Raw genomic sequence first — 72089 nt, 5'->3', positions numbered from 1 at the left:
AAAACATCCAGGAAATCACATTGTAGGATTTTTAAAGAATTTATTTGTAAATTATGGTGGAAAATAAGTATTTGGACACTACACATACACACAAACACTACACAATCACATACAAACCCTACACATACACAAACCCTACACATACACAAAGACTACACAATCACATGCAAACACTACACATACACACAAACACTACACAATCACACACATACATTACACAAACACTGCACAAACTCACACATACACACAAACACTACACAATCACATACAAACACTACACACTTACACAATCACATATAAATCCTACACATACACACAAACACTACACAATGACAAACCCTACACACAAACACTACACAATGACAAACCCTACACACAAATACTACACAATGACACAAACCCTACACATACACACTTGTTAGGTTGTCATTGTGATGGTGGACGCTGGCGCATTTGGCTGCCGCTACCGTATTTTATTGGGTTTTTTTTCCATCTTTTTACACACCCTGTGGCTCTATTTCTTTTTATGTTACTTTTGATACTTTCATTTGTTCTTTTATACTTTTGTTCTTTCTACTGTGCATCGCATGACGTCTGCGGCTGGTGGCGAACGGTGGATGAGTTTTTCCTGGGATCGGCACAATGTTGAACTATTCTGCTGACCAGCTGATGAAGTTCAACAACTGCACTACTCCATCGTGTATTTCAGTCATCAAACAGCTTGGACTCCTTCGCCGGCCTCGTTATATTCACAGGGGCTCCCGGAGAAAGCTTGTTTATTTTCAAAACGGTAACGCTATTCCATCCTTCTGGTCAGCCGTGCGCACTGCCGCACGAGTTTTGCACCTGATCTTGGCCGCGACTATTCATTGGATTTCAAACCTGTTCATCTCAGGTGTGTTTAGCCTGACAAATCGGCACTCAGCTGGCCTGTCCGGGTAAGCCCACTTCGCCGTAGAAGAGAGGAAGCGGTACTCGCAAACCTATGAGAACTCGTCCCGGAACCGAGCTCGGCCGCTGTATACACCCCGATGAAAATGGCACTGGCCAATGTGAGATCGAACGAACAAAACTTTTATCCTGAAAGATTTCTTCTTAAATCATCAGTTGGATTTTATATTTTTAACTGAAACATGGCTCAGTGTTGACGAATTTAGCCCTCTACTGGAACTGTGCCCTCCGGACTGTTCCTTTTTAAGCTGTCCTAGAGCCACTGGATGGGGAGGGGGTGTGGCTGTGGTTTTTAATAACCGTTTTAAATGTGAAGCTCTTTCAGTCAAACATTTTACTAGTTTTGAAGTGCAGCTTATAAAACTGGATTGTAGTAATCCTCTGATTTGTGCTCTTATATATACACCACCTAAAGTGGTTGGTAATTTTATCAATGAATTTTCTAACTTCTTGGCTTGGATTATACCTACTGCAGACAGACTTTTAATTCTGGGGGATTTTAATATTCATGTCTGTTGCCCAAACAAACCTATGATCAGTGAATTTATGCACCTAATAGAATCTTTTAACCTTGTACAGTCAATCAGTGGCCCCACTCATAGTCTCGGTCATACTCTTGATTTTGTTTTATCTTATGGTTTTCTTATTAGTAATACTGTAATTGAGGATGTTGGGTTTTCTGATCAGAAATCAGTATTTTTTAATATCACATTGCCAATGCAAGCCACCGGCACCAGAGCTACAAGGTGTCGTTATTGACCTATAAACTCTGCTACAGCAAGCATTTTTTCAGAATCTTTTCTTAAGATGTCCCCACTAGGGTGCAATGTGCTTCCTTTATCTAATTTAACTGCTGATGAATTGGTCACCATGTTTAACTCCACCTGTTCATCCATCCTTGACTCTGTGGCTCCCTTCACAACTAGGTGAGCTAAGGGTAAATCCAATCAGCCATGGGTAAATGATAATATCCGCATCCTTAGAAAAGAGTGTCGGAAAGCAGAGCGGAAATGGAAGAAAGACAGGCTTCAGGTATCTCTTGAGTGCCTGTTTGCTTTTCATTAAGCTACTAAGCTGGCTAGAAAAAGCTATTTTTCAAATATTAGATCTAGACACAGTAACAAACACAGAGTTTTATTTACTACTATCAACTCTGTTCTGAATCCACCTATTTGTTACCCTGTCGAGTCCTCTAAAATTTGTGAGGATTTTCTGCAGTTTTTCAAGGGGGAAAATCAAGACAATCATATTAAATATAATGTAAAATATTAAATATAATCGTTGCCAGTAACGACAAGCTGCATGCACACTGTTGTGATATGCCTTTAAGACGTTAAAGGGTTAACACAGAATACGGAGTTATGCTTGATGCCGTATGCGTGGGTTCAGTTTAAGGATGCAATAAAACAAAGCTCTACTGAACAGTTTATCTCCTGTATTTCTTTCCAATAATACTTCACACACAAACGTGCATGCAGGCGACACAGCTCCCGATCACGTTTTAAATCCGTGATCTGATATACAATCTATCGCACTGTATAGGGAACATAACCAATTGTCTAATTCACTATCTAGTGCACTGTGTAGCGAACATAAATCCGTGATTTGATACACATTCTAGCGCACTATGTAGGGAACTTTAATGCTTCTAAGAGCTCTGTTATCAACCGTATATCCTCTGGTGTGTGCAAGAGGTTTTTTTATTTCTTTTTTTCCCTTCGGAGGTTTCTTACCTTTTTCTTGTTGTTGTTCTTACCTCCCTGAAATGAGTTTTTGCAACTTGGAATGTCTGCTTTGTAGTGTTAAACTTTATATCTGTTGTGGAACTACTTTTTGGCGGAAGGTATTGTCAATATTAAAGCATATTTATTATTAAATTTAGGGCTTCTTTGATTTATTTTCTTTCTTTATTTTGTGAAAACTGTTGTATAATTAAGCAATAGAACACTTGAGGTCGTGTGTTATCACGAATAACATCACGGCTGTGATGATCTACTGTACTCTCGGCTCGTGCCTGCGACCGAATCACAGCCGTGATGTTATTCGTGATAACACACGACCTCAAGTGTTCTATTGCTTAATTATACAACAGTTTTCACAAAATAAAGAAAGAAAATAAATCAAAGAAGCCCTAAATTTAATAATAAATATGCTTTAACAACGGCGCCGAACGCGGCTCAGCCAATCAGATTTTAGGACCGGAACTATCCGTTTTATAATAATAATAATAACTTTTACTATAAACCTGTAAACCAACCTGTAAACAAAGCTACAAGAACTCGCTGTTTCTATCAAACATTACAAACTGTAAACCAAGCTGAAAATGTGACGCGTTTATATCAAAATGTGAGATTTAATAATGAATAAACTCTGAATCCGTTACAATCCACTGATTCATCGGTTCAAATGAATCGGTTCATCAGTACTGAATCATGTGTGATGCTAACAGTTAGCGGAGCAGCTAATAGTTTGTGTTTAAATAAAGCTCCTCAATAAAGTTTAGTTAAAGCTCCTCAAATCCTCACAGTGATGTTTTATTATGAACTCTAGTTTTATTATTAATTAGAATGTGGTTATAATGAAATATAAGGGTTATAATTAAATACATATTTTACTTACAGATGAGGCTCTACAGTACAAACACAGCAGCTTCTTGTTCTTCTTATGATGTTTAATGGCGGTTGGCAGAACAACTTAAGACGCACCAGCGTCACCAACTGGACTGGAGTTGAACAGCAGCTTAGCAGTAAAACATCTCCATTAGCCGTGTATCTCTCAGCTACAGTGTTGGGGGGAACGCGGTACAGTCACGTGATTACTTTTTATCTGTAACGAAGTCATGTAACGCGTTACAGTTACATATTTGTAATGACATTACAGTTACTGTGATGAGTGATGAGTCGTTCCCGAACGAACCGATTCTATTGAATGACTTTGAAATGAACTACAGGAACCGACCCAGCTAACAATTTTTGGTTCCCAGAACGTTCCGGGAACGTTAGTTTTTGGTTCCCAGAACGTTCTGGGAACGGATCATTTTGGTTGCCCTTTGGTTCCCCAGGAAAGTTTTCTTTACGGAAATAGAACGTTCCCGTTTGGTTGTGCATTATAGTTGTGGGAACGTTCCCCTAACGTTCCCGTAACCTTAAAATTATTGAAACCTTAAGGGAACCTTGTACTAACCTTTAAATTATTGAAAACTTTAGACAACCTTGCAATAACACTCCGGTAACACCGGCAGCCCGTGTCGGCTCTGACTCTTTTTGAATGACTGCCCAGAATCGGGCCAAATACACTGACCCAAATCCGGATACCAGATCTCCGCCGACTCTCCCATAACTGCGCCGGAATAGCCCCCGCAACACTGCGATACTATTTATTTACCGTTTTCTTCTCCTTTCACATCCTCATAGATAAAATAGTAGATTTATGCTACAGATTAACTACAGATTGTGCAGCAGAAAGTATTTTATTAAGATAATTGCAGCAAGTAGTATAATAATAATAATAATCAGAATATTATAAATAAGATATAAATACTATATATAGAAAATAACATATAATTGCATATAAGAATAGTAATTATAAAAGTAAACTATATATATACTAGGGCTGTCAAACGATTAAAATTTTTAATCGCGATTAATCTCAGAATTTCATATAGTTAATCGCGATTAATCGCATTAAAAAAAAATCTGTGTAAATGTTATAGAAAACAAGGATTTTTAAGTGAAATGTTACAATTAAAATGGTGAACACATTTTATGCTAAATGTACTGATGTTAAAAACTGCTGGGACAAGAGAAAACTGTAAGGGAGTTTTATTCACTCACATACTAGGCAGTAAATGTCAGATTGTAGGTTAGAATTTCTCCATCAGCAAACATTGTAGATCAGCGGTGCTTTAGGTGGGATAAGGCGTAGTTATTGTATCAGACTTGTCTGTGGTTGTATCGTGACGATGGTTTGATGGACGTTTCTACACGAAGTGAGTGTGTTTTGACCCTTTGGGGCTTCCATAGTTCATGAACTAACGTGCTCGACTCAGCTTTCCGGTATTCGGTACAGAAAAAGAAGTTAATTAAGTGTAATAAAGTGTTCTGCTCCCGACAACTTGTGAATATAGCGTGTATTTATTTATTTATTATGCAAGTGCATCACTACGACGCTCGGTTACATTATGTTAACAAACCGCAAATGAAAAACGGTGGCAAGTCCGACATTAAAACGTTTGTTCTACCAGTCAAGTGTCAACATGAACTAGAATTTGCGTTAATGGCACTAATTTTTTTAATCGCGTTAAATTGAGGTCGCGTTAATGCGTTATTATCGCGTTAACTTCGACAGCCCTAATATATACGTATATATATATATATATATATATATATATATATATATATATATATATATATATATATATATATATATATATATAAACAATATAAAGAAGTACTGTTTGTTTGTTTATTAGGATTTTAACCATGTTTTACACTTTGGTTACATTCATGACAGGAACGGTAGTTACTCATTACACAAGAGTCATCAGTTCACAAGTTTATATCAAACACAGTCATGAACAATTTAGTGTCTCCAATTCACCTCACTTGCATATCTTTGGACTGTGGGAGGAAACCGGAGCACCCGGATGAAACCTACGCGGACATGGGGAGAACATGCAAATAACACAAAGGACCCAGACCGCCCCACCTGGGGATCAAACCCAGAACTCTCTTGCTGGATCTTGTGACCTTGGCTGATGATCTACACCGGCTGTTAGATGCTGCAGAGTAGTGTTCATAGTTTTTACTCATGTATGAGAGGTGAATAAGCAGATGTGGCTCAGTGATGGTAGTGGACACTTGAATATCTACAAAAAATACAAGGGACAATCTTTGGGTTATAAAATTATATACGATCAGCCATAACATTAAAACCACCTCTTTGTATGTATACTCTTTTTCTATCAGCTCCACTAACCATATAGTTTACTAACCATTTACTGACTTTCCCTATGGGATTAATAAAGTTATCTATCTATAGGTGCACTTTGTAGCTCTACAGTTCCACTGTCGTCCAGCAGTTCCTCTGCATACTTTGTTAGCCCCCTTTTACCTTATTCAATGGTCAGGACCTCCACATGACCACCACAGAGCAGGTATTATTTAGGTGGTGGATCATTCTCAGCACTGCAGTGACACTGACGTGGTGGTGGTGTGTTAGTGTGTGTTGTGCTGGTATGAGTGGATCAGACACAGCATCGCTGCTGGAGTTTTTAAATACCGTGTCCACTCACTGTCCACTCTTAAATTATACACACCTACTTCGTTGGTCCACCTTGTGGATGTAGTCAGAGATGGTAGGTCGTCTGTTGCTTATTACTGTATTACTATTTTTGTTGTTGTTGTTCTTGTTGCTTATTGTAGCTTTTAAGTTAACGTTATCCACAGTATTCAATGAACTTTAATTATTTAGCAGCTGTTGTCTAATGCTAGAAACTGTTAGCCTTTTAGCTAACGTTACCTGAAGTGTTTCAGTTCAGACTACCAGTTAACCTGAAACTCACTAGATAACATGACCTAACAGTTTCCATTTCCAAATTGCTCTCTATCTTAATCCAAAACTCATTAATAGACTTTCTGCTTACTTTTTACTAAGTAAAAAGTTGTTAAGATTAAATGTTTATTTACCTCACACGAACGAATGAGTCCTCATTTTCCACAGCTCGCGTCGCACTGTTGCTATGGTGACGCTGTTCAACATGGGCCAGATGATTGTGCTAGCTGGGTTAACTTAAAAACCTTCCGGGAACGTTACTGGAACGATACTTTATACACATAAGAAATAAAACCTTATACAAGCTTTAACTAACGTTCTCTGTTAGTTCTCATAAAACCATGAGAGAACGTTTGGTTTCATAATTTTATAGTTGGTACTTGTAAGTAAAGGTTGATCTACATGGACCGTCTCAAGCAAAAGGCTGCTTTTTTGTTCCTACTAAAAAACTTTAAAGATCATAAGAAAACCTTCCGGGAACATTTCTGGAACGTTACTTTAAACACATAAGAAAGAAAACCTTAAGGCAACTTTTAGACAACGTTCTCTGTTAGTTTTCATAAAACCATGAGAGAACGTTAGGTTTCATAGTTCCCGGAACGTTCCGGGAACAGCGCTGATTTTTTTAACGAAAATAGAACGTTACCATAACGTTATGGGATGGTTCCCTAAAAATAACCATAGGGGAACCAAAATCTAACGTTACGGGAACGTTCTGTGTTAGCTGGGAATGTTTCTCAATCTTGGACCTCACACCGGGCCCCGAATAAAAGCAGTAAGGTCCCATCGAGATTTGAACTCGAATCGCTGACATCGTATTTTTGACATTTTATTATTATTTAAGTGAAGCTTTTTACAAGTTTAGTTTTGCATTTTGCTTCACTGTATGTATGGTGCATCATTAAACTGTTATACATTATTTATTCTATTTTGTATTAGATGAGATGGTTTGTGTCTGTATTTGTAAATGACAGCTAACGATAGTGATCCGACTCTTTTAAGTATTTTGTATAACAAAATGTCGACTCATTGCTGAGTACTGTTAACTTAGCGAATCAACACTTTCGAGTCTATTCCAGTCGTTCGACTTAAAGAACCGGATTAATGAATCGACTCATTTGATTCATTTGAACGCGCAGACTCACTCGCTCTCCCGCTGTGAGCTTCTCAAACTGAACTGCACATGAGGAAGAAATCTATGTAGAGATCTCAAATAACTTGAACCTGAAGGTATGAACTTACATTGTAGAAAAGAAAAACAAGCCAGTAGCAGCAGTGTGCACATTAAACATGTTTCTGACTGGAATATGAGGGGCAGTAAGATCTCACAACGTTTGAAGTCCAGGTCAATAGGACCTGCTAGTTATAGAACGATCACTTGTTTGTTCAAAATGGCGCCTACCATGATCTCTTGGTAGGGTCCCTCCAGACTCCTGCCGAGGGGGGGGGGGAGGCGGAGCCGGGGCTTTTTAGCACATTTCATTGGCTCCACCAGCAGTGAAGGAGGAGGGCTTAGTTGAGTTTAAAACAACCGCGCGCTCAGACGCAGGCTCTCTTTCTTTTGCTGTTGTTTTTCTAGATTGCAGGAGAAAGGAGCGCCGATCGGCTTAGCTCTGACTTATATTCACAGATCGTTTCTTACACTTAATAAAGTGTTTTTGAAGAGTACTTTCTGGATTCTCCGACTGCTTCTTCAGAGCCTCTCGACAAAAAGATTCGTCGTAACAGATGGTAGCAGAGGACGGCTCGAAGAGGCCTGAAATAGCAGCAAAATTGATTCAGCTGATTGAGCTAAGACCGGAGATTCTGAGGATCTTTTGTACTCAATACAAGACGCGTCTACACAAGGTAAACAGATGTTCTCTGTATATATTAGCTGCATTTATTATTTAGCGTATTGAGTGTAAAATTGAATCTCGGAATCCGTAAGCGTCTGATTAAATTACTAAAGTATCGTTAGATAGTTTAAAACTGTGAATATATGCTGGAGCAAAAAAAAAAAAGTATGTTTCCTGATTGCTGAGTTCAAACCAGACCGGTCAGAATAACTGTTGAGGGCGCCATGTGTTCGGCAGCGGCTGGGCCCGGGACACAATTGAAGGGAAAGGACGCTTGTCTGTTTTGGTAACGAAGCGAACCTAATTCGAGTGTAATAAATTCTAACGAATTCGTCTGTTTTGGTAACGGAATTCGGGTAATTTGATTGTTAATCTCAAAGGAGTCTGGCTGTTTTGGGAACGGGACTCGGCTAGTTCGTCTGTTTCGGTAACGGAATTAGCCTAATTCGATCGTTCTAAATTCTAACTAGCCTGTCTGTTTTGGGAACGGGGCTGGAATAATTTGATTATTCTAAATTCTAAATTCGGTTCGTAAATAGTACATCAGGAGTTTGTTTGTCAGTGTTTCTGTGTGTATTTGTCTGCGAACCACGGGTGAAACCGTGGGTGAGCAGTTTACTTTGTCCGTAACCTTTTGTTTGTCCGCCATCTTGCCCACGTGTGGCTTTCTGTCTGTCGGCCATTTTGGCTCTGAATGTGCAGCGTGTTATTTCTGTCTGTTGGCCATTTTGGCTCTGAATGCGCAGCGTGTTATCTCTGTCTGTCGGCCATTTTGACTCTGGGAGTGCAGCGTGTGTCCTTTTGTTCGTCTGCACCATTTTGGCTCTGGGAGCGCTGCGCGTGCTTTTCTGTCTGTCCGCCATTTTGGCTCTGGGAGCGCTGCGCTGCTTGCCGTATCAGCCATTTTGTCTTCGCATGCCTGGGGTGTGTAAGTTGTTGCAGATAATTTCATAATTTTATTTAATTTTATAAGCTTAAGATAACTATGAGTTAAGACGAAGTACATGATATGGTACCTTATTAAATGTGTTTTAATGTGGGTAGCGTCTGGAAGAATCCATTGACTTGCAAGCCCTGGTAAATTGTATCCGAACAATAGGTTTTAATTTTAAACTAGGAAGGAGAGCACTTAGAGTAGAATTCATCCATGTGTGAAAAGTATTATCCCTCTCAACTGAGAGGAGTAAGACATTTTCACAAGTAGTTAAGGAAAATCTCCTTAATCAGAGTTATAGTGAATAAGATTAAAATTATGTGAGTAACACAGCGCTTGTTAATCGTGATAGGAGATTTGCTGGGTGTATTGGTGCATGTATTGTTGAGAGATTGTTATATTGTTTCTTTGTTTAATGTGTGGGGTAGTGCTGGACAGTGATTTGATGTCGATGTATATCGCGATGGAAAATGTTTCAATAACGGTGATATGATTTTTGGGCAAATTCGATCGGTGCGCATGCGTCGGTGCATGATGACGTACGCCGCATACACGAAGCCAGTGCTCAGTGTTAAGGCTTTGTTTACACTGGTTACTGTAACAAAGTAGTGTTTTAAGCACATTTCACAGACTGTAATTTTGCTTTTGCTTAAGTATGTTTTGTATTAGTAATAGTTAAATTTTGAATAGCATCTGTTACTGAGCAAAATAAAAACGCTAAAGAAATCGCGGCTGGAAAACTGTTGCAGTGAATTTTGCGACGGGGAGTCGAGTCTTTTGTCTCGGTTCCTTTTAGGGAGCCGTATATTTACATAATGACTCCTGGAAGAGTCGGTTCCTTTGTTTCGGTTAGAAGAGCCGTTTCATAGATTCGAATCATTTTACGACACATCGCTAGTGGTTATACAGTTTGAAAGAGTTTTATGTCATTTGAAATGACACATTACACATCCCTAACTGTTTTAATTGTTGCATCAACATGTTTCTTCTATTGCATTTGAGTTAAGGACAACGTTTCTTCTATTGCATTTGAGTTAAGGACAACTGTTGTGAGATTTGTATCCACTCCTGTTTGCATTACACCGAAGAGACCCCCCCCCTGCTGTTTGCTCTGAGTTTTAAATGGTTTACTTTCTACTTTTTACTTGAGTAGATTTTTAGAGTAGTAACTTTACTTGTAATTAAGTAAAGATTCATTAAAGTAATAGTACTTTTACTTGTATACAAATTTTTGGTACTCTTTCCACCTCTGATTAAGACATATGTATGTATTAGATTATATATTGTCAAAGCTTATGTTTATTTGAGAATGATGTCGTGTTTTTCTCTGTATACAAATGCTGAATACAAGTAAAGGGTAAAAGCTAATATATTACTGTTTCTAAAATATTGTGTAGTTGTAAAGGGTGAGATTTCGTAGACTGTTGCAGGGTTCGGAGGTTTGCAAGTGAGGCCTTTCAATGTCGATGTTTTTGGCAGTTTTTCTGAGATTTGTGTTATTCGTGCCGATGTCGGAATTGTGTCGTGTCGACCGAAACTAGGAATCATATCGTGATATAAATTTTAGCCATATCATCCAACCCTAGTGTGGGGGTTGTAGAGTTAGGAAACACGGGCCTACGTAATCCAAAAAGTTTAAGGCTTCCATTGCAAATGTTGATGATAAACTTTAGAAATAATGTATGTGCTCCCTTTTTGCAGTAAGTAGTGAATTGGAGGAATCCCACCAGGAAGCCCTGGACGACCCTCAAGAGGCAGAGCTAAAGTGACGTCACGAGTGACTAACATTATCTGCGACTCCCCACCTCTGAGTAAGACCATTTCCTCCTCAGGTGAATAACTTGGTGTGTGTTGCCTTTTAGCTTGACACTTTATACAGTCCATCACACTTGTGTTTGACTTTAACTGCCCTGATAACAATATATAACAGTAGTGTAATCTAAAATGGGAGATCTAACAGCAGGACAATTGCAGCAGGTAGTTATTAATAGGATTAAAGACACCACTCCAACAAAAGGTAGAGACAAGGAAGGGGAGAAATATAAAAAATTATTTCATAGTTGGGTAACTAGGGGATTGTATCCAATTTCAAGTGAGCCTGTTCCTCCAGCTGCACAGAGATTACAAATCTTGGAACACCAGCAGGGAGAAGTTGGGGCACAGCAGGAGAAAATAGATCGAGGAGGGCTACTGAAGTCTTTAGCCTACAGAAGACAGCTGATAAAGCTGCAGGACCAACTAGTTAGAACTAAGGTGGCTTTGCAACATATGAAAGTTGTAATAAGCAAGGCAGATAGAGAAATGAACAAAGGACTCGTGACTCCAGACGTTGACGCACCTCAGCCCAAAATACCAGTCCCTGATCCATCAGTTTTGAATTCTGATGCAGTACCCCTATGGTGGTCCTTAGCCCGTCGACGGGCTAGGAATTTATATTATTGTGTTTCTCTGTATACTGTTACACCGTCAAAATATCATTGCTGGTAAACAAGCTACCTTCTGATAGCTTAAAATCTCTAGTTTTTAGCAACGTAAACATTGAGCTTATTTTGTTTATAAGTTCTTTTAAAAACACAAAAGAATTGTAGGTCTGATAAATTCTGCCAGAAGTACAGTGTTTATATTTTGTATTATTATATAAGGCGGAACTTACATGAATACCGACAACTTTTATACCAAACAAACCAGCACAATCTCACCATCACATTTCTGCTGTCTGTTTTACTTCAAATAAATCAGCATCAAAAATATCACGGAAAAGTTTCATATCTGATAAAGCATCTCATCATCATGTCATCATGCATAAATCAAAGCACTCGGTAAACAACAACACTGTGACAAAGTTATAGCCAGCAATAGCACAGGAGCTAAATGAGCGCATACCTGGTGCTGTTATCTTCACTCTGAGACCACATTTATATCCATTAGTCGTTTTATTCAGATAAAATCCACTTTTTTGTAAATGTTTACATACTTTCGCCGCCATCTTGTTTTTGGGCAAAATTTAATTGATTTTAAATAGTCATTAAAAAGCGCGTTTATGAGCCTAACTATTCAAAACAGCGCTTAATACGTTCAGAAAACGTCCCTCCTACTGATTCTGCTCATTGGTTACGGTTAGTGTCACCTTCTGTCTATACAGCCAATGCTGAGACAGTTATTCATAGAACCATGAAATAAATGATTTTCATTGGAGAAATGCAAAAATATTAGCATATTTTGCTTGTGATTGGAGGACCAGGTAATATCCCGCCCTTCATTTTAAATTTAGCCTTTCGGATTGGTCAAAACAGCTGTATTTCACCCACTGTCACCCATGGATACACTCGCGCTTGTGTTTACGCACACACATTTCTCATCACTGAGTCAAATCAGTGAGTGATTCTTTAGCAGAAATGCTTGTGAAAGCCCTCTGATTCGATTGAAACGAATCTTTGGTTTGAAACGACTCTTTCTGCCTAGGTGCAGCACGACCTTTGTGATACAATGTATTGCTTTCAGGCAGGAGAGCAGGGAGAGGGGGAGGGGTGCATTATAGCTGCAGGGACAGACCGTGAGAACTTTTTACAGCCCAAAACACATACATATGTTATAAATAATCACTTTATAAAGTATAAATAATGCTTTTTACACATTTAATCTGCAGTATAATCTGTTTATTTTGAGTTGGAAAGCTTTGGAGAGATTTGGAGAGCAGCGGGGTCTCACATTGTTCCAACTTCAATAACTCCAGATCAGAATGGGTTAGAGGCCTAAAATTTAATTTGATGTTAGAAAACACCCTTGAGCACAACTATATGGTGTTGTTTAGGTGATATACAGACCTGCAGTCCTACTTATACTCACTGAAACTTTGGATTTTCAAAAAAAAAGTAAAAAGCGCCTAAATTTTTGGGTTATTTTATAATTATTTGAGCATGGTAAAATATAATTATGGCATTTGGCTGTGTTTTTCTGATACTTTAAAGGGTTTTCTATAACACTGAAGTATAATTTTTGTGTTATCTTATAAACTTTCTAAATGAGAAGCCTTAGAAACTAGGTATGTCTTTCAGGCGAAAAATGCACAAAAATAGGCCGGACTGCCATGGGGTATCCTAATGAATCAATCGATTCAGTTTTTCGATTCGTTTAAACGGATGATTTAAAAGAACCGATTCAGTAAAACGAACTGAGCTAAACTAAGCTAAAGAAAAATGTTAAAATGATTAAAATTCGCTTCTCATAATGAGATTTAACTGAAATAATGTTACTGAATCACTGTAAGCACACAGTCCCAATAGATCAGTTAAGTAAGTTACCCTGAGAACACTGAACACACAGAGGGTTGCTATGGTAACCTCATCCACAGTCATTCTGGTGTGGCACCATTTTGACCAAACTAAAAGTCCAATTTACGGTTAGCCAGTTAGCTAACGATAAATAATACCAATAAAAAGAAAGACTAGTCAGGTTTAACAGAACATTTATTACTGATTAGGAACAGAAAAGCAAACTCAGGATTATATTAATGTAATTCAGTGCCTCCTTTTTTACCTAACTAAGTCAATTGTGAGTCTATTGTAAGTTAAAACAGGTCACAGTCCTGCTCCTTTCCTTGCATGGTCCAAAAAGAGGGAATCAACCATGAAACACAGATATACATGATAGAAATGTGATTGGTTAACGCATATTTTTTATTTATTAATTTATTTTTAATCTTCCATGGTAAATAATCTATGTTTCTAGTCAGAAATGCCATTATTTTATCCAACAAATGTAAGTAAAATTGAATAAATATATATTTTTACACAATGTATTTTCTCACAGTTCCACACATGAATGTGTAGAATAACTATTGGAGTTACTTTACACGTGTCTGTGTAAGAAGGGGCCAGAAATGACACAAAACATGTTACAGACCGCAGGACACAGTAGTTGTGTAGAAAAAATGACACATTACTTGTAGCTTCCGAGAACAGGTGTTCTCAGGGTGGTGTGGCCGTAAACGAGAGACGTTGTAAACAACCTGCTTCTTATAGAGGACCGTCGTTAGGTTGTCAAATTTCAGGCATATGTAAACAAAAATCTCAAGTGGGCGACTAAAGAAATGTATTTATTTATAAATAGTGTTTATGGTTTTACGCTTTATGTTTAACTGATAAACTATCTGATGAAGCAAAAGCTCTAAACCTTTTCTGTATTTTGGCTCCGCTGTTCCTCATGTTTCATGTTTACAGTTTCTTCATTTTACACTAATTACTAAACTTGTGTTTTTACTTTCCCGGTTGTTTCTGTGGTATTACTGTGATTGGCTGATAGTCCTGCACTGAGGATACTGTGGGTCACTGCCAGTGCTGCCAACTCCTCAGTAAGGAAAGTAGCTTTTGGCTGTCCTAAAAGTCGCTATGAGTTGCTAAATGACAGCATCGCCTAATTTGCGAAGGCTTAGCACATGTGGATAGATCTATATATTATTATAAGCTAAAGGTAGCACATCTTGATAGATCCATTGATCTGTATCTCAGCCATATAGTAAACATGTAGTATGTTTACATGTATCTCAGGCATGTAGTAAATAATATTCTAACCCTCTATAAGGAATATCTTCTAAGGTTTTACCTCCGTGATTTATCAGACCCTGTTGGATAAGATCCCAGTGAGAAAACTATAGATCACACAGATCTTATCTATAGCTACAAAAACATGGAATAAGGAACAAATAATTAGAACTGAACTGACAAGGGAAAAGCAACAACACTGTTTTACGTATACAAGTGCAAGAGAATGTAATAAATGCTGAACATATTCACTCAGTAATGAACTTTATTAGACACGTACCTTTACTGTACCAGCTGAACTGCTAAGAAAGCACAAAACTGAAAAATAACCGATTACAATTTGTGTTGTCGTGATGTTAAGGTCGCAGATGATTATATAAAAATAATTGGCTTCCCTAGATGCATTCCCTAGAACGCATGTATAAACGTGGTTAAATAAAACGTTAACACATAGCATTAGATAAACAACTGTTATTCAACTGTATACAATCACGTATAGCTAATCTGAGAACCTTGCATAGATCTGAAATAGAATACAAAATAAGTCACATGATAACGGCATTACATACACTTAAACTTTATACTTTTAAAGGAATTAAAACTAAAACCACACATTACTTACCGCTAGCAGAAATAAATTAGGCAAAGGTAGCACAGAATTATAGGCGTTCCCCTCAACGAGTCAAAAACAGATGTGCACATGCTCGGTAGGACAAATCGATGGTATTGGGTAAAATAAATCAACAGAACAACAGCATCACCCGCTGCTCGGTGAGGACAGTAACTGCAGAACGATATGTGCTTTTACCTCAAAGTCTCCAAAAGTCTGCAATATCACCAGAAAAAGTCGCTAGAGGGTCTGAAAACTCACTAAATGCAGCTAAACTGGCATCACTCAGTATTATACTGTTTATTAGCCTGACTTAAACATTAGCAAGTCATGTGACCTGTGTGTACTGTCCAAGGAATAGCTGTGTGCGTCTCTGTGGTGCAATCGGTTAGTGCGTTCAGCTGTTAACCGAAAGGTTGGTGGTTCGAGCCCACCCAGGGATGAGTGCCTTTTATTGCACAACCTGCCTGTTAATCAACCGTATATGAGACACAACAACAATGTGTAGCTCCACAGAATAGTGGAAATAAGTAACTGAAAACATCCAGTAAACAACAGTCCTACAAGCACAAACATCCACCTGATAAGTCACAAAGTGGAAGAACGTTCTTTTGGTTTCCGTAGATGTTAAATGAAGATACTCGTCCAACGTGGGGCTCGAACCTACGACCTATGCTCTACCGACTGAGCTAGCCAGGCTTAATCAGCATGTCAGAACAGACAGCTCATCGGTCAGACCATCAGAGAGATGTAGGTTTAATTTACTAACATCACGACCAGGGGGGTATTCCAGAAAGCAGGTTTAACAAACTTCAAACTTAAACATGAACTCTGAGTTGACTTATCTCATCGTGTCATAGCCGGAGTTTTCGGTTCCAGAAAAGCGGTTCAGGGTTAGATTACTCAAGTCTGAGTAGATTGAACCCAGCAGAAGCGCGTTCACGGTTACCTATAAACAAGCATTCTAAATGGTGTGGCGATAAATAGATTCATCATGGATGTGAATGAAAGAAAAAGTAGTCCGTCGTATTTTACACCAATAGAACTGTTATTTTTAATGTTTGCATGTGCAGATCATGAAAATGTTTTAAATGTAAAAGTAATACAGCAGCGTCCGTAAAAAAAGGACGTCGCAAATGGCAAAAAAAAGTTAGAGTTTCAATTAATAAAAAAAACGTAACCATAATTAAACATTTAGCAGAAGGATAGGGTAAAATTGTTTAATATGTCAGTTGTAATATTTGCCTCGATTTTAAACATTTTTTTTTCGTTCATTTACTCAATCTAGGTGTAATCCAAGTGGAATCAGATGCACATGGCAGCAGATAAAAATGAAACACAAAAACTGTCTATGTTCAAGGCATGTTCATTACATGTAAATCATTAGTTTGTAGTGCATAAACTGTGGAATATTAAGAACTGCATTGGTACAGTCTGAACACTTTATATTGCCATCTCTCCAGTGATTGGTGGAGTGGTTTTGAGCCTCCTGCAATTGTTAGTGATCTAAATGTTCCTATAGATCCTAATAAATATAAATAATGTTCTTTAATACAAAAAAAAACCCACTGTTGAAGGACGATAAAGAAACCATCTCCTCTGCCTCAGAGTGGGATGATACTGGGAGGCCTATAGAGGTACAGTATATGTTGAACATAGAGCATGGCATTTCATTTGATCTACCATTATAATGTGTGTGTGACTGTCCTCTAACAGAATGTGATGGGCAGTTCCGAATCAAATGAGGGACCATCCACCTCCAAAACTCAGCTTAGAACAGTAAAAATGTCTTACCAAATATCTGAAATATTTAGAACACAAAAAGCTATGTTTGATCATAACATGCTATTTTTGTCTCTTTCTTTCAAGTTGGGTGTAAATAAGATGGACTATACAAGGTCCATCTGGAGAAACAAATTGCAAAGTGTGATCCTCAGGTGGAGCATATAAAACAGACCAGGCTAGAAATTCAGTTGCTTGAATTTAAGATGGGTGTCGGTGTTCTTACTAAAGAATAAGGACAAGGAAATGAACTTGTTGCACTGTTTTATTTTCAGTGATCATGCACGCAGCCTGACCATTTGGCTTCAATATTTGTAATGTGGGTAGCATCACATAAGATCTTGATGGAGAACAATAAGTTGCAGAATGTGTACTAAATGTTACACTGTTTTATTTAAAACATTTGTTTATTTTTTAAGATAACGGTCACTACCTGTACGTGGAGGGATATTCTGTCTGCTGTTCACCTAATCCTTTTCATTTTCTGCTGGTGCTTTAATGGGAATGTGGGCTCCATCCATGCAGCCACTAACCCTTGGGAATCCTTAAGATGGTGCAGAGCTATATTTTATTACTTTTCAGTTTTTATCTTTATTATTAAAGACAAACCTGCTATTCTGTGGCATTCATCTTTGATGTTTATTACAGACAAACAAGAGTTTCAATGCTAGGCATACTTTTGGATGGACCAACATACAAAAATGCATAAAGTCTGCAAAGAAGTGAGGGCTGATCCACAAAGTGTAATATTGCAAATGTGTAAAAAATAATACTTGAATAGACCCATAACAGGGCAGTTGCAACATTCATCGATATGTAGTAAAATCATTCTTTGACATAATTTTGCAAAGACTTTCTTGTGTACAGATAGGGTTTTCATTCATTAATGTGACTGTATATATACATATATAGGCCCTGTTTTAAGTAACAATCATGTTTGGGGTTAATTACTACAATTAATTTGAACCACAAATGATTTTAGCTTACTAAACTGTGTGTGTGTTTAAGGTATTCTATATTAATCCATAACATTCCATTCATAATGTTATAATTAATGCTATAACAAGCCTTTTTATTAATATTGTGATTAATAATGTTGCAACTGCCCCTTGTTGCAACCGTCCCCTCTCTCCCGAATTGACTGACTGATAAAAACGGAAAGGTTCGCAGAGAAATTAATCGGGAAATGACTAATCTGAGTTTAATGACTCGTTTCCGATTAAGATCTCTTCGAATACTTAGCGCGTTTGTATCCACTGGATCCTGGAGTAAAGGACACGCCGGGTTTACATGAGGAAAGTGTGAGTAACTCCGGGTTAGGTTTAAGTTAACCTGCCAGCGAGCAGGTTAGCTTCAGAGCGTTAGTTGCTATAGTAACTGACACAGGTTCTCTTTAATCCCGGTTTCTGGAACGGAAAACCCCGAGTTTTCTTTAATTCTGAGTTAATTTACCCAGTTTAATCACTTAACCTGCTTTCTGGAATACCCCCCTGGTCGTGATGTTAGTGAATTAAACCTACATCTCTATGATGGTCTGACCAATGAGCTGTCTGTTCTGACATGCTGCTTAAGCCCGGCTAGCTCAGTCGGTAGAGCATGAGACTCTTAATCTCAGGGTTGTGGGTTCGAGCCCCACGTTGGGTTAGTATCTTCATTTAACATCTACAGAAACCAAAAGGACGTTCTTCAACTTTGGACAGCCGGTCTCTGGTAACTTATCAGGAGGATATTTGTGCTTGTAGGACTGTTGTTTACTGGATGTTTTCAGTTACTTATTACCACTATTCTGTGGGACTACACATTGTTGTTGTGTCTCATATCCGTCTGATCAACAGACAGGTTGTGCAATAAAAGACACTCGTCTCTGCGTGGGCTCGAACCTTTCAGTAACCAGCCAAACGCGTTAACCGATTGCACCACAGAGAAAAACGCACAGCAGTTTCACTGGACGGTACACACGGGTCACGTGAATTGCTAACATTTACTTCAGGCTAATTAACATTGTAATTATACAAGTTTATATCAAACACAGTCATGGACAATTTAGTGTCTCCAATTCACCTCACTTGCATGTCTTTGGACTGTGGGAGTGCCACAGAGACACACACACTGACCTTTCATTGGATAGTACACACGGGTCACATGACTTGCTCAGTTTAACAAAGTTACCTATTTACATTTTCTGTAATTTTTACAGCATAATTTCCTGTAGTACGAGCGGGATGGTGAGTGTTTTACTGTAGTAAGAATGAAAGTATGAGCTGATCTCTGTCTGATTGTGTAGCTTTGATGAAGAAAAAGCCGCTGGGTCAGTGTGTAACAGGAGGTTTGGAGTGAAGGTGGGTGTGTGTGGATAAAAGCTTCCAGCACCTGGTATTCCCAGGCAGTCTCCCATCCAAGTACTAACCAGGCCCGACCCTGCTGCTTCTTATAGACGTCCAGCTCAAGCTTACATACAAATACATGGACCGTGAGTTTAGTCCCATTTAACAACCGTGGACACATTTGCTGACATCAGATTCAAAACCAAACTCTCATCACACAGAGGACTCGGATGGAATTTACAGTTTAACAAATACATTTATTCATCAATAAAGAAACACTTGTCTCCTGACCCCTCAATTGGTCTTGGTCAGTTGGTCACCTCCATGATAAGAAAACACCTGAACTACCACAATAGTATTTATTTATTTTTAAATGTAATTTTAAAACATGTCAGTGCAGTCTGTATTAGGATTTATATGAACTGAGTTTTATGCACTAGAAGATGGTGGGATAATTAAACGTAAATATGAGAATTTCTTTTAACAAAGAAGTTTAGCTACCACTAATTTGGTCTATAGATAAACACAAAGAACAAAGACTCATGATGATAGAACAATGCAACACTGTTCAGTCCACAGCCCTCCATTCACACAGTAGTGGAGTATCATTTTATTTTCTCCTCTGAATGCGCTGGTGTTTTTCAAGACGACTTCAGTCACAAAAACGTAACTTCTGTGTGACCGTACTGGTGTCTATTAAAAATGCTGCTTCCAGAAAAACTTCATCCGCACTATAAGCAGCACTATGGGTCATCCTCTTATGTGAATGCGCTGGTGTGGTGTTCATTTCAGACAGTGAACAGTGATATTACTTCTCTCCTGTGTGAATGCGCTGGTGTTGTTGGAGAACATAATGTGCAATAAAATACTTCCCACACTCTTAACAGTGATGTAGTTTCTCTATGTGAATACGCTGATGCCGTTTGAGATTATTTTCATGAGCAAAAATCTTTCCACACTCTGAGCAGTGATATGGTTTCTCTCCTGTGTGAATATGCTGGTGGTTTTGAAGGGTACCCTGTTGAGCAAAACTCTTTCCACTCTCTGAGCAGTGATATGGTTTCTCTCCTGTGTGAATACGCTGGTGTTGTTGGAGTTTACTTCGTTGAGTAAAACTTTTTCCACACACTGAGCAGTGATACGGCTTCTCTCCAGTGTGAACACGCTGGTGCTTTTGAAGGGTACCCTGTTGAGCAAAACTCTTTCCACACTCTGAGCAGTGATATGGTTTCTGTCCTGTGTGAATACGCTGGTGTTTTTGAAGGGTACTATGTTCAGCAAAACTCTTTCCACACTCTGAGCAGTGATACAGCTTCTCTCCTGTGTGAACACGCTGGTGTTGTTGAAGTTTACATCGTTGAGTAAAACTTTTTCCACACTCTGAACACTGATACAGATTCTCTCCTGTGTGAATACGCTGGTGTACTTTAAGGTCACTACGTTGAGTAAAACTTTTTCCACACTCAGTGCAGTTATACGGTTTATCTCGTGTGTGAACACGCTGGTGTACTTTAAGGTCACTACTTTGAGTGAAACTCTTTACACACTCTGAACACTGATATGGCTTCTCTCCTGTGTGAATACGCTGGTGTCGTTGAAAATTACTCTGTGTAGTAAAACTCTTCCCACACTCTGAGCAGTGATGTGGTTTCTCTCCTGTATGAACGCGCTGGTGTTGTTTGAGATTACTCTGTGTAGTAAAACTCTTCCCACACTCTGAGCAGTGATTTGGCTTCTCTCCTGTATGAATGCGCTGGTGTTGTTTGAGATTACTCTGCTTAATAAAACTCTTCCCACACTCTGAGCAGTGATATGGCTTCTCTCCTGTATGAATGCGCTGGTGTCGTTGGAGATGACTCTGTGTAGTAAAACTCTTCCCACACTCTGAGCAGTGATGAAAGTTCTTCATGTTTATGCTTTGATAAGACTGTAGAAACTGTTTCCTTGGAAAGCAACAGAAACAAAGAAACAAGTCGATTAATTAGAATTACTTTTACTACATTAATACCACAATATTATTAAACTCATCACCTAGTAATAAAAACATGAAATTCACTTCACGTCTAAGTGAGAATCTGAATTCAAAGAACATCAGAAAAAAATACTTATAAATACTGCAGATACTAATAAGTAAATAACTATAAATAACTTGATATAAATAAAGATATAAGAGATCTGACTTTCTCAACATCAGTCCTGCACCAAGCAAATCTAATCCAGTTCATGACAGGACTAATAATTAGCTCACAAGTGTAAATCTTTGGTGTGCTGGGAGTAAAAAAGGCTTCATAAATCACCACAATTATGAGCATAAAGCTATTTTAAACAGTCTGAATATATTAACCTGATAATATTAAATAACATCATAAAATAAAAAGAACAACAAATGCAACATAAATGTAAAAGAAACAAACAAGAAAACCCTTTACCTTCCTGTTAGAATCCTGGCAGCCACTTTAACAAAGCTGGTGTCTCCAGCAGGTCGTTTCTAATGAAGAACGTGCAGAAGATCCTTCTTACCAAGTGACTCAGCTACAAGTCTAGAGTTTAGTCCTTCAATAGAGCTGAGGACAAAGACCCAAGACCAGTTCAAAACTCTGCATTGGTCAATCATCAGCCAACCATTCACACCTTCTTGTGTGAAGTACTAGCTCATTATCTATGGAACGTGTGCAAATGAAGTAGATGGAGCCACAAAGCATGATGGGTGAAGTCTAACTACACCTATTTATCTCAGCAGAGAAGTTATTTACATTTAATAACATTTAACAATAAGAAAACTATAAGAGGAAACACCCACCTATAGATTTACCTGTATTTATGATTATTATACATTATGATTTTCCTTTATTTTAAAGTACTTTATCTTAAAGTGAACTAAAACATAATCTAAGCTCATTTCCGTTTTAATTTAGATTGTTATTAAATGGAATAATCTTGATTGTTATTGTTATTAAAAGGAATTATTTTGTTTCCACAGAACAATTCCACTTCATAATGATAGTACACAACATGTAGGTTACAAATACATTCTAGAAATGTGACAATATAAAAGGCCTTTATTATAAAGTTTAAGGGTACCAAAAAACAAGGTTTAGATGCGCATAATTTTTTTTAGCATAGACCATGTGATCAGTACCGTAAAACAGGGTTAAAATCATGCACTGTAAAAAATCTTAGTAGAATTTACAGTAATAAACTGTAAAACGGTAGCAGTAAAAGACCATAAATTCTAATATAGTATATCACCATAAGAAATAAATTTAATTACTGTAAAATACAAAATCGTGCAAAATTTTCAATTGTACTTTCATATTATGTAGAAAACACAGAAAACAACTGTGTTATGAAAAATACTGTAATATCAACAGCAAGTAAATACCTTCAAATTAATGCTATTATTCTGTCTAAACTACATCATTTTCTATTTTGTACATAAACTTTTACAGTGTAAAACCTTTAACCTTTTAGCAAATACATACCTTAATTTTTCCAGAAACGAGATGTTGAAAATATAGTATTTTTCTTAAATGATGTTAATTTCAGGGAAAATATAATATATATCTTGTTACAATTACACCATCAATGGGTGCAATATGTTAGGCAGCTAGTGAATAGTCACTTCTCAATGTTGATGTGATGGAAGCAGGAAAAAAAAAAGATATATATATATATACATATATACATATATATAGTGGTCAGTACCTCCTAAAAGTGGTCCAGTCAACCAGTGACCCAGACAGGATCATGGGCACTGGAAACTCACTCATGTTCTTGTGGGGCCAAGGCTATTTTGTTCAGTCTATTCCAACAGATTACCCACATAAGGATTTGTTGCTAATATCTGGTGCCAAATACCACAGAACACCTTTATAATCAGTGCAATCAATGAAAAACTGAAATATAACTACAAAGATGCATTTCTTAAAGGAAATGATTGCTGTGGAACAATGTTGTCAATTTATATGGTTGCCCAGGTGTTGCTAAGGGTGTAATGGTTGTTGGGGTGTTGTGTTTGCTAAGATGAGCTAAATGACAACTCAGTATTAGGCCTATAGTGTAAGAATACACAGACCATTTGGAAGATTGCTGACAGGAGTTAACCTATATTTAAAATGGTATAATAATGGTTTGTATTGTCATATTCTAAAGACACTCGGATTTTATATTCATTCAACTTTCTATTTTTACATGATCAAAGTTACAATTTGAGAGAACAATTAACCTTAAAAATAAATACACAATTGGCTTATAATGTGACTCTGAAATATATACAGTTTAAAAGAAACATATACTTCTTTGTGTGTATCATAAATAAAGACGTTATTAAAAGATAACTGGGTCTATTTTTCTAGCTTTGAATCACTGCTATAAGCCATACGAATAATTATTACGTTTTTTAAGTACTTCATAGTGCCGAGTAACTTGCTGATTTGAAACGGGCAACTATCGTTTAAACACGCCGACCGTTGTGACCTAATTTTGTCTAGCGGTTGGCGCCACTTTACCGCGGAGTGTTTCACTTGTGTGGAAATCTACATTGATGGCACGTTGTCCCGACAACTGAAGACTTCACTTATTCGCGTACAAACTACCTTTTTCTCAAAATTGTACCTGTTGGTAAATACATAAAACTTTCTTCGTTTGTTTCGCTGGCATATGGTTAAATTAAGCTGGTGATAACGTTACTAAAACGTTAACTGTACCTCGAGTTTGCTAACGCTAATTCTGTAGCCTGGTTTACAGTTGTCTTAGCTATAACTAGCTAACGCTTAATTTAACACTTTATTCCCTGCAGTCGTACCCTTATGAGTTATTGTATGAGTTCAGATCAGTTAAATTTATAGGAAAATGTTCAGTTGTGATTTCTGTGGTAAGTCGGTTAAGACGTTGAGGGGTTATGTGCTTCATTGTAAACTTCATAGAAATGAGCCACGTTGTTTGTTTAAGTGTTTCGGGGCCGGTTGCAAGCAGACATTTTGTAGATATGGAGCTTTTAAGGCTCATTTTTACCGGAGGCACAATGCAGGCGTTCCTGTTGCCGTTACTGATGGAATGCCAGCCACCTCGTTTAAATGTGCAGTGTCGTTGTGTGAACGTCAGTGTCTAGATACTAAGGATTTAATAGCTCACTTGAAGGAGCATATTGTGGAAGGACGTGTGGTGACTTGTCCAGTGAAAGGATGCACAAAAGTCTTCAAGGTCAGATCTTCGTTTACTGCCCATATGTCACGAAACCACAGAGATTTTGCAGACAGCAGTGTCAGTGACATATACAGAGAACCTGTATCTCAGTCATCATCGGTTCTAACTGAATCAGATGACATTGTCACTCAAGTGTGTGAAGGTGATCTAGATATGTCAGAAAATTTTACTGATCTTTTTTTCAGAAATGTCTTTTTATTTTACTTGAAATTACAGGGGCAGTTTCTATTACCTGCTTTAATCATACAGAACATAGTTGAGGAAATGCAAAACATACATGAGTTGGGTCAGACATACACTTTGGGTAAACTTGCTTCGTTGCTAAAAAAAAATGACACATCATTATCAGATAGTGACATCACCAAAGTTTGTGATTCTGTCAGGGGATTTGACTTGTTCTCTGAATGTCATACAGGGGCAATGAGAACAGCATTCTCAAGAACACAATCTTTTAAAAAAATGTTCAACTATGTGGAGACTAAAAAAATGTTTCTGGGAAGAGATGAGAACAGGAGAGATAGGTTTGCATATTATGTGCCTGTGAGAGAGACTTTAAAGTGTTTGTTAAAATCTGATCTGTGGCAGAATTGTGTGCCAGGTGAACACATGACAGAGTCTCCCTCAGATGTTCTAAGCGACATTATCGATGGTCAAATATTCAAATCCAGTAAGTTTTTTAGTCAAAATGCATCATGTCTTAAGTTAGTATTATACCAGGATGCATTTGAAGTTGTTAATCCTTTAGGCTCTGCAAAGACAAAACATAAAATATTAGCTGTTTATGTATCTGTTGCTAATTTGCCCCCTCATGTACGGTCAGACACAAACCACATGTCACTTGTTTTACTGTGTAGGGAGAAAGACTTCAAAGAGTTTGGCCATGCTAAGGTCTTTTCTGAATTACTATCAGACTTAAAGCAATTGGAGGAGAATGGGATTGTAGTATCAGATGAAACAGTAGTCAAAGGAACCCTGTATTGCATTGCTGGAGATAATTTGGGCTCACATTGCATTGGTGGCTTCACGGAAAATTTCAGTCGATCAGAACATTTTTGTAGGTATTGCCTAATAACCCGATCTGATTTTCCAGATCTGAGCACCATTGAGAGCTACAGTTCTGCTGTTGATCGCCTCCAAACTGAAGGTACACCATATATTGAAGGAGTAAAGTTTAAGTCAGTATTCAATTCTTTAAAATACTTCAATGTCTGTCAGCCAGGTTTGCCACCTTGTCTAGGACATGACATTTTTGAGGGTGTTCTGGCTTATGATGTTGCGCTCTATCTTAAATATTTTATAAAAAATAAGGGATGGTTCACTTACTCGACTTTAAATCGTCGCATTAAGCAGTTCAAATACTGTGGCTCTGATTCTTCTACAAAGCCATGTGAAGTCAGTTCTCAAGCTGTTAAACTCTCAGGACATGCCATCCAGAATTGGAATTTTCTTAGGTTGCTGCCTCTCATAATTGGTGACAGAATAGAAGATACAACAGATAATGTATGGCAGTTGACTCTGCAGTTGAAAGACATTGTGGACATGATCTGTGCTCAGAAAATCTCTGTGCCTCAGCTTGCATATCTTGATATTCTTATTCAAGAATATTTAGATTCAAGAAAATGTCTATTCCCTACTAGTAACCTGAAGCCAAAACATCATTATGTACGCCATTATCCAGCACTGATTTTGAAATTTGGCCCCTTGATCAGACTGTGGACAATGCGCTTTGAGGGTAAGCACAGTTATTTCAAGAGATGTGCAAGGACTTTAAAGAATTTTAAAAACCTCTGCCTTACTCTGTCTGAAAGACATCAGATGTTGCATGCTTATCTTTCAGCAGGATCAATAGGTCAAGATGTCATGCAAGCTAAAGGTGCTTCTGCATTTTACTCAGTACTATACAGTAAAGCCATTCAAGATGCAGTGAGCCACTTTGGTTTTACTGAGACCAACACAAAGGTCGTGACTGAAATGCTCTATAAGGGAACATTATACAAGAAAGGACAATTTCTTGTCACAGGGAACCCTGATTCTGTGGAGTTTGGTGAGCTACTGCTTATTCTGATCAAAAATGACGATGTTCATTTTCTGGTGTTACTATGTAGAGCAGAATTCATTCCTCAGTACCATATGTACTCAGTTAAGAACGACAATGGAAAAATGTTGTGTCTGAACATCAGTGACTTGATTGATTTCTATCCATTGTCATCTTACATCAAGGATGGGTACCAAATAGTTCCACTAAAACACTAAAGTGTGTTGTCACAGTAATGAATATCCTGGCCTGTTATTTTGAAATTAATTGAGCTTTGTTTACACTTTCAGAAAATTCAGAAATGGCTTCAGAACAAAGCAACATAGGCAGTGCCATTACCAAAGTGTTGCCAGATCTCCCAGCCTCAATTCTAAGTATTTTAGAGGAGACACTACAGTCATTGGGGGTGGAGACCACTGAGGATTTTCACTTCATTCAGGAAGCTGATCTGCTTTCAGTTCTCAGACCAATTCAAGCAAGGAAATTGGTAGCTGCCTGGCAACAAACCAGTAAGTGCATTCTGACAGAATTTATGTTAGAATTTATTTTGAATTATAACCACAGTTTAAACATCAATAAATGCATTTTGTTAATTTCATTATTTTGTACAGAACAGGACATTGAAGTTCACAGCCAGGCAGCATTAAGCTCTCCAGGTTCCTCGACCCAGTCCTCACTCTCTTCCTCTCCCTCGCCTAGACACCCATGTGCTGCTGCAGATTGAGTTGACACCTTCCATATTCCATGGGAGATGTGTCCTGAAGCACTGATTCAGTGTTTGGAAAGGGGAAAACGACCAAGCCCAAAGTTACGGAGAGAAATGATTCGGATTGTTGTGTCCGAGATGATGAAAGTCTGTGCTTCTCCGACTAAACAAGCCTCGACGGAAGTTGCCAAAAAAATGGTTGCCAAGTATCCACAATCACTGCAAGACGTCATAGAAGGCGACATTGTGGGTCCAGGTTATCACTCACTGGTCAAACAGTTACAAGCCCGAATTGATAATGTGAGACGGTTTTCAATACCGAAGACGATTAAGCGCAAACAGGAGGCAGATGACTGTGACACAGATTAAATCCCAACTAAACGAAGGGCTGCTGTTCAAGACACATATGGCTGCATAATGTGGGACATGAAATTCATGCCAGTGAGTGAGACACCAAAAAGCCAACAGGAGAAAAAAGACAGAATGAAAGTGCTTATTGAACAGACTAACTTCAACCCAGACTAGGTACAAACTCTGATGATGTGCACCTACTACTCCCAACGTAAAGAGGTAAACAAGGGAACAGACCTGCAGTCTCTCATGGAGGAGTGGCCTTTTTTGTTTAAGGAGATTGGCATGACAGTTCACTACCAAGAGCTCCCTGGGGTACCATTAAAGGATACCTTCCTCACTAGTGTGGGAAAAAAGGGGAAACGGCTTCTGGACTTCATGAGAACCATTTGTGCAGACAAGAACAAACGAGTTTTGCAGGCTGTCACAAAGCTAAAGATTCTGAGAGGACAGTTGGAGGGCTGCTCAGAAGATGTCAAAGATATGGTGCTATTGCTTCTCTCCTATTTTGATGAAAAAGAAGAGAGCCTCTTTCACTATGTAGATGAAACATGTCTGGCAAGCGAAGTAAACATGGACATTTTGCCAGTGACATCTTGCATTATTGTATGCGGTAAGTTGATACTCATTTTTACTGAAGGGTCCTAAGCTAATGTAATGTGACTGCATGAAGTGCACTATCATGCATTTAACAAGTTTGAATCGTTCTTTTTCAAAATCAATAAAGTGTATGTGGACCAGCAAACCACTATTTTAAGCGGAAAAACACACTGAAGAATGCACAATTGCTCTTCTTATTGTGCATCTTAATTTATCAGGGCAGCTTGATAGTGGTCAGCATGAGCTTACAACAAGAAGGAGGGACGTCCTGGGTCCTTTCTGTGTGGAGTCTGCATGTCTTCCCTGACTTTGTGTAGGCTTACTTTGGGTGCTGTAGTTTACTCCCACATTCCAAAGACATGCGTTAGACTAATTGATTACACTAATATTGTGCAGGTTTGAGTGTGTTCGAGCTAATATTATAAGTTTTCTGGTGTTAATCCACTTCTGAAGAAAGATGGTTCATATGAAGCACTTGTTTTCACTATATGAAAGTTTATATTTGGAGGATCTGCTCACAAATATTAGGGGAGATTTTAAGTATCCCCTATATTTTGTGAACAGTATATAACACTCGTAAATATCACTAAATGAAAAAGAATTTTTTTCTTATAATTTATTATATGACGTTTGGATGGTAATTGGGAGTTGTTAATGATTTTCAACCTGTATCTTTGCAGGCACCTCCTGCTATGCTGCAAGGCAGTTCATGTTGAGTGTAGACCGCAAGGTTGTGCATGACCAAATCCCCACCTTCGTCTCTGCCATCTGTTTAATGTTTGGATGCTATTATTGTCTAAACATCCACTACCCTGTGGAACTGGGATCCACTCTTGAATTTCTTCAGAGGTAAGGGTAAGGTATATATATATACACACACACACACAATCATATATACAGTGTATCACAAAAGTGAGTACACCCCTCACATTTCTGCAAATATTTTATTATATCTTTTCATGGGACAACACTATAGAAATAAAACTTGGATATAACTTAGAGTAGTCAGTGTACAGCTTGTATAGCAGTGTAGATTTACTGTCTTCTGAAAATAACTCAACACACAGCCATTAATGTCTAAATGGCTGGCAACATAAGTGAGTACACCCCACAGTGAACATGTCCAAATTGTGCCCAAAGTGTCAATATTTTGTGTGACCACCATTATTATTCAGCACTGCCTTAACCCTCCTGGGCATGGAATTCACCAGAGCTGCACAGGTTGCTACTGGAATCCTCTTCCACTCCTCCATGATGACATCACGGAGCTGGTGGATGTTAGACACCTTGAACTCCTCCACCTTCCACTTGAGGATGCGCCACAGGTGCTCAATTGGGTTTAGTCCATCACCTTTACCTTCAGCTTCCTCAGCAAGGCAGTTGTCATCTTGGAGGTTGTGTTTGGGGTCGTTATCCTGTTGGAAAACTGCCATGAGGCCCAGTTTTCGAAGGGAGGGGATCATGCTCTGTTTCAGAATGTCACAGTACATGTTGGAATTCATGTTTCCCTCAATGAACTGCAGCTCCCCAGTGCAAGCAACACTCATGCAGCCCAAGACCATGATGCTACCACCACCATGCTTGACTGTAGGCAAGATACAGTTGTCTTGGTACTTCTCACCAGGGCGCCGCCACACATGCTGGACACCATCTGAGCCAAACAAGTTTATCTTGGTCTCGTCAGACCACAGGGCATTCCAGTAATCCATGTTCTTGGACTGCTTGTCTTCAGCAAACTGTTTGCGAGCTTTCTTGTGCGTCAGCTTCCTTCTGGGATGACGACCATGCAGACCAAGTTGATGCAGTGTGCGGCGTATGGTCTGAGCACTGACAGGCTGACCTCCCACGTCTTCAACCTCTGCAGCAATGCTGGCAGCACTCATGTGTCTATTTTTTAAAGCCAACCTCTGGATATGACGCCGAACACGTGGACTCAACTTCTTTGGTCGACCCTGGCGAAGCCTGTTCCGAGTGGAACCTGTCCTGGAAAACCGCTGTATGACCTTGGCCACCATGCTGTAGCTCAGTTTCAGGGTGTTAGCAATCTTCTTATAGCCCAGGCCATCTTTGTGGAGAGCAACAATTCTATTTCTCACATCCTCAGAGAGTTCTTTGCCATGAGGTGCCATGTTGAATATCCAGTGGCCAGTATGAGAGAATTGTACCCAAAACACCAAATTTAACAGCCCTGCTCCCCATTTACACCTGGGACCTTGACACATGATACCAGGGAGGGACAACGACACATTTGGGCACAATTTGGACATGTTCACTGTGGGGTGTACTCACTTATGTTGCCAGCTATTTAGACATTAATGGCTGTGTGTTGAGTTATTTTCAGAAGACAGTAAATCTACACTGCTATACAAGTTGTACACTGACTACTCTAAGTTATATCCAAGTTTCATGTCTATAGTGTTGTCCCATGAAAAGATATAATGAAATATTTGCAGAAATGTGAGGGGTGTACTCACTTTTGTGATACACTGTATATATATATATATATATATATTAGGGCTGTCAAACGATTAAAATTTTTAATCATGATTAATCTCAGAATTTCATATAGTTAATCACGATTAATCGCATTTAAAAAAAATCTGTGTAAATGTTATAGAAAACAAGGATTTTTATGTGAAATGTTACAATTAAAATGGTGAACACATTTTATGCTAAATGTACTGATGTTAAAAACTGCTGGGACAAGAGAAAACTGTAAGGGAGTTTTATTCACTCACATACTAGGCAGTAAATGTCAGATTGTAGTTTAGAATTTCTCCATCAGCAAACATTGTAGATCAGCGGTGCTTTAGGTGGGATAAGGCGTAGTTATTGTAACAGACTTTTCTGTGGTTGTATTGTGACAATGGTTTGATGGCCGTTTCTACACGAAGTGAGTGTGTTTTGACCCTTTGGGGCTTCCATAGTGCATGGACTAACGTGCTTGACTCAGCTTTCCGGTATTTGGTACCTTAACAGAATAAGTTAATAAAAGTGTTCTGCTCCCGACAACTTGTGAATATAGCGTGTATTTATTTCTTTATAAGTGCATCACTACACGCTCGGTTACATTATGTTAACAAACCGCAAATGAAAAACGGTGGCAAATCCGACATTAAAACGTTTGTTTTAACATAATGTTAACATAATGTAACCGAGCGTTGTAGTTCTACCAGTCAAGTCTCAACATTAACTAGAATTTGCGTTAACGGCACTATTATTTTTAATCGCGTTAAATTGAAATCGCGTTAATGCGTTATTATCGCGTTAACTTCGACAGCCCTAATATATATATATTGATCTGTTACAGTAGGGTGTGCAAATTCACTCTACATATTTATTCATTCTACATAAATCTGTCTTATAGCTACAATTGCTGGTTTAACCAAGTTTTAATGACCAAGAACAGTGGAAATAAAAAGGTTCCAGATTGTAAAAAAATATGAAAACTTGAGTATTAAAACATTATGGTAATATGTATTGTTTGTTTTACTTAAACTAGTCCAGAATAAAATGTTAATGTATAGCAGATGAGCAATGAGTAGCATCCTCAGGTGCACCTCCCAGAACCAGACCAAAAATGTTATGTGCACTTGATAGTTCCTGGTTATTACCTTTTATAACCAATCACCCTATAGACACACGGATAAATAATAAAACGTGTTTGTATTATATTTTTAACAAGCAGGAAGTTATGAATAAAAACACTATCCAGCTATATATTGAGATAGATATAGATTTGAAAACTAATATTAACTAAACTAAAATAACTAATATGTATATGTATATATATATATAAATATATATATATATACAGTATATATATATATACAATATATATATATATATATATATATGTATATATATATATATATATATATTAGGGCTGTCGAAGTTAACGCGATAATAACGCATTAACGCGATCTCAATTTAACGCGATTAAAAAAAATAGTGCCGTTAACGCAAATTCTAGTTCATGTTGAGACTTGACTGGTAGAACCAACGTTTTAATGTCGGACTTGCCACCGTTGTTCATTTGCGGTTTGTTAAAATAATATAACTGAGCGTAGTAGGGATGCACTTGCATAATAAAGAAATAAATACACGGTATATTCACAAGTTGTCGGGAGCAAAACACTTTATTAACTTAATCTGTTACGGCACTGAATACCGGAGTCAAGCGCGCTAGTCCATGAACTATGGAAGCCCCAAAGGGTCAAAACACACTCACTTCATGTAGAAACGTCCACTTTTCACATTTCACTTAAAAAACCTTGTTTTCTATAACATTTACACAGATTTTATTTAATGCGATTAATCGCGATTAACTATATGAAATTCTGAGATTAATCGTGATTAAAAATTTTAATCGTTTGACAGCCCTAATATATATATATATATATATATATATATATATATATATATATATATATATATATATATATATATATATATATATTAGAGATGGGACGATCGATCGGCTATGAATCGGTATCGGCCGATTTTTAATCAAAATATGCGATCGGCGATATTTCCTAAAAGTAGCCGATTCGATCGTGTGATGTATAAAGATCACGTTAAGTTAACAGCTCAGTGGATTGATCCAGACTTTGAGCTACGAAGCACCAACCATCACATCACCATTCATTAACCATCGTACAGAAACCACAGTGAAAGCTCTTCATGACCTAAAATAACATCATTAACGTTGTGCATCATACATACGATGTAATTTTGCTGATTGAAATATTTACTTTAAAAAGATAATTCAACCCGGTCACATCTGAGTTGATTCTATCAGCACGTTATATAAACTCCTGGTTCACTTTGGTAAATCGTAAGCGGTTCTTACTTGTGATGTAGATGAGAACAGAAAACGTTACAGAGCCAATCAGAGGCAAAAGTTTATTCATTACCAAATTCGTTAGTTCAGGATCATCTGCTAAACTTTTAGGGTAATCAGAACTTTTAGCTCCACAGACGGAACGAGTCTGACTCGGTGACCGCTCTGTGGTAATAGCGGTTTAATTAAGCTTTTTAATTAAGCTTTTTATTGTAAGAAAGTCACACAAAATGTTCTGTAGTAGCTGGTGTTTATTTAAAACCACAGCATTTATTAATAACAGTAAAAACGGAGAGAAAAACTTACGCGTCACATTCGACTCCTGAATCAGAATCATTTAAAGCGACACTGTGAACAAAGCGTTTTTTTTAAAGAAACACACACACGCTGTTGCTTTCGGTTTATTTTCACTGTGAGGCTCTTTTTAAGTTTTTTTCAGACTAAACTGGATAACATTAAACCTGCGTGTGTGTGTGTGGTCAGTTAGACTAATAAGATATGTCTCCTGTGGGTGAAAAAAATAATTGTTTGGTTACTTTATTATTTACTGCTGATTTTGCGCTAAAAATTACGTCATCGCCACCCAACCCTCCCCCCCCCCCCCCCCCCCCCGCGATCGAAATCGACTATCGTCCGATTGCCCTGAAAGGAGATCGGAGATCGCAATCGGTGCCAAAAACCCCGATCGTCCCATCTCTAATATATATAACTAATATATATAACTTTGCACATATAGATTAGCATCTTTTTAAAAGGCTACTTTGGGCAAAAGTATATTACCCTTTTTTCTTGTAGTGTTGTATTATGGGGAGTTTAGTTTGATTGTGCAACCGCCTCACAGCTAAATGGTTCTGGGTTCTTTTTGTGTATGGCGTTTACTTGTTTTTGCTAAGCCTGCACATTTTTGTCCCACTACTTCAGAGAGAGGTTGCCCTGTGATGAAAATGTGAATTGACTGTGATGTTATTTGGGACTTTTGCCATATTGCACCCATTTTTGTTAGAGTAAACACAATGGTTGATTATGAATTCTTGTGTTTCCAAAGGTGTTTCTTCATCATCAATCCAGAGAAGGGAACAAAAGTAGAAACAAAGAAAAACAAGAAGCAGCTGTCCGTTAACCCAAGAGTCCTCACTCTCATTGCAGATCTCTCTGATTATGAGTGGAGAGAGACATGTTGAAAATGGACTTATCTAGCTGGACTGTTAAGACTGAATTGTTACAGTACTAGCTGTAAGCAGCAATGGCCTTTGCTGTAACTGTTAACCACTGGCATTCTGAACAGTGTTTTTATGTTAAGGCATTTGTTTCTTTAGTTCTCATTCAGAGCTGACTATAAATAGTTCCAATTTTTCAAACATTTCATCTGTGTCAGATATCCCAAGCTGAGCATCCTCTTCTGTTAATTCTGGACTAAATGACTGTTGCTCTTGATGAAGCGGCAAGTGGATAATTCTTTCATGCATTTCACCGTTCATCCAATGGATACATCCTGTTTTTTTCAACAATGCTTTGTGAGTACTGCATGAACAATTTACGGATTAATAAATGTTTGGTGTTAACCTGTGCCTTGATTTCCAGTGTGCCTTTTTTGGTATTTAATTTTTGATTTACCATACAAAACTGTTCACTGTAAAATTTAATCCAATTAACCGTAATGTCATATGTTATTATACCGATATATTTACATGGAATTTCTGGCAACCACAGCTGCCAGTAAATTACTGTAAAGTTGACTTTTGCAGTAATATACCATAACACATAATACAGTTATACTGTGTTTATCACTGAGATAGTCTGTAATTGGACTTATGTGTCTGTTGCTTTTAGAGTATATTACTGTAAACAGGTTTATTTGTAGCTGGTATATTTTAAAGAGATTTACCATTAATAGTTTTACAAAATGACTTTAATTTTAAAGCAAATTGCCGTAAACAGGTTAGCAGTAATTCTGTATTTTACATAGTATTTTTCCATAAACAAACAACAGTTTGCAACTGTAAGACTTACGGTTGCCAAAAAGCATACCGTAATGTTGTATACATTTTCACGATAATTTTTATGGTAAAGTTCTGGCAACCACAGCTGCCAGTTTTTTTCCCGTTAATTTAACAGATTAGTTTTTACAGTGTAGCTGAAGTACTAGAGGGGTGTCGGCAGGGCAGCAAAGGGCTACTACCAGCAAGAACCCACAACCACATCAGCTTCGTTATGGAAGGTGGGGGGAGGAAAAGCATAAAGCCGAAAGAAACACCTAGGCCCTTTTCTCCCGATTAGGAGTGGAACATGAGAGTTGACCTGGACAGGCAGCTCCATTTCCCGGTCGAAATCATTGCTACATCTCTCCGCCCTGACATAGTGGTATGGTCCACCAAGGCAAAAGCCGTGCTCCTTATCGAGCTCACAATACCAGCGGAGGAGGGGATGGAGGCTGCCCATGAACGCAAGAAGGCCAAGTACTCAGAGCTGGCTGCTGAGTGCCGGGAGGCTGGCTGGATGACTACCATCTACCCAGTACACTCCTCATCTACTGTCAGCCAAACCAGACATGGGGACCTAGGGACGGGGACATAGGGACGGGGACATAGGGACACCCCTTCCAACATTTCAAACTGCAGTTAGAAACTAAACTACCAAAATAAAATAGAATGTTCCCCTGCCCCTGCATGGGAGCTCTGCTTATTGCTTATCTGACCCCCTGCAGTGCTCGGTCAGTCTGCTGGGGATCATCCTCACAGGAAAAGGTGATTGTGATTGCGTGATTGTGATTGCGGAATATGATCAAAAGATGGCGCTAAAGGTATTTATACATAAACATGAGCAACGTTTAACAGTGTTACACAATGACTAACTGTACAACAAGTCTGTTTTATGCTGTAATGTATATGTATGTATACACACATATTAGGTGATCCATTGTTCTTCAAATAGGCTAGTGACCCCTGTTCTTAAAAAGACAAAGATACACGTTTCATTTGAGTACATGATCTAATAATGCTATCCTCCAGAGACTCAGAATGTGTTATTATTATTATTATTATTATTATTATTATTGTTGTTGTCAGTTTAAAAATGACACCATTATTTGAGATTGTTGTGGGAATTCAAAATAACCCCTAAAGATCGACACAGACAACCGGGATAATGATAAAAGCAAATAATCAATTCATTACTCAGCTGAGGGCCAATCTCAATGCAAACGCACACATGCCTTTACAGGAGAGAAAGGGCGACTACGGTCTGCCCTGTCGTAGTATTTATACCCCGCTTACTGCCCCTTCAGGCTAACTCTGCTCAGCAACCCAGCTCAAGGCCAATCTTCCTCACTAAACTTGTTTATCATCCTACAAGAATAGTCAGTTTGTTAGAAACATGGCGTACTTCCACAAGAATGCACCTGTATCAAAACTCTGTGTGCACCCCCGCACACACAGTCCCGACACCCATGCATTCCCACGCAAGCAAGAAGCCCATGCCAAGGTCAACATATCTCTGGACCTAAGAAACCTTCCAAAAGTCTCTTCTACCTCTGCTAATTGAACTAAGAAAGCAGAAACTTATGAGTTTAATACAAATAACTAATAAAATATAAAATTTCCATTCACAAGATGTATGGGCCACATGGTGGATCAGTGGGTAACATTTACATTGTCAGCATTTAGCAGACGCTTTTATCCAAAGCGACTAACACAATGAGCGGAACACGATGAGCAATTGAGGATTAAGGGCAACTTGGTGGTGGCGAGGCTTGAACCGGCAACCTTCTGTTTACTAGTCCAGTACCTTAACCACTTAGCTATCACTGGCCAACACTGTCACCTCACAGCAATAAGGTCCTGGGCTCGATTTACAGGTGGGTTCTTTCCTGTGTCTGTGTGGGTCTTGGTGGACAGCCATTTTCAAGTCTCTCCAGAGATGCTCAATTGGGTTTAGGTCAGGGCTCTGGCTGGGCCAGTCAAGAAGGTGAACCTTCGGCCCAGTCTGAGGTCCAGAGCACTCTGGAAGAGGTTTTCCTCCAGGATATCTCTGTACTTGGCCGCATTCATCTTTCCTTCAATTGCAACCAGTCGTCCTGTCCCTGCAGCTGAAAAACACCCCCATAGCATGATGCTGCCACCACCATGTTTCACTGTTGGGATTGTATTTGGCAGGTGATGAGCAGTGCCTGAGCACATGTATTTGGCAGGTGATGAGCACATACCGCTTAGAATTAACACCAAAAAGTTCAATCTTCGTCTCATCAGACCATAGAATCTTCTTTCTCATAGTCTGGGAGCCCTTCATGTGTTTTTTTGCAAACTGTATGCGGGCTTTCATATGTCTTGTACTGAGGAGAGGCTTCCGTCGGCACACTCTGCCATAAAGCCCCGACTGGTGGAGGGCTGCAGTGATAGTTGACTTTGTGGAACTTTCTCCCATCTCCCTACTGCATCTCTGGAGCTCAGCCACAGTGATCTTGGGGTTCTTCTTTACCTTCTCCCACGATTGCTTAGTTTGGCTGGACGGCCAGGTCGAGGAAGAATTGTGGTCGTCCCAAACTTCTTCCATTTAAGGATTATGGAGGCCACTGTGCTCTTAGGAACCTTGAGTGCTGCAGACATTCTTTTGTAACCTGGGCCAGATCTGTGCCTTGCCACAATTCTGTCTCTGAGCTCCTTGGCAGTTCCTTAGACCTCATGATTCTCATGTGCTCTGACATGCACTGTGAGCTGTGTGGTCTTATATAGACAGGTGTGTGCCTTTCCTAATCAAGTCCAATCAGTTTAATTAAACACAGCTGGACTCCAATGAAGGAGTAGAACCATCTCAAGGAGGATCAGAAAGAAATGGACAGCATGTGAGTTAAATATGAGTGTCATAGCAAAGGGTCTGAATACTTATGACCATGTGATATTTCAGTTTTTCTTGTTTAATAAATTGGCAAAAATATCTACATTTCTGTTTTTTTTCTGTCAAGATGGGGTGCAGAGTGTACATTAATGAGCAAAAAAAAAGAACTTTTTTGATCTTACCAATTGGCTGCAATGAAACAAAGAGTGAAAAATTTAAAGGGGTCTGAATACTTTCCGTACCCACTGTATAGTTTATAATAATATATAGACATAGTTTTAATAAGAATAGATCGATAAAACTTAAATATTTAGTACAGGAATACATTTCGATAATTAAGGACAAACCGACAGAACGTCAGCGGGATTCTTGAGGGATAGAATCAAAGAATCGACTCTTTTTAAATCGACTCCCTGTTGTTTGATTCAGTAAAAAGTGTGTGGCGAACTGATAAATGAAACACTAACGCATGAAAATAAATCAAATAGGATAAATATATGTTTAAATATTGACTTTATAAAAGTGTTTAAATACTTACAAAACACTTTCATGAAAAGAAACGACACTGCGCCTCTGTTACTAAAGTTGTGGTACTAGTAGCTAACAGACCAACAATGCATTGTGGGTAATTTAGCAAACTGTTTACTGGAGTAGAACATTAGTCGAATTTAGATATTTCGACGTTTATACAAAAGCCATTCAACCATAAAATTAATGTGGGTTAATTTAACAAAATAATTAAAATGGTTGATTTTAAATTCATTTCGAACTGTGTAACCTGAATTAGCCACCCCGGGTACTGGAAATAAGGAACACCCTGGGCTTTATTATTTTCATTCTTTATAATAATAAATCAAAACCATATTTTAGGCAAAACAACATGAAGAACATTATGGAACATTTTCTCTCAGTGCAACAAAATTTTTACATAATCCATCTTCACACTGACATGCAGCTCCGGTTCTGTACTGTGTTGCTTAGGGGGGCAGTGAGAAAATGCCCACCCCAGCGCCCCCATAGCGCCCCCATAGCGCCCCCATAGCGCCAGCTCTGCTTGTGTTACTTTAGTTTCACCGTAAACGTGATTTAAATCTGGGGCGAAAAAGGCTGAACGTTATCATTAAATATCTGCCAGGTTCATTAATCACAACCTGTTTATAATCACACAACTTCATCAGTATTAAATCCACAACGTTCTGCTTTAAGATGGAGCTCCGTCATTAACATTTCTACTCGCTGTGAGCAGGGTTTGAACCTGCGCGGGGAGACCCCATTGGATGTCAAGTCCAACGCCTTAACCTCTCGGCCATCACAGCTGCCAGAGTTGTTGGTCCATCTGTAGAGAAACCTCCATCCACTCCAGCACTAAAGCGGCAAAGCATCTCCACATCATCGCACTACCACCACCACGTTTCACTGTTAGGATGAAACGACGTTTCTTGTTGGGAAACAATGTTATAATATAATCTGTAGTTCAGAGAACGGAAAGGAAATGATGCGTTCACAGCTGTGATGGCCGAGAGGTTAAGGCATTGTAATTGAAATCCATTGGGGTCTCCCCGCGCAGATTTGAACCCTGCTCATGTGTGGGTGCAGCGCTGATAGAAATGTACAAAAATGCACAGGTTATGATTGATGTAACATATTCCCATACACAACCATCCTACTGAACTTTATCCCTGCTCAGGTTCAAATCCTGTTTAGAGCAACTGCAAATGTTTCCCTTTAGTTTATGCTTCTTACTCCTGATTAATGGAGGCTTCTGGTATAAGCTGACTTAGTTTCAGGTTTTCATTGTTGTAGCTAGTTTTTGATCCCAAGGTGTCAATAAGGGATGAAGCTTAACTGAGATTAACATCAGTCTGTATTAAATAATTAGAATTAAATAATTCACAGGTCCTTTATTAATTTCCTTTGATTAACAGTCACTAATCTATTCTCCAGCACTGTGCTATTCACCAAACCTTTTCCATATATCCCAGAGGCCCCACAGACATCTCCAATCACACCACATGGCAGCATTTCCAGCTGCCCCATCAACCCCAAGTGTCTGAACATGTGTACAGCTGTGATGGCCGAGTGGTTAAGGCGTTGAACTTGAAGTCCAATGGGGTCTCCCCACGCAGATTCGAACCCTGCTCACAGCGACTGTGTGCATCTTCATTGATGTGTTAGTGTGACCAGAATATAGTTGTATGTAATATAACTATAGTTGTATAGGGGGGGGCAATTGTTGCGATGATGGCCAAGGTGACCAATGGGTAAATTAATGCTTAAATAATTAACATCTTAAGTCATCTGTCAGTTTGCCCTCACAAATAACTTTGAACGTGGAGATAATAATAACTAATAACTAATAATAATAATAATAATAATAATATGATAATTTTAAGTAAAGCCTTCACACTAACAATTTAATAGTCTTTATCAGATAGCATTTTATTTTAGGTGCTAGCTGCTCCAACTAGGGTTGCAAACTTTCAGAACTGTGCAACCCTAACCGTAGGCTATAAAAAATATAACGGGTCATACACAGTTTTATTTAGGCTGTTTAACATTTATTATTTTCATTCTTTATAATAATAAATCAAAACCATATTTTAGGCACACGGCGTTACTAAGACTAAAAGTGAACACTACTTACAATAATAACCGAACCCCTTTTAATTCCCGCGGTAGCAGCAGTGTCATACATAATCGCGCTGTCTCAGTCTAATCTGCAGCGTTTATCTCCCATTGATAAAAATATGGAACACCACGTTTAGTTTCCAAATAAGGAACGATTATGTGTGACGCAGGCACGTAAGTGCGAGCCCTTCCGGAAGTCATTCAAAATGCATTAGAGCGCCCTCAATACGAAAAAAAAGAGCTTTAACATGAGAGTCTATGAGAGCGATCTGGGGCGATTTTCAGTTAGAGCCTGATCGCCCCGAAAGGGCCGGTACTGTACGGAACACAACTCCACACTGATTGGACTGCGATATTCAGAGACAAAACAGACTCCAGAACAGTCACAGCTAGTTTAACACTGGTTGAATGTGATAGAAACATTTCTTCCCTTTCGCACTTTGGTGGTGCGTCGCACGATCGCCCTAATGAACGAGCCGCCTTTGCTCACGTGTGTATTTATTTATGTTTTAATAAAAGCACAGAGCAGCGCTGTGAGCAAGGTTCAAACCTGCACGGGGAGACTCCATTGGATATCAAGTCCAACGCTTTAACCACTCGGCCATCATAGCCTGAGGAACACAGGAGCTCTCTAACAAAAACTTAACCAATTCAACAACAACATCAACAACAATATGATTATCATACTAACAGTGAAGTGTGGTGGTGGTAGTGTGATGATGTGGGGATGCTTTGCTGCTTCAGGGAAACTTACAGTATAAGGATGGATGGACCCACAAATGCTCCAAATTTGATTGATTAATGTAGGAAGTACCAGACACCTTCAGGTCTACAACCTCCATACAGCTGTGATGGCCGAGTGGTTAAGGCGTTGTACTTGAAATCCAATGGGGTCTCCCTGCGCAGGTTCAAATCCTGCTCACAGCGATCATGAGTTTTAATGAAAGCTTAACGTATATACTGATAAACACTGATAAAGTTGTATGATTGCAATCAGATCATGATTAATGTAAAACTAGTTATCCTCCTATACGTAACATCACAATATTTACCTCAGGATTTTCTGGTTGAGAGCAGAATCTGTGGTTCTGTTCAATTTAATTAACTGAAACCACAAACCACAGTGTGTTAATTTTATTAACTTTATATATATATATATCAGGATTTTCAGATAGAGAGCAGAATTTATGGTTCTGTAATATCACTCAGGCCCTGAAGCTGCAAAGCATCCACATCATCACACTACCACCACCACGTTTCACTGTTGCGAGTTTATTATTTACCTCAGTTTGAAGTAAAATGAAACGTTTGTGCTTTTTGCTAATTCAGTGTCACTGGGTGGAAGATTGAAATCCCAGAGAAACACAGATTGATATTTTAAGAATGAATAAAGTTTTATAACAGTCTCTGTGCACCTTCATTGTTTGCGTAGTTGTTGTGTAGTGAGCGGATCTATAGGACGACTTACTCTGAAGGACACGTGAGATGTTCGGGCTCTTCGTCCCCTCTCGGGTTCGCTCTGTCCTTTCCTCTCTCTCGGCTTCACAAAATCACTGAGCTGCACTGCGACACTGGAGGAACATCTCAGCGGCTTTCACACAGACTGGAGACCATGGAAACATGCAAACAAGAAAAAGCAGAAAGAGCAAAAGATCGGAAGGTAAGAAAACTGATTTTAAACTAATTTTATCATTTATTACAATCTTATATTATTATTTAACTTTAAAGTGAGCGTGCTGGTCTGATGTTCTTTATATTCTGTTTATATCCTGTCTCATAATGTAAATTATTGTTAAAAAAAACAGAATTTAGGAAACCCCAGTACAGAAAACAGCTAAGAATCATCCCTTATACAGCTGTGATGGCTGAGAGGTTAAGGCGTTGGGCTTGAAATCCAATGGGGTCTCCCCGCGCAGGTTTGAACCCTGCTCACAGCGGCCTGGACTTTTAATTAAGGAGCCACACCTTGAAACAGAGGATTGTGGATTTAACACTGATAAAAATGTATAATTGTGTTCAGATTATAATAATGAATGTAACATATTTATATCAGAAAATAAAGTGAACCTTCCTCTTTGTGTCCCACAAGAATCCTACTGAACTTTCTCCCTGTTTAGGTTCAAATCCTGTTCACAATAAAATCACATTACGCAACGCTTTACCTCAGGATTTTCTGGTAGAGAGCAGAAATTGTGATTCTGTCCTTTTTTCCAACTCTACTGAACCACAGTGAGAGTCATAAACACCACCAGCACCACCAACAACCCCACAAACACCATCAATGCCCCGAACACCATCTACCAGATCTATAAACGGAACCTAAACTAATTAAACTAGTCCGACTTTTCCGCTTCATTGACACCATCATCATCTCCTCCCTCTCTCTTTCTCTCAGGCTGTGGGTCAGAAGTGTGTAGGCGCTGTTTTACACTCTGGTACTGACGGGCAGACACTGGCACAGGTAGGAAGCAGCGCTGATCTCCGCATCATCAAGCCACGCCTTTCATTCTCACCAATACTGAACTGCTGCCTGGTCAGGTGGATCATCAAAAGTACAACAGCACAGAGTACAGGTACACACATGCACACAAATGAGTGTACGTTTATTTTGAGTAAACTACTCAACATGTTCCAGCTAGTCTGTTTAGAAGCTGGGGTCAGAGCTTTGAGAGTTAAAGCCATGCTCAAGGGTCCAACAATTTCTGCTATACACAACTGGGAATTGACAGCCCAGAGCTCTGCCTACTGAGCTACAGACAAAACACTCGCAACAGAAATAAACTAATCCTGCTACAGAAATCTAACTAGTCCTGAATAATCAAGCCTTTAATATTAAATCAGATAATCAGACAAAATATGATAAATATTTTGAAGCACTTCTATTAACCACTGTTTCAAATCAGGATCCAAACCTGATGTACACAATTATGTTTCTATACTCACCAGTCTGTGTTATACATGATGAGCTTTATTTATCTGTATTATTAAATACATTTCATTAAACGTATATTTAATGAACGTACAGCTAACCTACACTACTGTGCATGCACATATAGCGTATTTACTATCTATGGAATTATCTATTTTTATCAGTGCACAGAAGTTGGCTAAAACACAAGAAGTTTTGTTAATACAGATCTGTAATTTTAATGTTTGTATTGTTAATGTAGATGGAAAACTGTAACATGGATGCCTCTAAGGGTGGTAAAATATATACATAGAACGTAACTGGAGGTATTATTGTTACTGAACATTTTAAACTAGTTCACATTTAGTTAAACCAGTTTGTATCTTGTGCCAGTGTCTCCATGAATGAATAGGAATTAGGAAGCTGAGGGAACTTCATGACAGCGGGGCTGAAATGGTAGATGTTTAGAGCAGCTCTACAGATTTCATCTCATTTAACTTTTTTATTTAAAAGTTCTTGTGAACATTATTTACTGATTTGTAGCATTGTTAGCTGTTTATTTCAGGTGCAGTGTGACAGTAGATGATTTAACAAATCACACCCAAACTACATAAACATGTAGACACTCATCCTCCAGAGACTCAGAATGTGTTATTATTATTATTATTATTGATGTTGTTAATAAATGAGTTTAAAAATGACACCATTATTTGAGCTGTATGGGCCACATGGTGGATCAGTGGGTAACACTGTGACCCAAACTCAGAGGTGGAAAGTAAGGAATGACATTTACTCGCGTTACTGTAATTGAGGAGTTTTTTTGTGTACTTTTTTTTAGTAGATTTTACAACCTGTAAAGAAGTGGACATGAAACCGGCCCGTTAGGCTGTTCGATCCTGCGGAGCATTTACGCATTTGTGGCTGCGAACTGAATCACGAGTTAACGAGTCAGAAACGACTCACTCTGTTTCATTATGATGTTGTGCATAAACAACTCCATGAATCGGTTCATTTGGTGAAGAGATTCAGATGTATAAAGCAATCAGAGCTTCAGAATTCACAGTCTGGGCGGAATTTCAATCTCTTTCTTTATTGGTTGTTGTATAAATGACAGTTTAGTGAACGAATCACCAATTTAAGCTTTTTACCGGGAAAGCCGAGAGCAGTGTTGCCAACTTAGCGACTTTGTCGCTATATTTAGCGACTTTTCAGACCCCTTTAGCGACTTTTTTTCAAAAAAGCGACTAGCGACAAATCTAGCGACTTTTTCTGGTGTTACTGGAGACTTGGAGACTCGAACGTGAAAACACATATTGTTCTGCAGTTACTGTCCTCACCGAGCAGCGGGTGCTGCTGTGAGCCCCCCCGCCCCCCCAAAGCACTCACGGGCGGTCAGTATCACAGTCAGAGTTGCCAGATTGGGCTGTTTTCCACCAGAATAGCGGGTTTTGTTGGAAATTGTTTTAAAGACATGCAAGCAAAAATTATTTGTTCTTTATATGTATAATTACTGATCTGTACATTTTAAGATATTAATTTGTACGTCATGATGGTTTAACTGGTTTATTATTTGTGAAATGCTAAACATCATCTGCTTATCCTGTGTTTTGGGCATTTTTTCATGCATTTTGGCTGAAAATTACTGTCGCAATCTGGTAACCCTGCCCAGAGTAGCTCAATGTTGTCTTAAAAAACAAAAACAAACCACAAATCAACAGAAGAATGTTCATTTGTAGTTCTAAACATATTTAGGGTGTTTTTACCCACTTTTTGTCTCTCCCACGATGTTATTCCTCTCTTCTACAGCGTCAATTACATGCAAATTGACCTTATGCAAATTAGGTGATGACGTCATTTAGCGACTTTTAGGACAGCCAATAGCTACTTTCCTTACTGAGGAGTTGGCAACACTGGCCGAGAGAATAAATGATCTACAATAGTTTACATACATTAGTTAGGAGGATAAAACAGTTGGGGATGGATTTATATAATCTGGAAACATACAGGATGGTCTTGTGGATTATATCCCTAATGGAACAACACATGGATATAGATCAAGTAAGCACATAAGTGCTTATGATTTTCTGTTGCTGTGTGACTGATCTGGGTCGCGGTTCTGCTGTTTACGGTTGGCTTTCATTTTGCAACGATAGCAAAGCATTATGAAATATTGTGATTTTTTTATGTTCATTATTGTTTGAGTAATTATTGAAGTAAAACGGACAGCATAAATGTGATTGTGAGATGTAGCTGGTTTGTTCCTATGCTGGTGTAAGACCCGTTATATTTTTGATAGGTGCGACTTTACCAGCCTAACCCTGTTACTGAGGATACACAGAAATGATGCTGTATTGAACTGATAAGAGCAGTTACAGGGTGTTCGGTGTGTAGAGCTTAAATCCACACATGAGCTGCTGATATGCTGCATGGCTGGTGAGCTGTGTGTGTGTCTGCTTCATCATTCATCATTCATCTATCAACTTCTGTTACAAATGATGTTCCTCCTTCTGTTAAACAACTAACTCAGTAACGTTTACTCTCAGTACCCCCCCCCCCCCCAAACACACACACACACACACACACACACACACACGCACACTCTGCACTGTGTGTTTGTTTATGAATCCCGGTATTAGAGTGACGTGTAGAGTGACGTGGTACCTACAGGTGGATGAAACCTTTATGACGTAGTAAGGATTCCACTCCACACCGGGTATAAATAGCGGGGAGAGCGGGATCCTCCATCACTCTTCACTGACAGAGATACAGGACACACACGCGGCGGTTACTCTCTCACACTCACCGTGTTTAGCATGGCGTTCCAGGGATTTATATCGGGGGGCGGACTGCGCTCAGCGGGTGTCGCGGTCGGCGTTACAGCTGCTGCTGCGGCCGGCTGTTATTTACTCTACCAAAAATGGCGTAAAGCGCGCAAGAGCACCAGAGGTGTCGCAGAGGCGGCGGAGGCGGAGGAACACATTCCTGAGGACGGGAGCAAGGTGGAACAGGCACCGGTACAAACCGGGTCTGAGGAGGGGAGCAAGGTGGAACAGGCACCGGTACAAACCGGGTCTGAGGACGGGAGCAAGGTGGAACAGACGCCGGTACAAACCGGGTCTGAGGAGGGGAGCAAGGTGGAACAGACGCCGGTACAAACCGGGTCTGAGGAGGGGAGCAAGGTGGAACAGACGCCGGTGCAAACCGGGTCTGAGGAGGGGAGCAAGGTGGAACAGGCGCCGGTGCAAACCGGGTCTGAGGAGGGGAGCAAGGTGGAACAGACGCCGGTACAAACCGGGTCTGAGGAGGGGAGCAAGGTGGAACAGGCGCCGGTACAAACCGGGTCTGAGGAGGGGAGCAAGGTGGAACAGGCGCCGGTACAAACCGGGTCTGAGGACGGGAGCATAGTAGAACAGATACCGGTACAAACCGTGTCTGAGGACGGGAGCATAGTGGAACAGATACCGGTACAAACCGGGTCTGAGGACGGGAGCATAGTGGAACAGATACCGGTACAAACCGGGTCTGAGGACGGGAGCAAGGTGGAACAGGCACCGGTACAAACCGGGTCTGAGGAGAGAAGCAAGGTGGAACAGACACCGGTACAAACCGGGTCTGAGGACGGGAGCATAGTAGAACAGATACCGGTACAAACCGTGTCTGAGGACGGGAGCATAGTGGAACAGATACCGGTACAAACCGGGTCTGAGGACGGGAGCATAGTGGAACAGATACCGGTACAAACCGGGTCTGAGGACGGGAGCAAGGTGGAACAGGCACCGGTACAAACCGGGTCTGAGGAGGGGAGCATAGTGGAACAGGCACCGGTACAAACCGTGTCTGAGGACGGGAGCCAGGCACTGACACTGATGGAAATCCTGGGTCAGAGTAAGTGTGTGTGGAGAGAAAATGTATATATGATATATAGTGACTATAGGAAGTGATGATAATAATACTAATAATGGTTCTGCTCTTGTTTAGGCTGCCACAGAGTGTACACCTTCGAGTACAGTTTTGAGTTCTTCGGTTCTGAAATCAACGAACCGTCAGAGTACTGGACTCGTACTGAATTTGCTGCTGGTTTCATAATTAGATTTGATATGTTCACTCGACTCTTCAAGTTTGTAGGCCGGGCAGGACCAGCTTTAGTCAGCCTGGCTCAGAAGATCCAGAAAGCACTGACCGGTACCAGTGATACACTGGCTGTTACCGATAACAAAGTCACCGGTCAGTGAAAAGAAAGAAGTTCAATTCAAAAGAAATGTGTGTTCAAGTTCTTGCTCAGGGGCCAAAATGTGGCAACTTTGCAGCACCGGGGCTTGAACCAACAACCTTCTGATTACTTCAGTTAAAGAAGTTTAATTCAAAAGAAATGTGTGTTCAAGTTCTTGCTCAGGGGCCAAAATGTGGCAACTTTGCAGCACCGGGGCTTGAACCAACAACCTTCTGATTACTTCAGTTAAAGAAGTTTAATTCAAAAGAAATGTGTGTTCAAGTCCTTGCTCAGGGGCCAAAATGTGGCAACTTTGCAGCAACGGGGCTTGAACCAACAACCTTCTGATTACTAATCCTTAAATAAAATTGACTAAAGCTTAAGTGCAGCGTTTGTTGTATTTTTATATTTCAGTGTTTTATATGAACTTATTAAACTACAAGCTTGGTATTTCATTAGTGCTGTTGTTGGGAAAAATAGCATCATTTGTTTGCTCAGTGAAGTTATTTTAATATTCAGATCAGATCTATATTAGTGCTGGACCAAACACAAAACACATACGACTTCTTTTACAAATTCTTACACAAGATCTACTCAAAATCCATGCATTCACAAGGGCCAAATCCACAAAATGGAAAAAAATGGAAATGACGTATCTCTAAAACTAACAGAAAAACGTAGGAAACATTTATTGTGCATTTATTCAGACAAATCAACCTATTAAAGTCTGCTACAGTTTGATGCATTAATGTCAAACTAAAAAACTTTTTACCCCCTACAAAAAAGTTTGTATTTATTTATTAACATTGTTTTAAATAAGCATCAATGTCTCGAAAAATGACATTATTTATTTTTATATACAGTGTATCACAAAAGTGAGTACACCCCTCACATTTTTGCAGATATTTAAGTATATCTTTTCATGGGACAACACTGACAAAATGACACTTTGACACAATGAAAAGTAGTCTGTGTGCAGCTTATATAACAGTGTAAATTTATTCTTCCCTCAAAATAACTCAATATACAGCCATTAATGTCTAAACCACCGGCAACAAAAGTGAGTACACCCCTTAGTGAAAGTTCCTGAAGTGTCAATATTTTGTGTGGCCACCATTATTTCCCAGAACTGCCTTAACTCTCCTGGGCATGGAGTTTACCAGAGCTTCACAGGTTGCCACTGGAATGCTTTTCCACTCCTCCATGACGACATCACGGACCCGGCGGATATTCGAGATTTTGCATTCCTCCACCTTCCGCTTGAGGATGCCCCAAAGATGTTCTATTGGGTTTAGGTCTGGAAACATGCTTGGCCAGTCCATCACCTTTACCCTCAGCCTCTTCAATAAAGCAGTGGTCGTCTTAGAGGTGTGTTTGGGGTCATTATCATGCTGGAACACTGCCCTGCGACCCAGTTTCCGGAGGGAGGGGATCATGCTCTGCTCAGTATTTCACAGTACATATTGGAGTTCATGTGTCCCTCAATGAAATGTAACTCCCCAACACCTGCTGCACTCATGCAGCCCCAGACCATGGCATTCCCACCACCATGCTTGACTGTAGGCATGACACACTTATCTTTGTACTCCTCACCTGATTGCCGCCACACATGCTTGAGACCATCTGAACCAAACAAATTAATCTTGGTCTCATCAGACCATAGGACATGGTTCCAGTAATCCATGTCCTTTGTTGACATGTCTTCAGCAAACTGTTTGCGGGCTTTCTTGTGTAGAGACTTCAGAAGAGGCTTCCTTCTGGGGTGACAGCCATGCAGACCAATTTGATGTAGTGTGCGGCGTATGGTCTGAGCACTGACAGGCTGACCCCCCACCTTTTCAATCTCTGCAGCAATGCTGACAGCACTCCTGCGCCTATCTTTCAAAGACAGCAGCTGGATGTGACGCTGAGCACGTGCACTCAGCTTCTTTGGACGACCAACACGAGGTCTGTTCTGAGTGGACCCTGCTCTTTTAAAATGCTGGATGATCTTGGCCACTGTGCTGCAGCTCAGTTTCAGGGTGTTGGCAATCTTCTTGTAGCCTTGGCCATCTTCATGTAGCGCAAAAATTCGTCTTTTAAGATCCTCAGAGAGTTCTTTGCCATGAGGTGCCATGTTGGAACTTTCAGTGACCAGTATGAGAGAGTGTGAGAGCTGTACTACTAAATTGAACACACCTACTCCCTATGCACACCTGAGACCTAGTAACACTAACAAATCACATGACATTTTGGAGGGAAAATGACAAGCAGTGCTCAATTTGGACATTTAGGGGTGTAGTCTCTTAGGGGTGTACTCACTTTTGTTGCCGATGGTTTAGACATTAATGGCTGTATATTGAGTTATTTTGAGGGAAGAATAAATTTACACTGTTATATAAGCTGCACACAGACTACTTTTCATTGTGTCAAAGTGTCATTTTGTCAGTGTTGTCCCATGAAAAGATATACTTAAATATCTGCAGAAATGTGAGGGGTGTACTCACTTTTGTGATACACTGTACAATTAATGGTCCTCACCTACTACAAACCTTATTTTTGTAAATATTCATTTATTTATTACAGATTAATAACTAAACATTTGGAATGAAGAAAAAATTAACTTATTTTTATTACCATTATTACATTATATAGCATATACTAGTTTACACAAGTAAAAATTGTACTGTTTCAATTTTTAAAACTCAAACTTTAAAAATTAAACTCAAACTTTTGAATTAAAACATTCAGCTGTGTTCTTATAATCAAACTTTCCTTTTATAGATATATTTTAAAAACAAGGAACAAAAATCTGAATATTTAGTTTGTCAATACGGGTTTTAAACTATCCACAAACCTTTCTTTTATTTCAATATTTTAAAAATGAATTATATCTAAATTATTCAAATTAAATTATTTGAAGTGGAGCTGCAACCTCAGCATCACTGTTTCTGACCCACTGAAAACCAAACATTCCCAACATAAACATGCAAATCCAACAAAGTGTTTACAATCCCAGATCTACTCAATCCACGCAGGCACAAGGGCCAAATCCACAAAATGAAAAAAAAAATGGAAATGGAAATGACTTGGCTCCCTGTCACTCCTCTCACTATCCTGTTGATATTTATCCTCGCTACTCAACACTGCAGTCACCATCATCTAGTAATGTACACACCTCATCTACTGTCAGCCAAACCAGACTGGATATGGGGACCTAGGGACGGGGACCTAGGGACACCCCTTCCAACATTTCAAACTGCAGTTAGAAACTAAACTACCAAAATAAAATAGAATGTTTCCCTGCCCCTGCATGGGAGCTCTGCTTATTGCTTATCTGACCCCCTGCAGTGCTCGGTCAGTCTGCTGGGGATCATCCTCACAGGAAAAGGTGATTGTGATTGCGTGATTGTGATTGCGGAATATGATCAAAAGATGGCGCTAAAGTTATTTATACATAAACATGAGCAACGTTTAACAGTGTTACACAATGACTAACTGTACAACAAGTCTGTTTTATGCTGTAAAGTATATGTATGTATACACACATATTAGGTGATTCATTGTTCTTCAAATAGGCTAGTGACCCCTGTTCTTAAAAAGACAAAGATACACGTTTCATTTGAGTACATGATCTAATAATGCTGTGTGTTAAGGTTTTATTTAACCTGGTTTATACCTGCCTTCATCCAGCTAAAGAAGCCAATCATTTTTAAATAACCATCACAACAACACAAAAGATATTTCATTCTTATGTGCAAATATGTACAATAACAGTTGTTTAAAGTTAAAGTTGAGTTTAAAGTTACATACTGAGTGAATATGTTGAGCATTTATTACGTTCTGTATGTACTTGGCTAATACACAAGATGTTTTGTTAATACAGATCTGTACTTTCAATCTTTTTATTGTTAATGTAGATGGAAAACTGTAACATGGAGACTGAATGGTGGTAAAACCATGAGGGGCATTTTTCAGGAGTTCCACTATATACTTTACTATCTCTCTCTCGGTCTGTCTATCTATCTATCTATCTATCTATCTATCTATCTATCTATCTATCTATCTATCTATCTATCTATCTATCTATCTATCTATCTATCTATCTATCTATCTATCTATCTATCTATCTATCTATCTATCATCTATCCATCCATCATCTATCTATCTCTCTCTCTCTCTCTCTCTCTCTCTCTCTCTCTCTCTCTCTCTCTCTCTCTCTCTCTCTCTCTCTCTCTCTATCATCTCTCTCTCTCTCTCTCTCTCTATCATCTATCTCTCTCTCTCTATCTATCATCTCTCTCTCTCTATCTATCATCTATCTCTCTCTCTCTCTCTCTCTCTCTCTCTCTCTCTCTCTTTCTCAATTCAATTCAATTTGCTTTATTGACATGACAAATTTACATATTTGTATTGTCAAAGCTTACATTAGTATATATAAATATTTGAAAAAAAGAACAAGTATATACATAGAAAAAAAATGGTAATAAAATATTCATTATGTAATTAGACAATTATTCACACAAAAAAAAGAGAAAATATTACTGTGTGTGTGTGTGATGTGTGTGTGTGTGTGTGTTGTGTGTGTGGTGTGTGTGTGGTGTGTGTGCGGGGGGTGGGTGGGGGGATGATCTGGTGTTTCACTCACTGTCCCGGAGTGTGTGACACTCCTGTACATATCTGGCTGCAGTGGAGGCTGATGGTCCCTCTCCTAATATAATGGCCAGTTTCTCGCTGTCTGTCAGCGTTCTGAAGCCGCTCACCTCTCTTCCAAACTGATCAAAATATTTGTGTCTAATTGTTGTGTATTTTGGGCAGTTTAGAAGGAAGTGCACCTCTGTCTCTACCTCACCTGTCCTGCAGTGACCACACAGTCTCTCCTCTCTGGGGATCCAGGACTTTTTTAACCTGCCTCTCTCGATGGCCAGGCTGTGGTCACTCAGTCTGTATTTGGTGAGAATGTGTCTCTGCTTCGTATCTCGGACAGTGAGGAGATACGTGGCCAGGTTGTATTCATGTTTTAGGGTCAGATAGCAGTTCAGTCTGTTTTGGGATTGAGTTTGGGTTCTCCAATGTTCCAGATAAGTGTTTTTGAGGTGTTTGATAATTTGGGTGATCCTGATTGGTGTTTGGGAAGCAGTGCTGGTCAGAGAGTTAGGGTTGTTAGGGGTCAGAGTGTTGGGCAGTCTCTGGACCAGCTGACACAGGGGACTCTTTTCAGGGTAGAGCTCTTGGGATTGGAGTGCCTGAAACTGCAGGCTTGTTGTGGGACTGGATTTTAGGTGCATCCAGAATTTAAGGGCTCTTTTTTTAATATTAATGACTAATTGGTATCGGCCTAATTCAGCCCTGCATGCATTGGTTGGGGTTTTTCTTTGTACATGTAAAATCATTCTGCAGAATTCTGCATGCAGGACTTCAGCGGGATGCTTGTCCCATCTAGTGTAGTCATGATGACTGAGTGGACTCCATACTTCACTACCGTATAGCGCAATGGGCAGGATTATACTATCAAAGATCTTTAACCAGATTCCAATTGGGACGTCAATCTTAATGAATTTGTTTTTAATTGAATAGAGGGCTCTGCAGGCCTTCTCTTTCAGTGCATCCACTGCCAGACCGAAGCCTCCTGAGGCGCTGATTTTGAGCCCCAGTTAATCATAAGAAAGGGTGTGGTCTAGGGCGGTGTCTCCTAGATTGAAAGTGTACCTGTTCTCCTGAGATCTGGCTTTCTTTTGGAAGATCATGATTTTATATTTATCAGGATTTACTGTCAGGGCCCAGGTCTGACAGTACTTCTCCAGCAGATCCAGATGCTGCTGAAGCCCCTTTTCTGTGGGCGACATCAGCACCAGGTCATCCGCATAGAGAAGAAATTTAACTTCCGTTTTATTTAGTGTCAGGCCGGGATTTGCAGATTGCTCCAATAACACCGCTAAATCATTGATATAGATATTAAATAGAGTAGGAGACAAGCTGCAACCCTGCCTGACACCACGCCCCTGAGTGAAGACCTCAGTCATTTTATTGCCAATTTTTACTCCACATTTATTATTGACATACATTGATTTAATGATGTCATAGACTTTACTCCCTACACCATTTTGGATAATTTTATAATATAATCCTTCTTGCCAGATTGAATCAAATGCTTTTCTAAAATCTATAAAACATGCAAAAACTTTAGCATGATTTTGTTTGTGTAGATGTTGGTGGATTAGGGTGTGTAGGGTGTAAATATGGTCAGTAGTGCGATGATTTGGTAAAAAGCCAATCTGTCCATTACTCAGGACACTGTGCTCGGTAAGGAAGGCCTGTATCCGGGCGTTAATGATACAGCAGAACACCTTCCCCAGGTTACTGCTCACACAGATGCCTCGGTAGTTGTTGGGGTCGAATTTGTCTCCACTCTTATAGATTGGGGAAATAAGCCCCCTGTTCCAGATCTCAGGAAAGCAGCCGGATTGGAGAACGATATTGAACAACCCAAGCAGAGCCTGCTGCAGCTGAGGACTGCTGCACTTCAGCATCTCGGTCCTGATGCTGTCAGGTTCACAGGCTTTTCTGGATTTAAGTTTTTTAATTTGGGTATTCAATTCTTCCTGTGAAATTTGGTAATCAATGGAATATATTCCATTAATTTGTGAAACAGCTTTATTAACCCCTGATTGGTTTAATTCAAATGATTCTGATTAAAAAATTATTAGTGATTTTTGAGGAACCAACAGCAGATTTAAATTTGTCATGATTCCATCTGAATGTTCGGTTTAACTGGGATGTTTTGCAGGGCTCATATTTCATGGTTTGATGCTGACTGAGTCGTTTAAGGTAAACATTGATTTGACAGTGATCAGAAAGTGGGAGTTGTGGTCTGACAGTGAACGCACTAATAGTGGAGGGGTCCATGTCAGTGATCGCATAGTCGACTACACTAGCTCCAAGACCTGAACAGTATGTAAACCTCCCTAAAGAGTCCCCTCGGATCCTACCATTAAGAATATACAGACCTGAGGATCGACAGAGGTGCACTAGCTCTTTACCATTCCTGTTCAGGACGTGGTCAGGACTGTTTCTTTGGGAGAAGATAGTGCTGAAGTTGATGGAGGTTTGTTTAAATATATATTTGTTACCAGTAGAATCGATGGTATCGTTCTCATTGCCTGTTCTGGCATTTAAATCTCCAACAAGCATGACATTCCCCTGGGCCTGAAAATGTCTGATTTCCTGCTGAAGATTCTCAAAGAAACAATCCTGATAGTACAGAGACTCTATAGAGGGGGGGTGTAAACTGCACATATGTACAAGTCATTTTCACATTCAATTATGTTTTTATTTAATTTTAGCCAAATATGTGTTGAATATCTTTTAGTTTCTGACAAATATGGTGATAAATTGTCCTTATACCAGGGGTGCACAACTTCTTTTTACCAAGGGCCGATTTCACATAAACACTTAAACCAGAGGGCCACAAATTAAATTTTTACAGACCTGTCCACGTGAATTTGTAATACAGTTAGGGCTGGGTGAAAAGAAAATCTCAATTATTTTCAAATGTATTAACGATTCACGATTGTGAATTTTTTTGTTTTTGTATAATGCAATTGAAAAATTTTAATTTAAAAGACTGCAGAAATGCAAAAATAGTAACAGCACCACCTAATTATCCTTTCAAGGAACTCAAACTTTATAACAATAACAATATAATAATAATTAACAATAATTTAAACAAAATAGACATCTTAACTAGCTATATTCTTTATATAAAAAGCTCACAAACAACAAACAACAAGCAGCATAAGAAAAGTGCAAAACCACAAAAAGTTCACAAAAAGGAACACGAGCCTGTTTACTGTTTCCACCATATAAGTGAGTCTGTATCAGTATCTAAACTGGAGGACATTGAGTAAGCAGTCAGCTCAGCTTTGATTTTGTCCTCTTGTGACTGGGGGGTGGATGGAGGAGGCACAGGCTGCTTCTAACAATATGTGCTACAATTCCCATGCTCCCACGGATTCTCACGTGACTATCACATGTCCCGGGTCAGCCAATCCTGATCGCGCCCATCGGCTCCGGAGTTTTGATTCAGTTCAGCTGTGTTCGGTTCCATGCACATCTTATTTAAACTTTTCTGTTTGTGTGTCTCGTTGTGAAGTTTTGCTGATCGTGTTTGCGTCCTTATTTCTAAATCTAACCATTACCGTGTATAATCCTTGTTGTCTTCCGTTTGCTGCCTGTCTGTTTATCCTCTGATTTTGGACATTACTTGACTTTGTACACTGTTTTTGCCCTTTTGATATAAAACTTTCCCTGATTTATATTCCGCGAGCGTCTGGTGACATGTTGGTATTTTAATTAAATTATAAAGTATGTAAACAATCGCGATTGTCACATTTCTAACATCGGGTGAAAACGTTCATGCGAATTAACCGAATTAATCGTGAAAATCGCCCAGCACTAAATACAGTTACATAAAATCAGGTAGTTAAAAGAAATGTCTTAATGGTCAGTGGACACCAACTGATTAATGTGGTCGCAAGCACACCAGACATGAGAAAATACTTGTATGTCCATTCGGGGTTAAATTTTATATGCTCGAGATCCACTTTTCTTTTTTACTCGTACTTGGTTTGAACAAACACATGGTACCGCTGAACTAACTTGTATTTACATCATTTACTTTTCAGTCGCAATTTCATGGAATTAGCCGGTGAATTTAAAATGACAGCATACTGGGACAGTGGTAGCCTAGTAGGTAGAGCTTTGGGCTATCAACCGGAAGATTGGCGGTTCAAATCCAGGCTCTGCTATGCAGCCACTGTTTGGTCCTTAAGCAAGGCCCTTAACCCTATCTGCTCCAGGGGTGCCGTACGATGGCTGACCCCAGCTTCCAAAACAAGCCGGGATATGCGAAGAAAGAATTTCATTGTACTGTACACCTGTATATGTGACAAATAAAGTATATCTTATCTTATAATTTATTTAAAAATGCATCAGCACTTCATTGGGTCGGATCTGGTCGGTGCTGCAGTGAGATGCTGGGATCTGGTCGATGCTGCAGTGGGACGCTGGGGTTTGGTGGACGCTGAGTTGCTGGATGTGGCTCTACTGTGTCCTGCATTACTGGGAGTGGCTCTATTTGATCTGCCTCTCTTGGGTTGCACTGTACTCCTAGGCCTATGGTTTATGTCTTAAGGATAAGGTGTCATTAACCCGGGGCTTTGTACGGCTCCTCCCAGATCGTATGCTAACATCCAGATGTTGTTTTTGTCCACATGTACATGGTCATGTAGGTGTTCTGAAGTAAGCGTTGGGTGATGGGCAATTGTAATGCCCATGATCTGTTTAAAAACGATTACATATTCTATCCACCCACAGTTTTTTTTTTAATTAAGTGCTAAAACCCTTGTTCTAGCATTTTGTTCTTTCTGGTTTTCCATATTGCCAGTTTTGCTGTCCCAGATACAAAATTTAGAAGGACTGTGGTGTTTTTGTTATTTTGTAGTATATTTAGGTCTAAAGATGAAAAATCCCACCCAGAGCTAACAACCCGGGTCCTACCGCGGTCACATTATTGTCACTTTTACTGCACGTCTAAACCCTGTTTTACGGTAATACAGTTGTGAAGCGTTGAAGAAGGTAAATAATCTCTTTACAGTTTAATATACAAGCATTATTCTGATGCATAGAAACCTATGCATACAACCTATATGTAGATCTAAAAATGTGGACATTCAGACCTTCTCTGTTATTAAAACACAAATTTCAATAAAATCTCTGTATTTTTAAAAACCATTTTCTTATCTACTTGTTATAAATACTTTTGTTTATATTTTGACAACATAAGGACATAACATGGTAAAATTATGCACATTTTAAAATTCCATTAAAAAACTAAAGGAAGTGTTATAGACCAATTTTAGATCTCTAATAAAATAAGCAAATTAATTTATTTTTAAATCACCCCACCAGACACTTGAAGAATACTTACTTTTCTACTGACTTTATGAGGCTCATTTATACTGTACTGCACATGTCGCCCTCATGTGGTACTTTTGGAGAATTGCAAAAAAGTAATATAAAATAATAATACTTTTTTTCCAACAAGGTTAGAAGATCTCATATTACTAGAGATGGGACGATCGGGGTTTTTGGCACCGATTGCGATCTCCGATCTCCTTTCAGGGCAATCGGACGATAGTCGATTTCGAGGGGCGTTGACATGCAATTTTTAGCGCAAAATCAGCAGTAAATAATAAAGTAACCAAACAATTATTTTTTTCACCCACAGGAGACATATCTTATTAGTCTAACTGACCACACACACACACACACAGGTTTAATGTTATCCAGTTTAGTCTAAAAAAACCTTAAAAAGAGCCTCACAGTGAAGATAAACCGAAAGCAACAGCGTGTGTGTGTTTCTTTAAAAAAAAACGCTTTGTTCACAGTGTCGCTTTAAATGATTCTGATTCAGGAGTCGAATGTGACGCGTAAGTTTCTCTCTCCGTTTTTACTGTTATTAATAAATGCTGTGGTTTTAAATAAACACCAGCTACTACAGAACATTTTGTGTGACTTTCTTACATTAAAAAGCTTCATTAAAAAGCTTAATTAAACCGCTATTACCACAGAGCGGTCACCGAGTCAGACTCGTTCCGTCTGTGGAGCTACAAGTTCTGATTACCCTAAAAGTTTAGCAGATGATCCTGAACTAACGAATTTGGTAATGAATAAACTTTTGCCTCTGATTGGCTCTGTAACGTTTTCTGTTCTCATCTACATCACAAGTAAGAACCACTTACGATTTACCAAAGTGAACCAGGAGTTTATATAACGTGCTGATAGAATCGACTCAGATGTGACCGGGTTGAATTATCTTTTTAAAGTAAATATTACAATCAGCAAAATTACATCGTATGTACGATGCACAACGTTAATGATGTTTTTTTTAGGTCATGAAGAGCTTTCACTGTGGTTTCTGTACGATGGTTGATGAATGGTGATGTGATGGTTGGCGCGTCGTAGCTCAAAGTCTGGATCAATCCACTGAGCTGTTAACTTAACATTGTCTTTATATATCACACGATCGAATCGGCTACTTTTAGGAAATATCGCCGATCGCCGATAGCATATTTTGATTAAAAATCGGCCGATACCGATTCATAGCCGATCGATCGTCCCATCTCTACATATTACCACATCATACAGATTTTACTGATTCCACTGAATTTTATTCTAGATCAAGCCAACATGAACATTTATAGCAGCAGGAAGAACAAGATAGAAAAACAACCTGGACATGATGCAGTAGTTTTATTTTATGTTCTGGTTAAGTGTAAAATATTGATACATTATCGTTTTTATAAACTGAGGGCAGTGGTAGCACAGTGGTTAAGGTACAGGACTAGTAATCAGAAGGTTGCTGGTTCAAGCCCTGCATCAGCCAGGTTGCCACTGTTGGGCCCTTGAGCAAGACCAAAACATGGTGTTGTAGAAAAGCATTATGCACTTTAATTTTGAATGTTACTGTTATATTTGTTTACTGTACAAAAATTGTTTGTTAAAAAGTAATTTGTAAATTTGCACATTGTAATAAAATGTAATTTAAAAAAATCTAATCTCTCTCTCTATACAGGCTCATCCTGGAGGCAAATTGGTGGATAAGTGGGCGGGTCTAAACTGCTGTAGGCTGAATAAACAGAAATAAACTGATGAAGGCTGAACAAACGTACCACAATACAAATAACTATTTCTGTGACAGAATCAAATCCCCTCTGAAACCATCCACACATATCTAAGTTCTGCTGTATTATTCCTCACCATGTGCTGGTTTCACTTTTAAACTTGTGTTTTACAGCTCAGGAGAAATCAGGTGAGAATCAGCTTCTTCAGGAGACTCTAAAACACCTAATGTCTCTTAATGTACTAAACAGCCTAGGAACACCAAACGTCTCTCAGTTATTACTGCTCATAAGCGCTCGCTACTGCTGAAATGACCAACCTGTGGTTCAAAAGGAAAATGCTCATTTTTATAATAAGATTTTTCCTAAAATAGACTTGGGAAGAAAGAAGTTTAAGGTGGAAATGATCACATTTACCATTTTGTAATGCATACAAATGTTCTCTTTTATGTTTTAAAATATTCAGTTTGTCTTTTATTTAATTTAGTTTTAATATCTGAATCCATTTATATGATAAATATTTAAGAAAAGAAGAAATCAGGAAAGGGGGTAAATACTTTTTCACAGCACTGAATAAATGGTGGTTAATAAATTGAAAAAGAAAATCTTCATAAATGTATCACTGCCTCACAGATTCTAAAATCACTCAAACAGTTTAATGTTACACTTTCATGTAAATTTTACATTTAATTTGTTAAATCTGACAGTTTCATTGATCCTATATTAAGATAAAACCCCGGGTAGAGGAGCCGAGTGAACGTGGTCTGAACTCTGTGGAGGAGCTTCATTGTATCAGAGATGCTGTAGAAGGACAGAGTTCCTGCTTCATAATCCACATACACTCCTATTCTAGAGGAACTCAGCATTATGGGAATTACAGTCTTTTTGTTATTGTGCCAGAATGAAAAGCTGGATGGAGAACAGAACAAACTCCAGGACTGAACATTCCATCCAAACACACACTCATCACCACCTCCCTTCCTGCTGATGCTTTTATATGACACTGCTATATCAACCCACTCATCCGCACTCCACTCAACCTCCCAGTAACAGCGTCCACTCACACTCTCTCTACACAGAACCTGAGGCCAAATATTAAATCTATCTGGATGATCAGGATACGACTGTAATGTTTTACTCCAGGTGACCACTTTGTTCTCCTCAGACAGACGGAGGTTTTTATTTACTGTGTTTGGATCCAGTGTGAACTGACAAAAATCTGAAGAGGAAACACAAAATAAACCAATTAACATAGAAGAGAGAGAGAGAGTGTGTGTGTGTGTTTAATTGTGTGCATGTGAGAGTGTGAGTGTGACAAAACACAAATACACAAAAACACAGCACAACCACAAATACAGTACAACATTATTCAACACCAAACACACAGACACTGCAGAGACATATAAAGACACAACACATACACAGACACTACACAATCATACAAACACTACACATACACACACGAGTGCTACACAAACACATGAACACTACACAAACATACATAAACACTACAAACACTACACAAACACACACATACATTACACAAATACTGCACAAACACACAGACACTACTCAAGCACACATGAATACTACACAAACAGTACACAAACCCTACACGTACACACAGACACTACAATCACACACATACATTACACAAACACACAAACGCTTCACAAACACATACAAACCCTACACATACACACAAACACACACATACTGGTACTGGTCATAAAATTAGAATATCATGAAAAAGTTGATTTATTTCAGTAATTCCATTCAAAAAGTGAAACTTGTATATTATATTCATTCATTACTATATTGTTATTTGGGATAAAATAATAATCGATTAATTAATTATATAATTAATAGCCTTTAGAACGGAGCACCACCAGCGATTTTGGATTTAAAGGTTGATCCCTGGGAAACCTCAGTTTTGGACGAATCAGTCTTTTTTTCTCTAATGTAAGTACTTAAAAGGGACTATTTCTCGCATCAAGTAATTAAAAACACCGTGCCAAGTTACATACAATTATAAGGTTTATTAATCGAACAAGAACACTACGAATACAATGCTTATTACTTAAATGGTCTAAGATTCATGCATACATTGTTAGATGGACTATTATGTGAAATCAGGTTGAGATTTACGATGGAATGATGGAAGGAAACCCTTCTAAGATCTAATTAAAGAATATACGAAAATAGTGAAACGAATAAAATATTTGCAGTGAAACCAACCTTTTAACAAGAGCACATAAACCGTGTTACCTGGAGACGTCAGCAGTAGGAGGTAGAAGCGAGAGAGGCCCAGGTTTTAGATCACCTAGCTGTGGTCCTTGTTGACTCTATTTCGGGCTTTTTGGTCCGTAGAATGATGGCCGTCTCTGATGTAGAATGATGTCCGTCTCTTCACCAAAGAATCTCAAACACACACGCGTACAGGGGGTGTTCTTTCTGGCCAACTGATGCACCTTTCCTCGCTTTGTCTCTCAACAGGTCCGGATTCTCCGGTCACCACGTGTTGTGCTATTCCCTTAAAAAGTTGGATTCCTACACGCAGTCAAATAAGGACTTTGTTTGTCCAAACGCGAACTTTTGTTTAACCCAAACTTGCGAATGCTAATGGTTAGCAGGCTTGCTACCATGTGTTCCCTTTTGTTCAAAGGCCTTGTGGCCTTCTAGAACAAACTGGAACTCACTCCATCTTGCTCTTCAACTGCAGTTCTGCCACCTCCAAACTCTGAACTGAAAGCCCACCTTGGGTTTTTTAAACCACTCGACGAAGGGCGGAGTTATCTAAGGCACAGCCAATCAGTTTAAACTTCTCTTTTGAGGTCATGTGGCGACAGGTCTCCTCCCACCATGTACTTTTAACTACTGACAACCAGCAGGTGGCGCTAAGATACAACAATACATGAGTTGATTAAGTTCGTTCACAAATTAAGTTTTGTAAGAGTTAAATCTTTGTGGAAGTTCTTCCAAATCAACTCTTAATAGTAACTAAGATTATAAAAGAAAATCTAAACAGTCATTCATGGATCACACAAGTACAACATACAGAGAGCAATACATATGGAAATTAAAACAGATACAAAACAGATGTTCACATCTTCATATATGATAGCAGTCCTTAGCACTTCTAGGGGATAAAGAGTAAATAGAAACATAAACAAAACTACACAAGGTAATTGTTAAAGGTCCTTTGGTTAGAATTAACTTGTTTTAGTTCATTTTCCATATTGTCCTAGTCCCTGAATTCCAGAGTAGGTGTGTGGGTGTGTGTCAGGACACATACTGTCTCTGGGGTCGTAAAAGTGGATTAGGTGCAGCCAGTGTGGGGGTTAAAAACCAGGTTTCTATCCTTTACAATGCCTGTCCCTGAATGGAATACACATTTTTCAAGTCTTTACCATCCTTAAATGTAAACAATTGGAGTTTAATGGTGGCATCTGGCTGGTCTTGCCGGCACCAAAAGCTCAACTTAATGTCCAGATCTGGTGAAGCCCACAAATTACCTTGGCAACTTTAGAGCTCTGACCAATCATAAATGTCCCTTGGGGGATTAACATGTCCATGCCGAAAGGTTTTAGGGTTCCCTCTGTGGGGTTGTAAACTTGGAGACATTCCAACAGGGGAACGTCATAAACAGTCTTTGAAGATAAACTGTCGCTGGAGATCTCAATATGCAGAGAAACGAGATAAACGTCCAGTTTTAATCCAGTAATAATCCTTTCTATCACGTTTCCGCTACATTACGCACAGACTGATATATTTCAAATGTTTATTTCTTTTAATGTTGATGATTATAACTGACAACTAATGAAAACCCGAAATTCAGTATCTCAGAAAATTAGAATATTGTGACAAGGTACAATATTGAAGACACCTGGTGCCACACTCTAATCAGCTAATTAACTCAAAACACCTGCAAAGGCCTTTAAATGGTCTCTCAGTCTAGTTCTGTAGGCTACACAATCATGGGGAAGACTGCTGACTTGACAGTTGTTCAAAAGACGACCATTGACACCTTGCACAAGGAGGGCAAGACACAAAAGGTCATTGCTAAAGAGGCTGGCTGTTCACAGAGCTCTGTGTCCAAGCACATTAATAGAGAGGCGAAGGGAAGGAAAAGATGTGGTAGAAAAAAGTGTACAAGCAATAGGGATAACTGCACCCTGGAGAGGATTGTGAAACAAAACCCATTCAAAAATGTGTGGGAGATTCACAAAGAGTGGACTGCAGCTGGAGTCAGTGCTTCAAGAACCACCACGCACAGACAAGGGTTTCAGCTGTCGCATTCCTTGTGTCAAGCCACTCTTGAACAAGAGACAGTGTCAGAAGCGTCTCGCCTGGGCTAAAGACAAAAAGGACTGCTGAGTGGTCCAAAGTTATGTTCTCTGATGAAAGTAAATTTTGCATTACCTTTGGAAATCAAGGTCCCAGAGTCTGGAGGAATAGAGGAGAGGCACAGAATCCACGTTGCTTGAGGTCCAGCGTAAAGTTTCCACAGTCAGTGATGGTTTGGAGTGCCATGTCATCTGCTGGTGTTGGTCCACTGTGTTTTCTGAGGTCCAAGGTCAACGCAGCCGTCTACCAGGAAGTTTTAGAGCACTTCATGCTTCCTGCTGCTGACCAATTTTATGGAAATGCAGATTTCATTTTCCAACAGGACTTGGCACCTGCACACAGTGCCAAAGCTACCAGTACCTGGTTTAAGGACCATGGTATCCCTGTTCTTAATTGGCCAGCAAACTCGCCTGACCTTAACCCCATAGAAAATCTATGGGGTATTGTGAAGAGGAAGATGCGATACGCCAGACCCAGCAATTCAGAAGAGCTGAAGGCCACTATCAGAGCAAACTGGGCTCTCATAACACCTGAGCAGTGCCACAGACTGATGGACTCCATGCCACGCCGCATTGCTGCAGTAATCCAGGCAAAAGGAGCCCCAACTAAGTATTGAGTGCTGTACATGCTCATACTTTTCATGTTCATACTTTTCAGTTGGCCAACATTTCTAAAAATCCTTTTTTTGTATTGGTCTTAAGTAATATTCTAATTTTCTGAGATACTGAATTTGGGGTTTTCATTAGTTGTCAGTTATAATCATCAACATTAAAAGAAATAAACATTTGAAATATATCAGTCTGTGTGTAATGAATGAATATAATATACAAGTTTCACTTTTTGAATGGAATTACTGAAATAAATCAACTTTTTCATGATATTCTAATTTCATGACCAGCACCAGTACATTACACAAACACTGCACAAATACACACAGACACTACACATACACACAAAATCTACTCAAACACACTAAACTGAACACTACACAAACATACATCAACACTCAACAAACACTACATGTACATACAGAGACATCTCACAAACACGACTCATTCACATACAGTACACAGACACACACCAGCAACAAACAATCTAACAACAAACAAACCAATGAAGCTCTTTGAATTGTGTGTGTGTCTGTTAATGTGTGAATGTGTGTAAGAGTGTGTAAGTATGTGTGTGAGTATTTGTGTGTCTGTGTAAATGAGTGTTGGTATATGTTAGCGTGTGTGTGTGTTTCAGTGGTTTCTGTGACTAAATGATTGAGAAAATTTCCTGGATCAAAAATATACAGACAGCAGTTTAAATGATTGTTTTACTTGTTTTAACTTCATGACCTCTGAAGTGTGACAAATATGTAAAAATACAGATAACTGGGGGGGGGGGGTGCAAATACTTTTTTACTGCACTGTGTATGTTTGTGTGCTTGTGAGAAACTTACATTGTAGAAAATCTTCTCTGATTTCAGGTTCAGGAGGTGAAGTAATCCGGACTTTCTTCACTGCAGAAAGAATAACAGTACAATCACTAATCACAGTAAATACATAGTTACACCAGAAACGGTCACATGTATAGCCAGTAAGATGTTTGGCATGTTCTTCAAGTGTTTGTCTAAAGTGACCTTAAATCTGAGTAAATGACCAAGTGTGAGTGTATTTCATTCAGCCCTGGACTCACTGTGACCATGACAAGTACTGGGTTAATGAGTAAATGAATGATGATGTTAGATGTAAAATGTTCATGTTGGTGGATTTGATTGTTTTGTTTGATGTTTGAGTACCAAAGCATTTTGGAGACAATGTTACACTGAGGGCTTGAACTCACCTTCATCTGGTATCTTCTCACACTGCTCTTTCCAGAATTCTTCTACTTTCTCTATCAGCTGAGATACAGACTTTGTAACATCATCAAATGAGAGGAAAGGACTGATTGTGATAGCGGCTGATTCTGCAGATCCAGCAGGAGCCGAGAGAGACTGAAAATTCTACATCCAGACAGATAATGTTCACAGAGAAACAACAAGATGATGATGAATCACAAATGATGGACGACAGACATGAAGCATCAAGTTTCAAAGATTTTGAGTTTAGGGGACGTCAAGTTACAAGGTACCGCTGTAATTTATTACTTGGACTGGTGCAGCAATAATATAATTATGTTTAGTGCTGTTACCTGGAGGAAATGGACGGGATCCGCTGTGTGTGAAAGCTGTTCCAGTTCAGCACCTTTCCTCTTCAGCTCTACAATCTGCTGCTTCACCTGTTTCAGGATATTTTCAGCTCGACTTACTTCTGCTGTCTCTCGATCTCTGATCAGATCTTTTAGCTCACAGCATCTTCTGTTAATTGAGTTGATTAGTTTAGTACAGATCCTCTCAATGTTTTTCACTGCTGTCTGTGCAGAACACTGTTAAAAGATTCAGAAAGAGGAAATGTTTCTCTCTCAGATATTTGTACATCCTTCACATTCATATGTAGCCACTGGCCAGACTAAGACTTTCATCACTCATAGCTTGGTGATGGTGCTAAATGGCTTGATTTGTCCACATGATGCAGTATTTGATACTCTACTTCCCAAATATAAGAAAAAGTTCCAGTGTTCTACCTTATACCTTAAACTTCAGCACTTCTTCAGTGTTCATCATCATTTTAGTTTTTACTTCATTTATCAGCATGTTTTATTTCCTCACATATTTTTGATACAACACACCTGATCCTGTATGTCCTTAATTCAAAATGATATGTGTGGATTAAACCTAATAAACCCTAAAACACCATATATACTGTAAAATGTGCTGGTGGTAGCATACTGTTACAGAAATTCTTTTGAGTATCAGAAAACAGCAACCTGGACAGGACTGGGAAATTCAATTTAGTGATCTTCTCAAGTCTTTACCAGAAATCTTATACAGTATTTTATGTTTAAGCATCTTGATCCAAATCTGATGTTATTAACCTTATAATTATAAGCACAACCTCAAAATTGTTGTACAGCATCTATCGCCAACTAACCAGGGAGAATTTGAAGATTTTTTTTAATTCATGAACAAAAATGCTCCATCATTTACAAAGTTACCTGAGATATAAAATATCTAATTTTTAATGGAGATTGGTTTTATGGAGGAGAGTCGGACTTATCCTGAGAGCTTTTTGTTTATAAAACTTACCTTGTGAGACTTCACAGCGTTTATCAGCTCACAAAGTTCTTTCTCTCTGTTCTGGATTTGCTTCTTAAATTTTCTCTGGAGTAAAACAATAACAAAGTAAAATAATTCAGGATTTACTTGTACTGTGTATGAGCACCACATAAACAACATCAGTGTAAATGCTAATGAGTTGTTACTGCATAATATTTTTACCTGTTTCTCAGTTCTTTCTGCTGCAGCTGATATTGTATCATGTCCTTTATGATTGTCTAGCATACACAAAGTGCAGATACACTGCTGATCAGTATGACAATAAACCTCCAGCAGTTTATTATGTTGAGAGCAGATCTGATCTTGGAGTCGTCTTTTTGGATTTTTAAAAGCAGGAGATTCATAGTGAGGCTGAAGGTGACTTTCACAGAAAGAGGCCAAACACACCAGAAAGGATTTAACAGCTTTAGAATTTCTCTCTTTACAGTAATCACAATCCACATTGTCAGGTCCAAAAGGAAGGGAACCCTGCAATTCTCTCTTCTTCAGGTTCTCTACAACGTTTGCCAGAATAATGTTTTTCCTTACAACAGGTCTTGGAGTGAAAGTTTGTCTACACTGTGGACAGCTGTATGTTCCCTTATCATCCTCCTGATCCCAGCAGTTATTAATACACACCATACAGAAACTGTGTCCACATAGAATAGTTACTGGAACCTTCAGTGTTTCCAGACAGACTGAACAGCTGAACTCACCCCGAGTTACTGAATTTTTTGAATCGGCCATTTTTCTACACAGAAACACCAGTAAACACAGCAAGTTATTTAGAGCAGCTCAGACTCCCTGGTTTAGTTTGTGAGTGTCATGTTCAAAACAAGTGTATTTAAATCAAATCAACAATCTGAACTACATAAAGTAACAATACACAGTAATGTACAGAAGTGTGGAAATGTATAAACTCACCTGCGTTCATCAACTTCAATTATCAACAAAACTACAAACACAGACACGGAACAGATCCGCACTCGAACAGAACAGGTTATACTTATGTACTTTACATAACAGTCACATGACGGGTACCGTCCCAATATAACTTGAAAACACACCTTAAGTGAACTAATTCTAAACTAGCACGCACGTTAACACCCCCAACTTGCTCTCATGTTACATGCATCACATATTTCAACATGTAACATTCCAAAAATACTCTAAACTAAAAATACTCTAAACTTTTGTAACTTCACCTTTGTTGCAGGTTTTGTCATTACATCAGCATCATATTTTCTGTTGAACAAAATAAGTGTTTTACTGTAGTAAGAATGAAAGTATCAGCTGATTTTTGTCTCATTGTGTAGCTTTGATGAAGAAAAAGCCGCTGGGTCAGTGTGTAACAGGAGGTTTGGAGTGAAGGTGGGTGTGTGTGGATAAAAGTTTACAGCACCTGGTACCCCCAGGCGGTCTCCCATCCAAGTACTAACCAGGCCCAACCCTGCTTAGCTTCCGAGATCGGGTGTTTTTTTTTTTTTTTTTCTTGGGGCTTAAGAAAAAATGAAAAGCTTACAGCACTCAGTATTCCCAGGCGGTCTCCCATCTAGGTACTGACTGAGCCCAACCTTTTTTTTTTTTTTTTTTTTTTTTTTTTTTATTACATTTTCATCATTACATTTCAATACATTAAATATTAATACATTTAAAAGGGCTTTGTTACAATAACCATGAAAAAAAAAAAAATTCTAAAAAAAATTCATTTCCTTACATATTCATATTTTACAGTATATCGTGTTCTTCATGACAATCCGGTAAAACCACATTACATTCTTTACCATTGAAAATAATAAAGGGATTAACCAATACCAATTCTTCAAAATCAATTAATTTTGATTCATTATAAAAATAATAGTATAAGTCTTTAAAAGTGTTTTGAAGTTTTTGCTTAAATATCTGACACATTGGTACAACAGCTCCTCTTTGTTTAGTTATTATTTTACGTACATATATTGAGTATCTTGCCACTGACAAAATAAGGTTTAAAACAAATTTTTTATCTGATTTAGTCTCATATCCAAACAGTACTAGGGTTTCCCATGCAGGTTGTTCCTCTTTTATGTCCTCTAAAAAATTTGTTGTTATTATTTTTAACTTTGTAATGAAACATTTTAGTTCGTCACAATAAAAAAACATATGCTTTAGACCTTCATCCTCTTTAAAACATATTTTGCATGTTGGGGTTTCTGACAAGTTTATTTTATATAATCTTAATTCGTTAAAAATTTTATTGTGTTTTAGTAAAAAATCTAAATTTTGCAGCTGTAAGTTTTTATAGTTTTGGTATGTGTTTTTCCAAATGCTTTTAACATCTAAATCCGGGTACAACCTGCTCCAGTATGCATTGGCTTTTGGTTGTTCTGATATTTGTTGCCGCCCCTTCCAATCCAAAATTATAGGCTAGAACCACCAGAATGTGAAAAGATGTTTATCTGTTTCAGAAGGGTCAAATTATTGGCATGCATTAAGCAGAGAAAACATCTAAGGAGAAGCTGAAACTACTTAAATCGGATTAAGAACTGTCCAACGCATTATTAGTTTGTCACCAGCTTGTCACCAGCTTGTGATTCTTATAAGCAGGAATTTGATAATGAGGCTGAAGGTGAGTTTCACAGAAAGAGGCCAAACACATCAGACAGGATTTTACTGCTTTGGATTTTCTCTCTGTACAGTAATCACACTCCACATCTTCAGGTCCAGAAGGAAGGGAACATTGGGCTTTACTCTTCTTCAGGTCCTCTATAACTTTTGCCAGAATAATGTTTTTCCTCACGCGTCATTTCCGGGGCCAAACGAACCTTATCGCAAACGCAAACAACTATGGCTAAACCTGTGAACCTTTTTATATATATATTGTAAGATCCATATTGCACTAATTGTAATGATCTATGTTTATTGTCATAAATATTTTCTGTTTGGTTAAAGAATACTTATTTGAGGTGACTTGGTATTTCAGCTATTGATGATTTTTCCTGGTAATCAGTGTATTCATTAGTCCTCTTCGGTGGAGCCTGCGGGGGGCAGAATTGTACTGACTCTATATACCGACGATATTTATCAAATATACGGAAAGAAAGAGGACGTGGAGCAACAGATTTATGATCGTAGTTTTGTTTGTTATACGCCAATTGCGAACATAGTGAGTTTTTATAAGAAACTTGGATTAACGGATAAGTCAATGTAAGAAGAAAGTTAAAATAAATTCTGTTTGTGGAAAACTTAAGGAACTCGTGTTGCTGTCGTTGGAAATTGGATTTACAAACATTACCCGAGTCATAAATGTCTAGTCCTTCTTAATAGCTGTCTGGACGAGAAAAGGTCTTATTATATACATATATTATATATATATATATATATATTAGAAACATACATTAAGATACAAATAAGACAAGATGTGCAGTACACTAGTGCACTTCAGGTAATCAGAATATCATGAAAAGTTCATGTCATTATTTCATTTCATGTCACCTCATCAAGAGGTAAGCGGTCATATTTTTAATTCATTGTAAAAACAAGTAGATTCCTTTTAATATTAATAACAATTTATGTAATCAAGATTATTCCATTAAATAACAATCTAAATTCAAATGGAAATGAGCTTAGATGACATTTAAGTTGACTTTAAATTTAAAGTTAAATCATAATGTCCAGTTATTACCAACCCTTTTTTTCAAAGCCTGAAATGGTATTCCAAATACAATTTGTAGCAAGAAATTTATTACAGTTTATTTATGTATTTATTTTTTAACTGATATATTTATATATAAGCGAGACGCTTTTACCGTAGTAATGTTTAGTATAAGCACATCTTCACAAACAACATGGGGGCTGATTTGACTGAGCATTTCGAAGTGGAGGCTAGAACGCAGTTTCGGCTCGACAAGGAGGGACGATGGTGGCGCCATCCAATCAGGAAACGTTCCATCTCAAAGTTTACATACACTTGGAAAGAATTTGTGTTTCAGTGTAGTACTCAAATTTTAATGATTATTGCAGCTGTTTTTCTCCACCATCCCTTTTTTTGTTACCAGAATGATGAATTGTGGATATCTGTGTGTGACTGGTTAGAGGAACTCCACTGAGGTGCCGCCCTTGTTGATCCACACAGCTGTATGAGAAGTGTAGAACACGGATGACCAGGATCAACAAGCCTCAAAATCTTATAACATTAAATAATAAATAAATAAACTCACTGAATATATGAAGGTGCATGGATGTTCATTTTCACAATAGCTGATTGCTACAACTTACAATTTCTTTAATAATAATTATTGCAGTAATCTGTCTTTTTCATCATTTTGTTTTTAATATTCTGTGTATAACGTCAATTTTATGTACGTCTACTATAAACCTAATGGTCTAAACTACTAAATGTGGCTATATTAGACTTTTACTGTAACATTTACATGTATAACTTAACAAAAAAGATATAATGTAATGAGCTAATCAACTTTCAAAACTATATAAAAGTCCAGAATTTGGCTTAAAAGTTTTGAAATGTCCAGTTCTCCAGAAGTGTAGCATGAACAAATATTGATTTAAATTAAAATGCATTGAAAACAATTGCAGGATAAGGCATGACAATAATATGTGTTTGTGTTTTATTTAAAATCAAACTGAATGATAAATTATTTCCTCCAATAAATCAGCGTTCTGTCCAGCGTGTATTTCTGAATTACATTCAGTCTTACCTATTAAAGACGGACCCACCGTGACCCTGACCAGGTGATAAAAAGAAAAAAACTGTATGCTGTCCTTTCCATCTCTCTCTCTCTCTCTCTCTCTCTCTCTCTCTCTCTCTCTCTCTCTCTTTCTCCTTTAGTTCAGCAGAAGTCAGAAGTGAAACTGATCTGATCCTGTTCTGTTCTCTCTCTCTCTCTCTCTCTCTCTCTCTCTTTGTGTTGCATGCTGGGAGTTTTTCGGTGTGGCGCAGGGTAGAGTGCTTGTTTGAGCGTGGTGTGAGAGCGATTGTCAAAAATTTTCTAAAATCTATTTTTTGTTTTTTTTCAGATCCTTTGAACTTCTTCTTTTAAGCACATAATAAATAAAA

At 38.7% G+C, this 72089-nt stretch overlaps 1 protein-coding gene, 1 long non-coding RNA gene and 4 other non-coding genes across 6 annotated transcripts; 4 read left to right on the top strand and 2 right to left on the bottom strand.

The window, feature by feature from the left end:
* Window positions 1-39336: 39336 nt before the first annotated feature.
* trnas-uga (transfer RNA serine (anticodon UGA)) lies at window positions 39337-39418 on the bottom strand. The gene has a single exon. It is a non-coding gene; the product is annotated as a tRNA-Ser (tRNA).
* Window positions 39419-40167: 749 nt separating this feature from the next.
* Window positions 40168-40249, top strand: trnas-uga (transfer RNA serine (anticodon UGA)). The gene has a single exon. It is a non-coding gene; the product is annotated as a tRNA-Ser (tRNA).
* A 1326-nt stretch (window positions 40250-41575) lies between these two features.
* Window positions 41576-41657, top strand: trnas-uga (transfer RNA serine (anticodon UGA)). Its single transcript has one exon. It is a non-coding gene; the product is annotated as a tRNA-Ser (tRNA).
* Window positions 41658-42326: 669 nt separating this feature from the next.
* Window positions 42327-44214, top strand: LOC134305438 (uncharacterized). Its single transcript, XR_010008533.1, has 4 exons — window positions 42327-42390; window positions 43126-43303; window positions 44032-44094; window positions 44191-44214. It is a non-coding gene; the product is annotated as an uncharacterized LOC134305438 (long non-coding RNA).
* On the top strand, window positions 42586-42667 carry trnas-uga (transfer RNA serine (anticodon UGA)). Its single transcript has one exon. It is a non-coding gene; the product is annotated as a tRNA-Ser (tRNA).
* A 15980-nt stretch (window positions 44215-60194) lies between the features above and the next one.
* On the bottom strand, window positions 60195-67790 carry LOC134305439 (tripartite motif-containing protein 16-like). The gene is made up of 7 exons (XM_062990149.1): window positions 67201-67790; window positions 67142-67146; window positions 67025-67099; window positions 66031-66264; window positions 65683-65842; window positions 65300-65359; window positions 60195-60727 (listed from the first exon to the last, which is right to left on the bottom strand). The coding sequence occupies exons 1-7, from the start codon at window positions 67778-67780 to the stop codon at window positions 60195-60197; spliced, it is 1647 nt and encodes a 548-aa protein (XP_062846219.1). The 5' UTR covers window positions 67781-67790.
* Window positions 67791-72089: the final 4299 nt, after the last annotated feature.

Source organism: Trichomycterus rosablanca, unplaced genomic scaffold (assembly GCF_030014385.1).
Source record: "Trichomycterus rosablanca isolate fTriRos1 unplaced genomic scaffold, fTriRos1.hap1 scaffold_138, whole genome shotgun sequence".
In the NCBI taxonomy this organism is placed as follows: Eukaryota; Metazoa; Chordata; class Actinopteri; order Siluriformes; family Trichomycteridae; genus Trichomycterus; species Trichomycterus rosablanca.
The sequence above is the reverse complement of the archived record's forward strand: the minus strand, read 5'-3'. Positions and strand labels throughout refer to the sequence as shown.

Excerpts from the sequence above, each read along its gene's own strand:
- LOC134305439 (XM_062990149.1), bottom strand. The coding sequence starts at position 67,780 with ATGGCCGATTCAAAAAATTCAGTAACTCGGGGTGAGTTCAGCTGTTCA. Across the intron at positions 65,360-65,682 it reads TGAGAAGATACCAGATGAAG|TGAAGAAAGTCCGGATTACT; the intron begins GTGAGTTCAAGC and ends TTCTTTCTGCAG. Across the intron at positions 60,728-65,299 it reads CAGAGAAGATTTTCTACAAT|ATTTTTGTCAGTTCACACTG; the intron begins GTAAGTTTCTCA and ends TTTCCTCTTCAG.